Source organism: Lactuca saligna, chromosome 4 (genome assembly GCF_052625555.1).
Source record: "Lactuca saligna cultivar CGN05327 chromosome 4, ASM5262555v1, whole genome shotgun sequence".
Classification (NCBI taxonomy): domain Eukaryota; kingdom Viridiplantae; phylum Streptophyta; class Magnoliopsida; order Asterales; family Asteraceae; genus Lactuca; species Lactuca saligna.
The window spans coordinates 85,213,877-85,285,965 of NC_136420.1; the positions used below are offsets into that span (position 1 = coordinate 85,213,877).

The 72,089-nt window shown below is 31.1% G+C and overlaps 1 protein-coding gene, 3 long non-coding RNA genes and 2 pseudogenes across 37 annotated transcripts; 3 read left to right on the forward strand and 3 right to left on the reverse strand.

Moving 5' to 3' along the window:
- Positions 1-2,689: 2,689 nt before the first annotated feature.
- LOC145039843 (3-ketoacyl-CoA thiolase 2, peroxisomal-like) lies at positions 2,690-7,328 on the forward strand (annotated as a pseudogene).
- Positions 7,329-8,695: 1,367 nt separating this feature from the next.
- Positions 8,696-9,491, forward strand: LOC145038651 (uncharacterized). The gene is made up of 2 exons (XR_013679479.1): positions 8,696-9,069; positions 9,194-9,491. It is a non-coding gene; the product is annotated as an uncharacterized LOC145038651 (long non-coding RNA).
- Positions 9,492-14,879: 5,388 nt separating this feature from the next.
- On the forward strand, positions 14,880-32,855 carry LOC145042281 (uncharacterized). 28 transcript variants are annotated; one of them, XR_013680616.1, is made up of 27 exons: positions 14,880-15,009; positions 15,941-16,288; positions 16,803-16,854; positions 16,945-17,018; positions 17,078-17,179; positions 17,537-17,612; positions 17,691-17,791; positions 17,882-17,959; positions 18,032-18,134; positions 19,488-19,583; positions 20,401-20,486; positions 20,566-22,350; positions 22,507-22,825; positions 23,501-23,558; positions 24,353-24,416; positions 24,518-24,579; positions 25,087-25,152; positions 26,087-26,164; positions 26,254-26,357; positions 26,712-26,949; positions 27,517-27,545; positions 27,649-27,739; positions 27,821-27,878; positions 28,830-29,904; positions 29,981-32,072; positions 32,172-32,363; positions 32,584-32,855. It is a non-coding gene; the product is annotated as an uncharacterized LOC145042281 (long non-coding RNA). The 28 variants fall into 28 exon arrangements; XR_013680619.1 differs by having other exon boundaries at positions 20,566-20,611; positions 21,768-22,350; positions 28,830-32,072; XR_013680618.1 differs by having other exon boundaries at positions 16,768-16,854; positions 28,830-32,072.
- Positions 32,856-35,734: 2,879 nt separating this feature from the next.
- On the reverse strand, positions 35,735-38,954 carry LOC145039844 (CLP protease regulatory subunit CLPX2, mitochondrial-like; annotated as a pseudogene). The gene is made up of 9 exons (XR_013679837.1): positions 38,939-38,954; positions 38,411-38,897; positions 38,234-38,317; positions 38,088-38,134; positions 37,947-38,000; positions 37,724-37,780; positions 36,147-37,634; positions 35,976-36,064; positions 35,735-35,903 (listed from the first exon to the last, which is right to left on the reverse strand). The product of XR_013679837.1 is annotated as a CLP protease regulatory subunit CLPX2, mitochondrial-like (transcript).
- On the reverse strand, positions 38,510-45,313 carry LOC145042283 (uncharacterized). 3 transcript variants are annotated; one of them, XR_013680642.1, is made up of 15 exons: positions 45,182-45,313; positions 44,996-45,063; positions 44,241-44,314; positions 44,083-44,164; positions 43,731-43,918; positions 43,308-43,360; positions 43,159-43,233; positions 43,036-43,077; positions 42,092-42,164; positions 41,906-41,981; positions 41,780-41,812; positions 41,035-41,088; positions 40,726-40,817; positions 38,903-39,068; positions 38,510-38,632 (listed from the first exon to the last, which is right to left on the reverse strand). XR_013680642.1 is itself a non-coding variant. In XM_078990686.1 (14 exons), exons 9-14 carry the CDS (start codon positions 42,161-42,163, stop codon positions 39,036-39,038), a joined length of 360 nt encoding a protein of 119 aa, XP_078846812.1. In that variant the 5' UTR covers position 42,164; positions 43,036-43,077; positions 43,159-43,233; positions 43,308-43,360; positions 43,731-43,918; positions 44,083-44,164; positions 44,241-44,314; positions 44,996-45,063; positions 45,182-45,313; the 3' UTR covers positions 38,897-39,035. The 3 variants fall into 3 exon arrangements, 2 of the variants coding, with proteins under 2 accessions (XP_078846812.1, XP_078846813.1); XM_078990686.1 differs by lacking the exon at positions 38,510-38,632 and having other exon boundaries at positions 38,897-39,068; XM_078990687.1 differs by lacking the exons at positions 38,510-38,632; positions 43,036-43,077; positions 43,159-43,233 and having other exon boundaries at positions 38,897-39,068.
- Positions 45,314-45,971: 658 nt separating this feature from the next.
- Positions 45,972-49,206, reverse strand: LOC145038652 (uncharacterized). 4 transcript variants are annotated; one of them, XR_013679483.1, is made up of 8 exons: positions 49,024-49,206; positions 48,158-48,229; positions 48,027-48,088; positions 47,664-47,849; positions 47,187-47,237; positions 46,856-46,941; positions 46,702-46,772; positions 45,972-46,534 (listed from the first exon to the last, which is right to left on the reverse strand). It is a non-coding gene; the product is annotated as an uncharacterized LOC145038652 (long non-coding RNA). The 4 variants fall into 4 exon arrangements; XR_013679481.1 differs by lacking the exons at positions 46,702-46,772; positions 46,856-46,941 and having other exon boundaries at positions 45,972-46,249; positions 46,338-46,534; XR_013679482.1 differs by lacking the exons at positions 46,702-46,772; positions 46,856-46,941 and having other exon boundaries at positions 46,355-46,367; positions 46,450-46,534.
- Positions 49,207-72,089: the final 22,883 nt, after the last annotated feature.

Genomic DNA, 72,089 nt, shown 5'->3' on the forward strand with positions numbered 1-72,089 from the left:
TGGTCGCCATCTATACTCTAGTAGATAACTACATCGCCACATTGCCGGTTAAGGTTATGGTATCTCCTTTCATCCTACATCATTTATTTACCTAATTATCATCACTTTTCTATCATTACATATCTCCCATCATTTTATTTGTAGATATAAAATAAATATACTGTTTAAATCTTTTAAAACATGTATAAAATCGTTCATCCATCATAGACAACAAGTATTCAAATAATATGCACACATAGCACATAATTTATATAATATACTTCATATCTATGTGTAAGATGAAAGTAACCATGCACTCACTTGAAAATGTGGTGATTCCGAACTCAGACAGCACTTCGCTTCTTAAAAATAATTTCCTTCGACGAAACCTAGTATTATTACCACTAGAGTTTAGTATATTATTCGTCGAGACTAATTAATAGTCTAGCTATTATTACTATTATATAAGCGTTAAACAATACTTATATAGCTCATAATAATAATCCAATTACTTATTATAAGTTCCTAATAATGTTACTATAATTAAATAAAAGCTATATTAAAAATCGCATAGGCGTAGCTCACATACAACGGGTTTTATAGAAAATCGGGCTTTTCTGGGAGCAGTATTCCGGAGTCGAAAATCTCTTCTTCTCGGAGCCTTTGAGCACTCTGGGGCTTCCACCTCGTGTTAGGGAGGTTCCCTAGGCTTTTCGGGGGGTTTCGGGGCTAGAGAGAGGAGAGGTTCTAGAGAGAGAGAGAGAGAGAGAGTAAAGAGAAGAAAGAATGGGAAAGGTGTGAAGAAAATGAGAGTGGGAGAGGTTCTACTTATAGGCTGAAATATGGCTGAACTTGGTGCCACATGTCACCATCTGGTGGTAAGACTTGGGGAGAAAGAAATGGCCAAGATTGTGCCACGTCACCCATTTTTGCACAACACACTTCCGACTTCTAAAATCCGTAATTTTCACATACAAGCTCCGTTTTTTACGTTCTTTATATCCATTCATAGGTAAAATTAAGATCTACAACTTTCATTTTGACTTCGTCGGCTAATTCTTGACTGATATTAAATTCAACAGTACGAGAAGATTAGACTGTTAAATGACCGCGAAAAATTCGTAACTCCTTCATACAAACTCCGTTTTCATCTGTCTTTTTACCCTTGAGTTCCTATTAAGGAGATATTCAACTCTCATTTAGGTCACATAATCCAAAAACCGCTCGAACTAAAATTCGAGTTTCCGGTCGTGCACTGCTAAGCCAAATCTTAGAAAAATCATAACTTCCTCATACGAAGTCATATTTGAGCATTCTTTTTATGGACACTCTCAGGTTTACATATTCTATGACTTTCATTTAGATCACTAAGGCTAAAAGTCTCTCTATCATAAATTCACTATTTACGTCTCCCCGGTGCCGTGCCGGTTCCGTCGCGAAACTTCGACGAGTCATAACTTCTTCGTTATAACTCGGATTTCGGCGGTCTTTATATGTACAGAACCCTTGAGATATATTCTACAACTTGGTTAATATTATTTATTCTAAATAATATTTTGTCTAAAAGTCGTTTTGGATCCCTATTATATCAAAATTGACTAGCCCGGATCTATGGGCGTTACAATACACGACAAACTCAAAACTGGAAACTGATTTTGAGCCATTGTTATATACCGAATTTGAATCTGGTCTGGAGTCATGTTTGTAGAAGGTACACCTTCAATTGTGAATTTGTCACCGTGTTTTGCATTGAAATATGGTTACAAGAATCAATTCTCTTGAGTTTCAGTTAAGTGTAGACAAACAATAGCAGATTCATCTGTCGTGGAGACTGCAGATTAAATTAAATTAAATGGATTTTCTTTAAATTAGAGATTTGGGTCTCTGAATGACACATCGATTTCTTTAAGTCATCAATTTCTTTATATGTTTGGAAAATGAGGTTTTTTTTGTATTTTTTATGCTTATACTACTACATATTACATCCAACATACAGTCTAATAATGGTTTGGCAGTTTGACCCAATCAGTTCTTCCTTGAAGGTTTGCGTGCATATCCATACACTTTCTTTTTTGTTTGGACTTTGGACTATGATTTTTGTTACTTTACTTCTTAATTTACCGAAATGGAAAATGAAAACCAAGTTGTATTTTTTTAATCCTTTGTAGCTTACAAAGTCAAAAGGGGATATTATTCAATCGCTACTGCAGATATCAGAAAGCTTACAACTTTTTACAGTACATGTTATAGTCTCTACTACAAACATATTACATTTGTAAAGTGTTCATATATTTCTTTTTTATATATATTTATGTTATTTAATTTTGAGCAGATTTAGAAACCTCATTTTCAGGCTGTGTTAATTGACTTCTTTTTTTGTTGGAGTGAAAGGATGGGTTAGTTGCAGGTAAGGCTAGCCCGCTATTTCAATCTTTTATTATTTCCTTGAATTTTATAATATTAAGTTAAACTAACCTTTCTTGGTAATTACATTTAACTTCATATTTTTATGTTTCTACTGGAGATGAAAAGGGTGTTATCATAAACTTCGTATTTTGCTTTGAAGGTTAGCTCTATTTCTACAACCATTTTTTAAACTATCTATTTGTTTTTTATACCCTTTAATGGCAATACTAATAGTTATAGATATTGGAGTTGGGGTCTTTCAGTCGTTTTAAATGACAAATGGACTGACTATCATGCTGAACAGATGGATGCAATTCAAAAACATATAAATGCCTTGAGGTAACTATCTTTTGCTTCATTTAATATACATTTAAAATGTTATCTGATTAATTATTAATTATTTCCATTTTGTAGTGATGGTGAAACATTTATCTCAATTGATGATTTACACATAAACCTTTGGAACTTTGAAATCAACGGTCAGAGTTTTAATATTGTTGGCATGAAGCCTGCAAACATGGACGACTTAACGGGTAATAGTATTTTTATTTATTTTTCTGATTTTTTTTACTGACTTTTCTTTCTTACTAATTACTCCATATGAAACTATAGGAATCAATAACCTAAGTTGAGCCTGAAACAACAAACTGTGAGGCGAAGAAAAAATTAGTGAAAAGTTAGCAAACCTCAAACGATGTGATTGTCGATCAAGCACATCATACATACTTTTAAAGCTATCATTTTCTTTTCTTAAATCTCATTCATTTGAAACCCTTTTTTTATTCTTCCTCAAACCACATTCATTTGAAACCCCCTTTTTTAATTAATGCAATTCAAAAGTTTTCTTAATTATGATTTAACACTCAAAAGTTTTATAAGTTATATTATGTTTAATTAGCATTTAGTGAAAAGTTTACTATAAAAAAGGACAATATTTTGGGAAGACATGCATACAAATCATATACAAATTTCAAAATAAAAACAAACTTAAAGGTTTTGTGTTGGGTTGGGTCTTATGACTACTTTTTGAGATATGCTATTATACTAGAGATTTTAATTTGTAAGTTTGTTATACTAATTCGTTTTTATATTTTCTTTGTTTTTGGATTATTGTAATACAGTCGTTGTATATTGTGGTTTAATCGTTAATATATTGATCATATGTTATATAGGGTGATGTCGAAAATATTTAATTAAATATTTTAAATATGTTTTTTTTTTGTAATTGTATCGTTTCAAAAAGATAATTAATTAAAACCCATACATATGTTATACTTTCCATCTCTCTCTCTCTCTCTCTCTCTATATATATATATATATATATATATATATATATATATATATATATATATATATATATATATATATATATATATATATAGCGGTTAAAACACTTCAACCAAAATTCATTTAAAATCTAATATTTCAAATGGTTTTTAATAATGATTGTAAAAATTTCAACATGTGTTACATAATTTATTGATTAATAAAAATAATAATGTTTTGAAACTCCTAACTCTTAAACTTATATTATTTAATTTGTTAGTTAACTAAAATATTTTTCCTACATAAATATAACATTTTTATATTTGGTTACTCATATTTGTTTATGTAATTAGAAAATAAGGTGTACATAGAATGACTACTTCAATTTCACATAGGAATCGATACCACTAGAGTGGTATGTTGTCTTTAACCGGTGGTAGGAGATCCACATACCCTTTTTAATTATTTATATTAATGTTTGGTAATATCTATTTTATATTTCTATTAACCTTAATTTTTTAGGTACAAATTCAGGAAGAGGATTCTCGGCGCACCAACATAAAGTCAAATGTACACCTTGCAAATTATGTAATTAAAAATTAAATATCATATTTACTAATCGATTTATTTTAAAACTCTTGATGACATTTATGTATAATGATATATATATTGTATGACTTCATTCTTAATTTCAATGTTTAATATTTGAAAGTTCATATATGAAACCTTGGATGTTTTGGTATAATATAAATAGTGTAATACAAAGTTTATTAGTTCAATATTGTTTATTAATAGCTCATTCAAAACAACTTATTTCTTATTTTATCCAAAAAATATTATCGAACATAAGAAAAGTAGATTATATTAATGTTATAAAAAAATTTAAAATATATATTGGATATTATAAAATTAAAAGTAAAGTTTATAAGGTATGAACTATATTAGATAGTATCAAAATATAAGTTGATGAATTTTTATGTTATTTGATAATTCGGTTAATGTCCAAAACATGACTAAAAACGTAAATTTCAACATATTTCTATTTTTTCCCACAATTATTTTAACCACTTAGATGCATTCTTGCGCAACGTGCGAGGTTACGCCTAGTATAACATAACTGTTAACTTGATATAAAAAATTCCATTCCATTCCTATTAAAAAAATCTACTCTTTTTCATTCCATCCAACCAAACAGGTGAAACCCTATGGAATCAGTTGTGAGTACTTTCAAGATGCACCTTTCTGTAATTTCTTTTTTCTTTTTGCTTATTTTTAACATTTATGCAGTGGCGACCGATCTCCCCTTTGCGAATCAAATAGTGGTAGGGTCAAAGATACTTATCCTGATAATATACTTGCCCCAGTTTTGAAGGTAAATCGTTTCAACTTGTCTTTTATTGTTCATTTGAAAAATCTTGTACAACTTTTACATTGTTTTGTTGTAATTTCTCAGGCTTTGATAGAAAAAACAAATATTAATCCAGCTCAGGTTGGAGACATTGTTGTTGGATCAGTGTTGGCGCCAAGCTCCGAAAGAGCAACTGAATGCAGGATGGTTTCTTTTTATGTCGGCTTTCCTGGCGTGGGAAGAATCTGTTAACCCAAAAGTATAACATTTTTACCCTCTTTGTTAATAATAATAATGATAAAAAAAAGTTTCCATTTTGGACTGTTTTGAACATCTCTTGTGCTTTATTGGCATAAGATGAAAACCATGGCACAAGGCCAAGATTGTCCTCTTCCAATGGGAATCACATCAGAAAATGTCGCCCAACGCTTCAAAGTAAGAAGACAAGAACAAGATCAGGCTGCAGTGAGTTAAATTAATTTATTATGTTTTTTTCTGTTTAATAAAGTTTTATTTTAATTTATTTATTTATTTGATAATGAATAGGTCGAGTCACGATCTCTGTTGATGATTGGATGCGCCCAGGGGTAAGTTTAGCAGATCTTGCAAAATTGAAACCTGTTTTTAAGAAAGATGGGTCTACCACTGCTGAAACTTTCAACCAAGTTAGTGATGGTGCTCGAGTTGTTCTGTTAATCAAGAGAAACGTTGTTGTGCAAAAGGGATTGCCAATCCTTGGTGTATTTAGGTATGTGGGACCTGTTTGTTACAAAACAAAATAGGTTGTACTGTGATTGGCAATCTCTTGCCGTATTGTTAACGAAGAGAAGCCTTGTTGTCCAAAAAAAAAGTTAAACATTGAACTAAAGTTAAGTAATAAATAGAAGTAATTTATTACTTGAGCCAGTTAATATCAATTGAAAATCTTAGACTCTTAGGTATATAAAAACTCACCATTTATGTAAAGATTAATTTAAGCTCGGTCCATTTTCCTTTATCATCAATTCAGAATCATCCTTGAGCCACTTCACTCGCTCTGGCAATTATAGGTACAATCAAAGATGTTGGTCTACAATTGGAAGACTTTTTCATCTTTTTTTCATTAAAAGCTGTGAGTGGAGAAATAATTGCTATATATGTATTTTGCTTATTCTGGTAAAGCCATTTGCTTCACAATATTTATATTGCCAAAAGAAGCTTAAAGTTGACCAACAAAAGATCAATGTGAATGGAGGCGTTATGGTCATTGGACATCCTTTGAGTGCAATAGGTAACCACAACAAATACACTTACTCTTTATGTCATTGAAGTAATTATAATCCCAAAAAAAGAGTTAATGGTGTGTGATGAGATGCAAATAATTACTATTGTAGGAGCATGATGTGTTGCGACTCTGTTGCATGAAATGAAGAAGCGTGTAACTTTGCAGGGAACTCCAAAAATAGAGCCTAATACTGATCTGCAACATGTCGTTGAGGTTATCATTTTTTCATTCATGTTAGAAGAACTTTTTTCTTTATTTATGATCTAATGGTGTTTTCAAATGCTTTTGTTTTTTGAAGATTAAAACTCTTTTATTAAAAATCTTAAATTTGTTTAACTTAATAATGAGAAAGTACTATAGAGTAGTAAAATAAACCGTTATAGTTCAAAGGGTATAAGCAGCCATTGTTGCTGCTATGTGGATGTATTTTTTCGTTCTTTTTTAAAAAAAATTATATATATTCCTATTATTATGTATTCTACTTTTTTTAATTAATATGAATCCTTGTAACGAGATGCAACTATTTACATACAAGGCTGGTTTACAGTTTGTCTTCATGATGTTTTGGTTACCGCACTGAATGTGTTTACCTGCCCCAAGTCGGCTGTAATTACCACCCCTTAATCATTCCATTATGTCCCTTCAGCTCAATTATTTTTATCCTCTAAATTTACCATATATATACATGTTACAAAATAAAATATCCATTAAAACACTAATATTCCTTCATACTACATACCGAAAACCAAAGAGCTAAAACCCTGGTCGTAACCGAAATGGTCCCTTGATTATAGGTTATATTGCATTTTGAGTAGAAGATGTCCCCTTTTAGAAAGACAAGGGCTGAAACTTTCTTTCAGCTTAATTCCAAAAAATGGCCACTTCACTATTAAAGATGTCACCTTTTAGAAAGACAATGTGAAGAAAAACACATATACATATTTTCTTTCAGCTTAATTCTTTGACTAGATTTTTTTTTTTTTTTTGCAACTTGCAGATATTATGATACACCACAATATTGTAGCAACATTCACTTCAAATGAGAATAATATTGCTTCTACTTGATACATTTAGTTTGTCTTTGTTTAGTTTTTTTTTTTTTTTTTTTTAACTTTTCTTATTATATTAGTTGAAAAACAAAAAAAATATATTATGATCAGAATAAAGCAAAGTGCAAGATTTGTTTTTTGTTTTCTTGTTTTCTTGTTTTTTTTTTGTTTTTTTTTTTTGTTTTTTTTTGTTAAAGCAAACATATATTTTGTAGATAGACTTTCACTTGCTATAATTGAATAAAATTTCCAAAGTACAATGATGCAATAGGAAGTAATGGAAGCATGTTGTTATTTATTGTATTAACACATTTTTTTTCCCACTTGTAGGTTGAAGGTTTTTTTTGGATCAATGTAAACATCCAGGAAGAACATTTAATGGTATGGTCCGTTTAAAGTATGTTGTTCTTTTGATCTAAGAAAATGTTCTCCTTTTGAACATATTGTACTTTAACAATTCAACAACATACTTTACAGAGGAATACCGTACAATTGGAGCCATACTACAACAGATTTAACTATTATGTATTTGTAAATGAGCGAATTATAGACAATAGCAACATACTTTACTGGTCGTAACTGAACCCCGCGGAGCGGGGTTTCCCAACTAGTTATTTTTAAAGGAACTACCTAATAAGTTTTTTAAGAAAGGAATATCATTTTTTTAAGGAAGTTAATGAACCCATATTTTTTATACTTAATAACCATTTAGAAGAAACCGAATGTTTAAATATAGCACAATCCATCTAAAATAATTAAAAAAAAAAAAGAATTAGAAACATCATTCAATGACTCTCGTTCCATGCGGCTTCAAGCCTTAAATCGTTGAGCCTGCCAACTTCCATTCGACAATCAATGTCTGACCAGGCCATTGCTCAGTCGCCCTTTGTTGTTGTTCATCCCCTCCATCGACCATAATCAATCCACAACTTTAAAATCTTAGATTTCTTGTATACGTAAAAAAAATGAGTGATTAATTTTTAAGTGATAGTTTACTATTGTATATTGAAAAAATGTTTTAAAAAATATCAATAACGACAAAATTTTAAATATGTTTCAAGATATAAGACCTCATATGGTTCATTTGTAAGAACTTTATTAGAACTATTGAAGTAATGTTTAAATATTTTAAGACGTACAATCTGATCCGATTTCGACCCGACCCCCCGCCACCACCACCACAATAACTTTTTACTTTTTAATATTTTTTTCAACTCATTTACATTAAGAACCATGTAGTTTTTTGTTCTAAATTCGCCACTGACCATCTATAGACAAACATTGTCAAAAAGACAAGAATTGGTCAATTGTGTCGACAACATGGACCATTTATGTAATTTTGTTTTCTTATAATATAATATGGTATATGATTTGTGGGAAGAACAGAGTGTGACCGTGTAACACATTTTGATGGGGGCCACTAAATATATAAATACAAAATGCAATTGACAGAAAGGAAATTGGTTGCCGCATAAGATGTGTTGAATAACAGAGCAGCCTTCCTCTCTTCCATATATAACGCATTCATACTTACCACATCTCTCTCCACCGTTTATTCTTTCTTTTTCTCTCTAAAAAAAAAATTCACTAAGAACCACTCTGATCAGCAGATCCACGGAGATCATATTCTGACATTTTGTCTCAGTTGCATAAACATCAGCATGAAGAAATCAGGATTCTTTGCAGCTTCCATGGCTGCCGCTTCTGCTACTACCGCCATATCTGGCTCCAGTTCCAAAAATCAAACTTCTCACGAGGTAAGTAAATCCAAAATTCGTCATATCATCGAATAAATCTCACGTTTCTGTTATTTAGCTCGTTAGTACTTCGATTTGCGAAGTGGATGATTGATAGAAGTTTCTGTTTTCTATTCATGTTCAGGATCATCAAGGATCGAGCAAACACAGTGAAGATTCTTCCGAGAAATCGAATTGTTGCGTGGAGAAATTCGCTCCGAGGTTTGATGGATTGAGGTTTATCGAAACTCTGGTAACTGCTCACCGATAATAAACGTATGAGATCTTCCATTTTTTTTTTTTTTTCATGTTCTTGCGTGATTTAAACGCTGTGAAGCTTATCGCCATGAGGCCCAAGGCTATTTTGGTATTATTATTATTGTATTATTAACATAACAGATTAATTAAAAGTTAAATATCAATTTATTATTATGGTTCATAAATTCTGATGTAGAATGTGCATCTGCAATTTCTTGTGGCTTTCGTTGTTAATTTCATTAAAGTAATCTGTTCACATGTCTACGTCTAGTTTTAGAAAATAGAAATCGTCTAACACAACACAACCAATAATTATGCCAGCAAAGCACGCAAACTGTTCAATTTTTGTTGTACCTCACAAACTTACAGTTGTACTTTCGATAAGTCACGGGCGAGTTTTGCGTGATTATTGAGATACACTTTTTTTTTTGGTTATTTCAAAAGACATTGGATGAAAATCAAACGCTTGTCTAATCAATAATCAATTAATCAGCAATTCATATTTTTGAAAAAATTGTGGTCTATCTTCTTTAATATTTTTTGAAAAAATGCAAAAATATTATATATATTTCTCAATATACCCACAATTTTGCATTATTTACTGCCAAATGTGACTATTCAATAATGTGTTTTATAAAATCATAAATAAATATAACATTTTAAAATATAAATTATTGTGTACGAAAAAACTATTATATACCAATTTTATTTTTTTAAATAACTATAAACAATATTACACTGAATTGTGTATGAAAAAAAAAACTATTGTATACCAATTAATGCTTCACGGCCTAGGCTTATTTGACATTGCTTCATTTTATATAGTATTTTGAGGTAAACATTGAGTAAAGAACTCAGCCTATTAATTTTTAAATTAAAAAACGGGATAATGACTTAAAAATGTAATATGTATTTTTTGATTTTTATAAATTTGGTCACTGAGTTTTTTTCGTCTACATTTACCCCTTTAATTTGTTAAACTGTACACATTCAGTAGTAATGACCGGTAACTCCAGGTTAGTCGGTAAAAATGACTTAATAGAGTAATATATTTTTCACTTTGCACACATTTAATCATTAATATTTTTATATACATTTAGTCATTAATATTTTTTTGGTTGCAGAATAAGTAATTTTTGGTTTTGTACTTATTCAATACTTATGAACGATTTCTTTTGGTTTTTCTCATTACATCTTACACGGAACAATCATTAATAAGGTGTTTGAGCTTTTAATGCTTATGTCCATCGCGATATCGAGTACATGGTTGCTTAGATCATGTGTTCTGAATGTCATAACTTCTTCATACTATCTCAGATTTTAACGATCTTTATATTCCTACGTTTGTATTTTAGTTTAGTACAATTTTTGTTTATATTACTCTAGTTAAAAAGTAATATATTTTTACTCACGATCTTTATATCCATACGTTTTTATGAATGCCTATATGGATGTTTTTTTTAATATAATCGTAAGTAAGAATATATTACATTTTAACGATAATAATATTATTTTATTAATCATAAAATAATAATAATAAAATAAAGTATGACTTAATTAAAAAATGAAAAAATTATTTCATTAAATATTGCATAAACAAAAATGAACTATAGTGTAATTTTCCGTAAAAATAAATTATGTTTAAGATATAAGATCTAACTAAATTGATATATTATATTTATTTGTGAATGGTTTATTTAACTGCATAACTTATAGCAAATTTTATTAATGAAAGAAATATTATTTTCTTATTTTACTAGGTTTAAACCCATAGATATTACGGTGATAAAAAAAACTATTCATAGTTATAAATCGTTAGGTTACATTGTTGTTCAAAATTATTTGGTTACCAATAAAACACAATAGTTTGTGTTTGATATGCATAAGTTTGATTAGAAACTAACTTTCTTTATGAATTTAAGAGTATATTTCGGAAAGAGTTTTAATGCTTATGTCCATCGCGATATCGAGATTTTAACGATCTTTATATTCCTACGTTTGTATTTTAGTTTAGTACAATTTTTGTTTATATTACTCTAGTTAAAAAGTAATATATTTTTACTCACGATCTTTATATCCATACGTTTTTATGAATGCTTATATGGATGTTTTTTTTAATATAATCGTAAGTAAGAATATATTACATTTTAACGATAATAATATTATTTTATTAATCATAAAATAATAATAATAAAATAAAGTATGACTTAATTAAAAAATGAAAAAATTATTTCATTAAATATTGCATAAACAAAAATGAACTATAGTGTAATTTTCCGTAAAAATAAATTATGTTTAAGATATAAGATCTAACTAAATTGGTATATTATATTTATTTGTGAATGGTTTATTTAATTGCATAACTTATAGCAAATTTTATTAATGAAAGAAATATTATTTTCTTATTTTACTAGGTTTAAACCCATAGATATTACGGTGATAAAAAAAACTATTCATAGTTATAAATCGTTAGGTTACATTGTTGTTCAAAATTATTTGGTTACCAATAAAACACAATAGTTTGTGTTTGATATGCATAAGTTTGATTAGAAACTAACTTTCTTTATGAATTTAAGAGTATATTTCGGAAAGAGTTTTAAGTGATTTTAAAAACTTTTATCTTTTTAGGAAAAAATTGATTTTTTTTATTTTTTATTTTTTATAGATACAATTCTAAACACTTAAAAACTATAACTTTATGCTTTTAATCACCAGCTAAAGGTTAAATTTGTCAAACAATAAATAAATAATTATATATATATATATATATATATATATATATATATATATATATATGAAAAAAATGAATATATCCTTAGGGGTATATAAGCTTAGGTACTCAAACTCACTATATTACATTGTTTTTTTTTTTATCATATATATATGCATTGTAATTGTCTAGTCTTCTTCTAATTTAGCTTCTAACATTATTTAATTCCAAAAAATTTATAAATTTTATATTTATATTCCTCTTATATAATTTTCATTCTTAACTATAATATATATAGCCTAGCAGGTGTTCGGCATAAAGATGTGATGTGAGAGGAAGATAATAATAAAATTTCAAAAATTTTGAAAGTAAATCAAGTTAAGAGTTGAAGTTTAAGAATATTATAATGAATATATATAAAATAAAACGACATAGTATGATGAATTCTATGCACCATATGAGAATATTACTTGATTTACAAGTTCTGCCGGCAGTAAGTTTATTTCTTAAAGATGCTTTTTGGTTCAATAATATATTTTATATACTTTAATATGTTTTGTATATGTTTAAGCATGATCAATATATTCTTCGAATATTCGTTTGAATATAAGCTACATAAAATTCATCCTTAATTATAAATCTAATTATTTATTGCCTTCAAGTTATAACCTAATGTTTAGCCTAGTTGGTAAAGCTTAGAACTTTATTTCATGATATTTTAGGTTTGAATTTTATTGTTGATATTAATTATAAGTAGGACATATTCAGAGGTGGAAAATCAAAGTTTGTTCGATCAATGATTTGCATACATAGATTGATCGATAAAAATTAATAGGTTAGATATCATGATAATAAAATGTATAGTAAATCAGAATATATTAAAATATCAATATACTAGTTTTAGTTTTAGTTATAAAGCAAAATTTTATCTTATTAAAAATATATAAGTGTTTATTGCACAATAAATCGATTCAAGTATGCTTTGTTTTTTTAACCATAATATATGTATATTTCTATTCGCCGTTTCCAAAAACATAATAATAAATAATAAATTTTATTCTATTTTCGAAAAAAACGTGTGTAATGCAATGTACGTGGGAGTCTATATAACACTCATTTCTGCTTTTACGGTCAATTTTTTCTTTAATAATCCGCTGGCGACTTTGTTTTTTATTTATTGCGTATTTTCCACGAGGAGGAGGAGCTAATATTCATTCAATTATAAGGGACGGGGGCCTACACATTACGCACTCTTCCACCATCACCGTATATATCTTTATATCTTTATCTTTTTAGATATAACAAAAAATAATTATTATTTCAGGATGCAAAACATTACAAAATAATAATAATAATAATAATAATAATAATAATAATAATAATAATAATAATAACACTAAAATACAATAGATAAAGTGTAATATGAGATGGCATCAAATATATGGAAACATGCTCGTAACATGAACTATTATGGTGATATGAAGTTTGGACTAAAGAACCTGAAAGCGAGTGATAGACACCCTTGGTCATAATGCTAGTAACTTGCTCGTTAGTAGAAAATAGAAATATAACGACGGAAAAGGCAAAATTATGTATTCAATATGTTGGGGTCATCTTTTAACTTTTAAATATGGGATTTTTTAATATATGTTAAGTGTATATAAAAAGTATTAATTATGAGAAGTATTACTATAATTAAATGTGATAAACATTAATTATAAATAATATTTTTTATAAATAATATATTTTACATTTAATTATGGTAATATTATACATATTTAATTTTTATCATATTTAATTATGATAATATTTGTTATAATTAATACTTCAATTAATGTTTCTTATATCTACCCTTAAGATACATATTACAAAATCCCTTTAAATATTCTCTAATATCATTGAAAGGTTAGAAAAAATAGCCTTTATCGTTATTTATTATTATTATTATTATTATTATTATTATTTATATATATATATATATATATATATATATATATATATATATATATATATATATATATATATATGGCTAGGTTATTTTGTTTCTTACATTTATTGTGTGCTACAATGTATCAATAGAAATTTAGTAAATTAAATAATTATTTAATTAAATAAATGTATATATTAAATTATTTCCATAATTATATGTATATTAAATGATATCCATAATTATAATTTTTTTTTATGGAAACTAATTAAATATGTTATTAATGTCATCAATAACATTATTTCAGAATGAATTCACATCTATGTTTTTATATATGAGTTCATATTTGTTTCAGGGTTCACTCACTTGAAATACAATAAAGTTTCATGGAATATAAAGAACGAGAGTGTATTATACTAAAATACACTCTCATTCTGCTGAAATACACTCATTCTTCTAGATATGAATTTATTCTGAAAGAATATTATTGTTGACATTAATAACGAATTTAATTCGTTTCCATAAAAATGAGTTATAAGTATGGATAACATTTAATATACATATAATTAATACTAAATTACTATTAGTGCATTCTAGCACACAATAAATGTGAAAAACATTTGAACCTACATCTCTTTCTCTCTCTCTCTCTCTCTCTCTCTCTCTCTCTTTATTTTTTACATATTTTAAAAAAATTAATAGACCGCACATATTTGTATCTTCTCGGATGATCCCTACTATTTATTTTTTAATTAATTTATTTTTTTAACTCGGATGGTCCCTACTGTTTAATTTTGTTACGAGCTTGGTCTATGTCTTACCTAAAAAGACTATTGTATCTTATTTATTTTGTTTTACTGTCTTATGATTTGAAACTTGTTTATATTTGTTATTCTTGTATTACAACCTTTTCTTGATTTTGGAATGGAAGAAGGAATGAAGGTTGGTTTGGTTCACGAAAGAGAAGCATTTCACATTGACTTTAGAACTGTATATGGAGTAGTATTTATTATCTTGGGTTTTTTGGCACTGCTGTCTACACACCATAAGGATATCATGTAAACAGGTAAATATTTTTTTACTTATCTCCATTTTTATTTCATATTATCATTAGGATTAGTATTTATTAGAGGATTGGGGCTAAATAGTGTCTGTTTTATTTGACATGTACTTAGTTGCATTAATTATTCACGTTTAGTGTAAATTAGTTACCATTATGTCATGTTTTTTTTTTCTATAAAACTGTGAAATAAAGCTCACTTAAAAAAATAGTTAAGTGAATGAAATATATACTCGGGTGATATTCATTTTAACATCATCTGGAAAGGATCCAAGTATAACCTCTCATAGATTTGCATCTGATCAGATCATGTTTAAAGGCCAACATATATTTTCCTTTTTGAAAATTAGAGAAGCTGGGGTCTATGTATGAACTATGAAGCTTCATTGATTTAAATTTAGTCATGTGATGTTTCTCTGTTCATTTTTAGAATCCCACATCTTGTATCTTTAGTTTCTACGTTTTAGGGCTCATCAAGAAGAGAAGATGCACAAATATTTTACCACAACCTCAAGAATAATGTGACAATTCATCCAGCTCAATATGCTATCAGTTGGCGTCTGAAGTTAACTTTATGAAAATGACCATTTTGTCTCTGTTGTTGTTGCCTTCGTCTCTTTCATTTCCATTTTCAAGGAGCATAACTAAACCCTAAATCTTTAAAAATGGAATCTTTTTGAATGTAACATTGTGTTTATATTCATACATTTTTTAAATAAATTAATATAAACAAAATTTTCATCTAACAGTTTATAAATGACGCACTGAACATTTAATTCGGTTACGATACTAAATGCTGGTACTAATTTGAAAGCATTGATGGGATCTTCTGATATTATTTGTTAAAAACTAACATAAAGTTTAATACTAATATTTTATAAAAAAGCACAGGTATAAAATTTAATAAAAGTATAAATAACAAGTTTTAATATTCAAGGGACCATTTATGTCAATTGTTTGGAATACGAATGGAAGTTGGGGGGAACCAACCAGCATTTTACAAAACTCACGATCCGGAGACGTGTAAATGGTTTTAATCTTGGAAAGGTTTTATAAAAGACCGTTGGACTTGGGAAGCCAAAAGGTTTGGGTCGGTGTATTGGCGCATAAAATATACTCTTCCTTCTTCACTTCACTCATCCCGCTCCGCTCTCCAAACACCGTCGGAGACGACTCGTCGCAACCTCTGTAACTCAGCTCACTGGAGACACAAGCACCCCCACCCGTCGTAGAACACTCACAACTCATAAGTCACAACCATGTCAGTATTCCTAAGAAGTCATCTGTAAGTTTTCATTCTTATCATTTTTCTCTTTTCTTTTTTATTTTAGTTCTCTAGGGTTTTCTTTATTTCAGATGTTGTAATCTCCTGTAGTTGCGTTTTGTTTTTCAATAAACTCTGGCTTTCTAATTGCACAAGTTGTATTGCAACTTAAAAACATAAGGAAACTACATAGTTTTGTTCATCGTCTCGTTAGGGTTTTCTCCTCTATCTTTATATTGTTTTTTTCTCTGTAAAATCTGATTTAGCGTGTCTGGTACGCTTGTTTCAGAATTTGTTCTTATGAATAACCAATTTTATCATATCAGATCAGATCACGAATGTTTTTCTCAAATCTCTTTTTGTGAATAACAAATTATGGCTAACAACAACATTGTCATCACCGGTTGTTATTAGGGTCACATAATCTGCCACGTTTATCAACACATTGAATCCCCAATGTTAATTACTTAATATTAATATACATGCAAAATGTCTAATAGGGTGATAATGAAAAGCCTTTGCATATTACTTATAGGATTCAAATTGCAAATGTTGTATGCATCAGATGTTGACAACCAAATGTTGAGGTATAAATTTATTTGTTTACTTGTTCACAACATTCATCACATGTTACAATGCTTTTTTTAATGAGGATTCACTGGTTATTGTCGATGCAGGAAACAATGAGGATTCAGACTTGTTGTTAGAGCCATCCATCACCTATACATAGAAGTAGAAACTATACACATTTGTAAGTTTTTACACACAATTTTAAGAGTTTAGATTTTACCATTTTAAAGTTATTTTTAGTTACTTTCCCCTGCAGCTTCTCAACCGGATTTTGTACCAACATGATTCCAGTTTTTCATTAAAGAATTTGTATGCAATGTATCCTTTGATCATCTATTACATGTAAGTTTTTAAATTGCATTGTTGCCCATTTAAATTACATGGATTTAATTATAATAGCAATTCTATTGATTTAAAAAAAAGTCACTAAAGGGTGTTTTCGTCATTTAACATAATTTTCACTTCAATTCTCATGATAGATTTACAAACCAAACACAAAACAAAACATGAATGGAATTGAAATCCTTTCCATTTCTTTTCAACCATACATACGACAGATTCCAATTCCTTTGATAAATTTCATTCATTTCAAAAATATTTTGAGAACCACAAATTCCCTTCCATTACTCCGAGATTAATTGCTATCCTTAATTCCAATTCCTTTTACAAATTCCATTCATTCCTCTGCAACAAGAAAAGGTTCCAGAAACCAAATACAAAACTTGTGGTTTAGAAAAGGAAAAGAAGATACCCCCAAGAATCAAAGTGTTAAGATGTATGTTTTTACCCTTAACACTATAAAACACTTGATGTTTTCAATGTTCTTATTTAGTTTTTCTTTTAATGTTTAAAGGTACACATTTAGGTCCATTGAATCTCAAATACCTTGCTTTATCAAATTACTGCCTTCAATCCACTGATTACAAGTTGACAAAGCATGGAAATGATATACAGGTAGCTATAACTATGAGTCTATGACCCTGTTTGTGTATTTCCAAAAATACCCTTCTGTTCCTGAAACTTGTGCTTATTTATTATCCTCAGGAAATGATGTGCTTATTTTCTTAGAAAGATGCAAAATATTGCATGGAAAATGCCTTCAGCACTTATTTAGTACGCCTGGTAGTTCTTTACAGTTTATATTTATTATTTAATCAAAATTTTTATTTATCTAAAAAGCGTACTTTCAATTAGCAAATTGAGACATCAGGGAAGGGAAATTCCACATGTTGTGGTCTTTGGTGGGTTGAAATGTTAAAAACAAGTGGTGAATATAAAGAGGGGGCTGGTGTTTAAGGTAATAATCAATTCTCTTTTGTGAATAAAAATATAAATATGTTAATTTTCTGAAAAACTTCAATTTTTTTTTGGAACCTCTTCGTTCAGCTGTGATGCTTGAACAAGCATCTTATTGCTGTTACCTTAGAATTTACATCATAATTTTGTGTACTAATATGATAAGCCTCAAGAACTTCTAGCTTACAGCAGGAGGGGTAGAAAGGTCAATAAGTAATAAAGCAGCATGGGAGTGTGGTGAAGTGTATGTTTTGTTGTACTGCTGTAATCGTGGGGAATTCTGCCACCTGGGTTGTGGTCCCAGTGGTCCCTTAGGAGTGTATTTAAGCTTGTTTGCAGTGTAGGACTGTTTATCGAGAATTTGTTATTGTTCTTATGACCCTTAGAGAGACTCTCACCTCTATAATTGTGAGAGAACTATCATCAATCATATGAATTCTTGAGTTTATGTGCCTTTGTGAGTTATTCTTATTTATAGCTTATCATAATACTTTATTCACTGAAATTGTATATATTTGGAAAAAAAACACATCACTAATTTGCTTCCACAATAGGTATGCATCTGAAACCTTGCTTCCGAGATTACAAGTAGATGGAGTTATTATTGGAGGAGAGTATATTGAGTAGTTTATTATTTTTTTAAGGCAGAGTGGGTACAAAACACGTTTGATTGAAACCGGTGGAGTTTTCATTTTCCATCTTAGAAATTTGGAAAACTAAAATTTTTTATTTTCTTAGAAAACTTTGGATGAACCAAATGCGTTTTTAAAATTTATGTTTTTTTTTTGGAAAAATATTTTCCACAACCAAACACACCCTTAGGGTGTTTCACTGTTTGGGTTTTATTGAATATCATGAATCCTTTGATTGCATCAAGTTCCTGATTACATATGGCCATCTGGTAAAACCTAACTGCATATCCAAAATAATATTTGTTATACTTTCCTTGATAATTATCTTTCTGTTACAAAAATTCTCTTACTAATAATATATTATTTTATCCCTTCTAATAGTAGCAGTTGACAAATTAGTCGCTTATGATGCTTTAATGCTTTTGTGCTTCACTTATTAGAGGGTATTGATTGTTTAATTGAAACCCTAAACGAATGAAAAATCTATCTGCATGTGGGATCATAACATAGTCAACCCCAACAACAAGGCTGTTGTTGCCTTAAGTTAATCCAATTCTTTAAACCTGATTGATTGCTTAGATGCCAACTACTTTGACTTTATAATTAATGTAGATTTTTTTTACTGTCTTATCATTTGAAACTTGTTTATATTTTCCGTTCTTGTATTACAACCTTTTCTTGATTTTGGAATGGAAGTAGCAATGAAGGTTGGTTTGTTTCAGGAAAGAGAAGCATTTCACATTGACTTTAGAAGTGTAGTATTATCTTGGGTTTTTTGGCACTTTTGTCTACACACCATAAGGATATCTTGTAAACAGGTCTTTTTTTTACTTATCTCCATTTTTAATTCATATTATCATTAGGATTAGTATTTATTAGAGGATTGGGGCTAAATAGTGTCTGTTTTATTTTACATGTACTTAGTTGCATTAATTATTCACATTTAGTGTAAATTAGTTACCATTATGTCATGTTTTTTTTTTTCTATAAAACTGTGAAATAAAGCTCACTTAGAAAAAATAGTTAAGTGAATGAAATATATATTCAGGTGATATTCATGCTAACACCATCTTGAAGGGATCCAAGTATAACCACTCATAGCTTTGCATCTGATCAGATCATGTTTAAAGGCCAACATATATTTTTCCTTTTTGACAATTAGAGAAGCTGGGGTCTTTGTATGAACTATGAAGCTTCATTGATTTAAATTTAGTCATAGCAATGTATTTATAGTTTTTCATCCAAAAACAACAATCTTTAACTTGAAGAAATGCTAACAGGTTATTTTTGATTTTTTATGGTGGACAAGGGTATTTCATGAACATTTTCGAATTGGCACAGTGAGATTACATAGCCTCTGATGAATTTGAGAAAACACATATGCCAAGTGCAATTTAGTTGGTCAACGTTAAGTAGTTTATTATTTTTTAAGTCGGATTGCGTACAAAACAATTACTTAATAATGTATCTACATTTTTTTAAAGATACAAATGGATGACTTATGCCAAGGCATGTATGTCACTTGTATACTAATTTCTCCTTGCATGTTGGTTTTGTACCTTTCCAAACAAAATTAAGTTCATGACAAAACAAATATTTCCTTTTGGATTACTTACTATATTTTCATTCGTGTAGGTCAACAACTTGAAGTTGTTGGATGACATGGCAGAACTGATTTCAACCTACTGAGTTACGCAATTATATAACAGAGCATATGATGGGTGGGGTATAAATGAGATATTTTATGTATTTTTCAATCATTGATACTCAGTTACGTGTGTGTGTGGTTGGTTATTGCAGTGTTATGAATGCAGTGAAGAGGCAAAAAACATTATTTAAATTAAAGGTAACATTTTTCAAAACCTTCTTCAGCACAAGAGAGGGAAGGCGCCTTTTAGATTTTGTTCCATACTTCAAAAGATATAAGTAATAACTTACTTTCATTTATTTGAGTTTTATGCATCCTACATAGTTCATCTCTTTCTATCAACTTTTTTTTACCAAGACATTGTACTTTAAAAGTTCAAAAAATTTACTAAATTATATAGCATCCTACTTTTACTATTTTCTTATTAGGACATTATACTTTTTATAGATGTTTATAGCATTGTACTTTCATCTTTTTCTTATTAGGGTATCCTGCTTTAAAAATTGAATCCAATTTTAACATTTTCTTATTGTGACATTTTACTTTGAATAACCTACCCTTTTATAGCATCGTACTTCCATTTTTTTTCTTTTTCTTATTAGGACATTTTATCTCAAAAAATTTACTTGTGTGAATGAGAAGGAGGGATGTCCTCATGGGTCATGTAGGCCCCCTAGCCCTACTTGTGGTTGGTTTTCATTATAGCATCGAACTTCCATTTCTTTCTGTTATTACATCATTGTATTTTCAACCTTTTCTTTTTCTTATAAGGGCATTACATTATGAAAACTCTATTCTATGCAGTTATAGCGTTGTACTTGTAATCTTTCTTGTTAGGATATCATAGTTTTAAAAATATATCCAATCATAGCAATGAAAATTTCTTGGTATCTTGATAACATTCCTAAATTAATGTACATTATTGTTTTTACATGTTTTTTTTTATCAACTATAGATTTCATATTCATATATACACTCTTAATGTAAACCCTCTGGCCTCTACATTTCATTACCATAGTCACATATTTTTTTGTTGTGGTAGTTAGTGGTAGAACAAGGGTACAAAATTATCTTTCAGGCAAGAATGCATCTTCTATGCTATGCTGTAGTACATGAAAGTACATTTTTTGCGTTTAAGATGTATATATAGCACACATGTTTCAGAAGTAAAGCTTGTGAATGTCCTTGAGATGAGCTATACATCCGATGATCCAATGATCAACATTCACCATCCCCTCATGCCACGAGGGTGTGTGTTCCAAGGCGGCTGCTACAAAGATGAAGTGCAAATATTTGTATGATGATGATATGATACTTACTCTCTTCTCTTCTGCTTTTGGTATGCATTGTTTAGGTCCAATCCAAAAGGGAGTCTTTTTGCAGTTTTGGTCCTTATTTCATGATTTCTCAACCGCTTTTGGTACCCGGGTCATCACCTAGATGTTAAATTTATGAAAATGACGATTTTGTCCCTGTCATCTTCGTCTCTTTCTATTCCATTTTCAAGGTGCATAATGAAATTTCAACAAAATTTCTCTCTTTCCTTAAAAACTATTGTCATATATGTTGAAGGAGCATAACTGAACACTAAATCCTTAAATATAAAATCTTTTTGAAAATATGGTTAGAAAGTGTTGTCATATATGTTGAAAGAGCATAACTAAACCCTAAATCTTTAAAAAATAGTTTTTTTTTTTTGAAAATATGGTACTCATTTCATTGTTTGATAATAATGTGTTTGGTCTCTTGTTCTCAACCTTAGCAGCCCATATGTTAAATTTATTATAAAGACCATTTTGCCAATGTCTTCATCTCTTCCATTTCCGTGTTTAAGGAGCATAACTATGTCCTAATAATCCCAGAAAAGATTCTCCAAAAAAGAATATTTTTTGAAATTTTGGTACTCATTTCATGGGTCGTCAACTTTAGCAACACAGGTATTAAATATTTCAACATGAATCATTTTTCCTTTGTGTTCTTCATCTATCTCATTTCCATAATTAACACCCCCAAAAAAATCATCTCTTTCCATAAAAAAAAAAGTTGCATCTGATATCTGATATGCTTAAAAATTATTCTTGTTTTTGTTTCAGATCCTCAGAAGGAGACACGAATGCATTTCATGTGAACAACTTTCAAGATCCTCTTCAAAGAACTTTGTCTTCATTGGAGCTTCCAACAAACATCTCTCTCTTTCAAATGGAACACCTTCATCTTCATTCAGAGGCTCTCCCTTTGATAACAATCAGAAGATACTTGATACAGTTACTACTCCAGAAGACAATCATTCGGGCAGCAGGCAGAGGCCTTGTAGATGGTCAAAGTCAAAGTCAAGGAGGAGAAATTATTGGGCTTCCAAAGACCACCAAATAGTTCCCAAAGAGTCCCTGAGTACCCTCTGACCCTCTTGAGGTAATTTATATCAGAAAATAAATTAACAAAAACTACTTTTTTACCAAAAATAATTAGGCTTTGTCTCGTATAATTGTCATGAAAAAGTTACTATTTTTCATCTTTTTTTGGCAACTTGCTAAATTATGAAAGCCACAGCAGCATCCATTTGGGGTTGAAGAGGTAACACACATTTGTTTTTATTTTTTTTTATTTTTTTACACGGTAAATATCAAGAAATAGCAACATACTTCATTCTTTTTACCAATGTACACAATATATACTTTATATTTTACTTATGGTAGTTATGTGTAACCCATAATAACAACATACTTGCATCGTACTTACAAAATTCCTTTCTTGTTTCTCTTTCATTGATTTGGATATTACTAACAAAATAACTCGGGTCAAAATCTTGGATAAGTCATTTGGTTTGAATGTGTTAGGCTTTTTAACATATCCTAGTTTGTTGGTTTCTTTATGAGGAGGTTATATCATGTATTGACTATCTATTAACTTTTTTTTTAAATCTTCTTGTAATATTGGTTGATTAGCAACAACACTGTCATCACGGGTTATTATTAGGGTCATATAATCTGCCACATTTTATTTTATATTAATTTGTGAAGATTGTAAAAGCTTCCATACCTCTCTTAATTTATGTATTTCAATTACTAATTTGTGGTTATTTCACAGCAGTCAAGAGCAACTAGAAATCTGGAGAAAAAGCTAAATGACTATATACGATGCCAAAGTAAATAACTAAACCGTATTTTGCTGATTATTAATATATGACATGCCACATAATTTTTTATATTTTGGCAATTTTCGTCCCTTATTAGCCACTTTTTAAAATTTGCACCTGCTGATCTATAACCCTTCTCACATAATCCTTTTTGGAGAAAATAAATATTCTCCTACCTTTTTTTCCTACATATCTTCCTACCCATATGAAATGACAATATTTTGATAAAATTAATTATATTTTTGAGCACTTGTCATTATTTCAAATGGGTAGGAAGATAATTGTCTTTTTATGCTGCCATCTATCACAATTCACAGTAAAAAAAAAGTCCCAAAATTATTTTTTTATTCCTATTTTGGTTGTGTATTTCGATTTTGATTGCTCTTTGTATAAATTGGAACAGACGACTTCTAAAAGACCAATACATCAATTGTAGTCTTTCCTTGTGATTCCTTTTTATTATTTAGTTTTGATGCCCTTTGCCTATTTCCATTTGGTTTTCTGATTACTTATCCCTCCCTACCAGGGGAATCTTTAATCGAATGGACTTTTACATTCTTTCATTCGTCATATCCACTCAAAGTTTTCAAGAATTTGGTGAAGCAGCTAAGAGTTTTACACTCAAAATTTTTACCACCTTTTATACAATTTTGAATATCGATTAAACTTTTTAGATGTGATTGTAGACATGGAGGTCTTTGCTGCATTCCAATGAGTCGGAAAGCTTTGACACGACAAGTCACAGCCACTTCATCAGTAAAATACTATTTTTAATGCATTTTATTGGATATCTTTTTCTACAGTTTATATGACTTTCAACCATGAGTCCAAGTTTGTGCAATTTATGGGAATAATTATCAGTTGCATGTATCTCTTCTCCCTTTACCTGTGTTATATTCTCATCTACTTAGAAAAGGATTATTAATAAATACCCTTGTATGTTGATCTTTTTTTTTTAATGATTACAGAATGTCCATTCACCAGCTCGGCCTCATATGATGTTTTGGATTCACAGGCGTATTAGCTCAAGGTAAGCATAGACAAATAAAGCAGACCATGTGGTTTCTGACTGCAAAAATTTGGGTTTTTGAATCAATAGCTCCATTTTTTAAACAGTTATGAACTTCTTCGTATAATAAATCAAATATAAACTGAGTTTATGCCATTCCCAAATTCTAAATATGTTATGATGCTTGGTTAGGTTACATTGATATGAAAATCGTATTTTAGTCTTTGCTTCTGACTCCTTTTTATTATTTGATTTTTATGCCCTTTGCCAATTTCCATTTGGTTTTGTGATTACTTAGCCCAATTTGATATGAGAATCCTATTTTAGTCTTTGCTTCCAATTTGTCATCTATAGCATGTCCTAACAATTTCCTTTGTTATGATTCCTTATCCCATCTAAACCTGATTGCATTTCAGTAATATTGTTTTTCAAGAAAATAACCTATGGTGTTTTACAATAATTTTTTCGTTTTTCATGTTTTTTTTTACCCTTTTTGCTTAAATTATTCACCTTCTTCAATCTTTATAGTGTTTAACAGTAACGCTGGGAGCATATGGGAAGCAAAATGGAGTTGGTTTTTCTGCAATCAAAAAGGTTTTTATATTCGACTCCAAACAATGATTGTAAAATCTTAATAATTTTGTTCGTGTATGTTACTTCATAATTTTCCTAATTCATAAAAACCACATTTACCCACAAGTCAATACATGTTCTTTTTTGCTTGCCAAATTTCTCTTTCAAAACTAACCTATTCAGACATTCTACTTTGGTTATCTAAACTTGTTTGATTTAGGCTACAAATCATACCATTGTAGTTCATTTTTTTACAACTATTTTTCTTATTAAGTTATTGTACTTTCAACTGTTTTTTCTATTAAGACATTACACATTTAACTATTTTCATTCTAAGACATTGCATTTTAAAAAACCAACCTAGTAAGACTTGTATTTTTCAAATCTAAACTTGTTTGTACTGTTAACATTTATAGTATTTTATATTCAAAATTTTAAACATGTACAGTTAACTTTTTTTCTTATTAAGACAATGCACTTTGAAAACATTCCACCTTTCAACTTTTTTCTTAGCAAGAATTTACACTTTGAAACTCTAACATACTTGGACATTATACTTTGAAAATTGAAACAGTTATAACATAATACTTAATAATACCAACCTGTTAAAATATTTTCTCATATGTTTGATTTTGGTCCGTACTTGTAAAATTGTACTTTCAATTTTCTTTTCTGTTATTTTTTTTTTTTTTCATATTAAGTCAACGTACTTGGAAAATCTAAGCATTTATAGCATTATTATTTCAATTGTGGCATTATAGTCTCAATATAAAGACATTGCATTTTAAAAGTTTAACTTTGCTTTATCAAATTATTGCCTTCAATCCATTGATTACAAGCAGACAAAGCATGGAAACAATATACAGTTGTAGCTATGATGAGTCTACGACCATGTTTGTGTATTTCCAGAAATACCCCTCTGTTTCTAAAACTTTTGGTTATTTATAATCTTTAGGAAAGGATGTGCTTATTCTCTTAAAAAGATTCTGAATATTGCATGGGAAATGCTATCAGCACTTATTTAGTATGCCTGGTAATTATTTACATTTTATATATGTTATTTAGTCAAGTTTTTTTATTTATCTGAAAAGTTTACTTTCTTTTGGCAATTTGAAACATCAGGGAACGGAAATGCCACATGGTGTGGTATTTGGTGGGTTAAAGTGTTAGAAACAATTGGTCAATATAAAGAGGGTGCTGGTGTTTACTTTTGTATCTCATACGAGGTAATATAATCAATTCTATTTTGTGAATAAAAATATAAATTTGGCATGTCAAATCTAGGATTCAATGCGAGTATGTAGTCTGCTTTCTAAAAACTCTGGATGAAATTAGTTTAATAGGAGAAGATTTTCAAATAAGACATGAGTACTTGATACATATGTTTCACACATGGGGTTAATTTTGGGGATTATGTTTTCAAGGATACTCAGGAAGTTTATAATTTTAAACCAATGGTACAAATTAAAAACTTTTTGGACTTCATTACACTTTTTTCTAACGGACCAAATTTGCAGTTTAGTACTCATTTTACAAAACTCACGATCCAGAGACGTGTAAATGGTTTTAATCTTGGAAAGGTTTTATAAAAGATCGTTGAAATTGGGAAGCCAAAAGGTTTGGGTCGGTGTATTGGCGCATAAAATATACTCTTCCTTCTTCACTTCACTCATCCCGCTCCGCTCTCCAAACACCGTCGGAGACGACTCGTCGCAACCTCTGTAACTCAGCTCACTGGAGACACAAGCACCCCCACCCGTCGTAGGACACTCACAACTCATAAGTCACAACCATGTCAGTATTCCTAAGAAGTCATCTGTAAGTTTTCGTTCTCATCATTTTTCTCTTTTCCCTTTTATTTTAGTTCTCTAGGGTTTTCTTTATTTCAGATGTTGTAATCTCCTGTAGTTGCGTTTTGTTTTTCAATAAACTCTGGCTTTCTAATTGCACAAGTTGTATTGCAACTTAAAAACATAAGGAAACTACATAGTTTTGTTCATCGTCTCGTTAGGGTTTTCTCCTCTATCTTTATATTGTTTTTTTCTCTGTAAAATCTGATTTAGCGTGTCTGGTACGTTTGTTTCAGAATGTGTTTTTATGAATAACTAATCTTATCACATCAGATCACGAATGTCTTATTCATCTCTTTTTGTGAATACCCAATTCTGGCTAACAACAACATTGTCGTCACGAGTTATTTATTATAAGGGTCACATAATCTGCCACATTTATCAACACATAGATTGATTCCTCATGTTACATAATTTTCTGAAGATTAAGAAACCAAACTGTACTTTGTTAATTACTTAATATTAATATTAATATACATGCAAAATGTCTAATAGGGTAATAATGAATTTGTATGCAATGTATCATCCTTTGCAGACCATGAAGCCTTTGATCATCTATTACATGTAAGTTTTTAAAGTGCATTGTTGCTCATTCTCCCATTTAAATTACATGGCTTTAATTACAATGAATGTGCACAGACCATTTGGTTGTTTTTTTTTTCAAAAGAAACAGATCCTATCAACAAGTTTGTGGATCTTTTTAACATGAATCAGTTACCCCTGCTTCTGATCATGATCCAAATCCATGGGAATTGAATGTTAGTGCATTTCATGTGATACAATTTGTTTCCATCTTTTTCATAAAGTGAAACTTGAATGACATGGATTTTTTTTGACAGATGTCTAATGCTTCTTCTGGTTAGCATCTTGGCTTTTTGCTCAGCAAAGTGGATGTGGGTGAGATTCTTTCTGAAAAAAAAAAGCAATTTTATTTAAGGCTGTATAATAGAGTAACTATCCGTAAATATAAACTTTTTAACTTTTCTCATTCAGCATGTTGGTTTTCTTTCCTACCTTTTCTATTGTTCATGGGTTCCATAGAAATTTGAAGGAATTGGAATGGAAGATTCCTTAAGTTACACGTTTGGTTGACAAAATGGATGAAGTTGGATTCCATTAAACTCCCCCAAAATTTGTATTCAATGGATTTATCATTCCTAGGGAAGAATTGGAATTCCTTTGTTTATTTCTTCATTAAAATATGACAAAATTTGTCCTTACACCCCAAATATTGTTTTTCGAATCTTGCACCTGCTTCTTTATTCTCACCTATAATTTATCTTAATATACAACTCTATTAATCTATATATTTATAATCGATTGTTATATTATTAATTAGTTATTTGTCTTCCTTTTTAATGGCATATTACTTTTTCTTTTAATGTTTATGAAATTAGAGTATGTGGTGTTTGATGTTTATATAACTAGTGTTTACTGGCTGTCTTATGAGTAAAATCTTTTCCAGTAAATATCTATCATTTTATAAAAAAAAAAAGTCACTAAAGGGTGTTATGGTCATTTAACATAATTTTCACTTCAATTCTTTTGAAAAATTTGCAAACGAATTTTTTTGCAGGAACCTCTTCGTTCAGCTGTGATGCTTGAACAAGCATCTTATTGATGTTACCTTTTAGCCAAACCAATTATATTAAGAGAATATAGATTTCATCTCATGATGTATACAACAAATGGGATCAGGCATTACAATTTTTGTTAATATTTTAATAGATAATTTTCTTTAATATTTATTCATAAGAGCAATGTATTTGTAGCTTTTCATCCGAAAACAACAATCTTTAACTTGAAGAAACACTAATAGTTTTTTTTCTCTTATTATTATCTTTTTAGTGGACAACAAAGGTATTTCAACTTTCAAGTGAACACATCATATGGCAAGTGCAATTGTGTATGCTCATGTTATATGTATGTGTGGGAGAATATGGATTTCATCTCATGTTATATGTATTTAACAAAATAAAAGACAACTTACTTTTTTGTTAATGGTTTCCTTCCCTTATCTCCTGATGTCATGGATTTTCTTAAAGTGTAAGTAATTTTTAGGGCTAAAACTCAATATATAACAACTTGCTTTCATTCATTTGTGTTTTATTTCAGCATTCTAGTTTCCTTTCTTTCTATTACTATATTCTAGTTTCAACTTATTCATATTAAGACAAAGATGAAGTGCAAATATATTTGTATGATGATGATATATTCCTTACTCTCTTCTGCTTTGGGCATGCATTTGAGACACACATTGCAATTTTATATCCCACCCAAAAAGGTGGAAGGTGGGATAGGGAGGGATCCGTCTGAACAAACGACGAAAATGACCTTCACATATCCTCATCATGTAAAAGTTTCTCGTCTGAATTTTGAGTTGGTTTACTTATGATTATTAACATTTATAAGATTTTGGCAGGAGAAAGAAAGAAATTGCACTTTCATTGATTTTCATTTTACAAGCAAAATAACTCTGGTCAAAATCTTGGATTCATATACATGCAAAATGCCTAATATGGTAATAATAATTGTCTCATAAGTTTGTATGTTCTAGTTGAATGTAATTTTGATGCTAAGCTATAAAACCTTTTATTAAAACATTATACTTTCATAATCTAACCTATGAAAAACTAAAAATGTTTGGTTTTGGATACCAATTATAGCATTATAACTTTAAAGTTTTTATTATTAGCTTGCTTTATCAAATTACCACCTTCTATCTATCCACTGATTACATGCTGATAAAGCATGGAAGCGATATGCAGGTAGCTATGAGTCTATGACCCATGTTTGTGTATTTCCAGAAGTACCCCTCCCCTTATTTCCTAAAACTTGTGATTATTTATTTATTACTTCAAGAAATGGTGTGGTCTTTGGTAGATTGAAACATTAAGAACAGGTGGTTGATAGATATAAAGAGGTAATAATCAATTCTCTTTTGTGAATAAAAATATTATATACGGGAATTATGTAAAAAAAACTTCCTTTTTTTGCAGGATCCTCTTCATTCGGCTATGATGCTTGAACAAGCATTTTATTATTGTTACTTTTTAGCCAAACCAATTACATTAAGTATGGATTTCATTTTTAAAATCAAACATATTAAGACATTGTTTTAATTTCTTTTTTCTAGTAAGACAAGGTAATTCTAATTTTTTTTTTTTTTGAAAATCTAACTACTTATAATATTATACTTTCAAAATCCAACCTATTAAGAAGTTGTATATTTCTCCTGTTAATCTGGAGGCTAAACTTGATTAGCATTTTACCTTCACTTTTTTTCTATGAAGATTGTACTTTCAGTTTTAACATTTCGAAATCCAACATATTAACACACACTTAACACAATGTATCTTTTATTTTTCTTTCTATTATGACTTTTTATTTTGAATGTTAACCTTTTAATGATATTATACTTCTAAAATCTAAATTTGTTTTGCCCTGTTTCAAAGGTTTATTTTAGATTCTTGCACATGTTTTGTAAATTTTTGGTTTTGATTTTTTGTCATGTTGAAAATATTTTGGTTTTGATTTTTTTTAATGATATTATACATACATGTTCATATCAGTTTATCTTTCTAATGTTGTGATTTGTTAATTGTGCTGACACCTGAGATTGAGATTCTTCATTTGTCAAACCATATTAAGGAGAAGCTTAAACAAGTTGGTTGATCAAATGGTAATGTCTTTTGGTAGCAATATTTAACAATTTTAAACAGTCCAAAATGCAACTTTATAATACTAACTAGACACTGGTACAATCCTTTTGCCATAAAATATTACATATATTAAAATGGAACAAAATCCATTTTATTCCAATGGAAAGAAAATAAGAATTCTATCATTTTGTTTATTTGTTATTAACATCTATGAGGTTTTCATGTTTTGCATTTGTGTATTCTACAAGACAAAATATATTTATGATTTTTTAAATTGTGATCTACTAATTTCAGGTCTAGCATTCCCTACTCTTTACATCTATACTGGAGTCTGAGTTTCTTTCTGTGTTGTTATTTTCAAGTTGGTGGTTTAGGTCCAAAAGGGAATTTTTTTTTTTGCACTTTTGGTCCTTAGTTCATAGTTTTTCAACCGCTTTTATGAAAATGACCATTTTGTCCCTATCTTTTTCATTTCCATTTTCAAGGAGCATGATGAAATAAATTTCAACAAAATTTCTCTCTATTCCTTAGAAACCTATATGTTGAAGCTAAATCTTTAAAAGTAGAATCTTTTTGAAAATATGGTGTTCTTCATCTCATCCCATTTCCATGTTCAAGGAGCATAAGTTACCCCCAACAAAATTTATCACTGTTCTTAAAATTTATCTATCAGTGTCATACATTTAAGGAGCATAATAATCTCTGAAAAGATTCTCTAAAAAAAGAATATTTTTCGAAATTTTGGTACTCATTTCATGGAACGTTTTCAGCTCTAACAACACATATATTAAATATTTCAACATGAACCATTTTGCCCTTGTCTTGTTCACATCTTTCCTTAAAAATTATTGTTGTTTTAATTTGTTGAAGACACAAATGTATTTCCTGTGAATAACTTTGAAGATCCTTTTCAAAAGAAGTTTGTCTACATTGGAGCTTCCAAGATCCCTCTCTTGCAAATGGAACACCTTCATCTTCATTCAGAGGATACTTGATACAGTTACTACTTCATAAGATAAATCATTTGGGCAGCGGGCAGCAAAAAAACTCACGACCCTGCCCGGGATCAAGTTTTAGAAAAAATCTTTCGGTCTGGTCTGCCCGGGAAACAACCTCCCAAAACTCTTCTGTGACCAATCTTGCCTTGTAGATGGTCAAAGTCAAAGTCAAGGTCAAAATGAAATGCCCGCCCCCATAGTGCATTAATTCAAATCAGAAAATAAGTTAAGAAAGCTACTTTTAGGCTTTGTCTCATATGATTTTTCATCTATTTTTGGCAACTTGCTAAATTATCACTAGTAGCCACAACAGCATCCTTTTGGATATGTAATCCCACCGACTCCATCGCCATTCCCTATAGATCTACTGCTTCATACAACTTCTTTTTCTTGTATATGTTCCACCTTACAGTCGATTTTGCTCTCCATAGGTGAGTATTTTACCGGCGATTTCGGTAGTCTTCCTCGGTTATTTCTCTATCTTTTGACCAAGAAATCAAGTTTAGCTGATTTTTCCCAATTTCTTTTAGGATTGCTTCAATCGATTTAGAAGAGGTCACAACAGGTGGAGATCAAATACGGTCTAAACCTAAATCGGGAAAGATGGCGGCGCTTGACAGTTTTTGAGGTTGTATTCGGGTTTCAATGCGACCGAGGTTTTCACTTTCTGGCCAACACGCCTCAATGGCTCCGGCGACGACAGCACACAGTTTCTCCATCAGGTAAATTTTAATTTTTGCTAGATTCTCTTCCAAACATCTTCTTCTTTGTGATTTTAATTCCTCAATTTGATCGTTTTATCCTTCTGATTTACTCTTTCTTTGATTTTGATTTCTTGTTTCTTCTATTATTACTATTGGATATTTTTAAGGATTCATTTTGGTCGAAGTTTCGTATTTTGTTAATAATCAAATTAGTATCAGTCGATATCTTTATGTGCAGGTTCCTAATCATCAATTTATGAAATTGAAGAAGGCAACTAGGTTAGAAGATTATCTACTGCGAAACTATGTCTCCAAATTAGAGATTGGAGTCACTGATGAAGACAACTATTACCAATTTGTTTTTATATATTTTAATCAACTTGACAATTAATTTGGGTATCATGAACTATTTTCAGTTGGTAAGTGAAGCACATATTTCATTATGTTTTAGGGTAAATGTAACTGTAGCCTAACAAAGTTTTAGTTTAAAAGGTCCCTCATCTTTTTTTTTTTGCTTTCTAAGGGCATCAACTTGTATTTTACCGGCCAATTTGGGTAAACAACCCATTATAACCGGTTAGATCTGCCAAATAGGTTAGAAAATGATGACATGTAGCCTCGTCAGCAATACTTGGAGCCTAGTAGACTTCTGCCTCGTCACCAACTTTGGGGATTAATATAAGCACTCCTTGCCCGATTGAGCTCCTCACAACCACCCCTCAATTGTTGTTCAATTTCCGATGAACCTTCCGTCCCTTCCTATGTTGCAGTCGATCGGACCAGAAGAAGAAGGAATTCACCAGAGCAGCCCTGGAGTGCCGGCGCCCCTCCTCATGACCTCCCAGCCATCGCCGAAGATTGACGCCCTCCCTTTCTCGCCATCACCAGCCAACGTCAGAGTTCCCTAGTGATTTCGACTGTACATTCGTTACCTAATCGTTGAAGATGGAAACGAACTGCAATCGCCTACTACTTCCGTCTTCCTTCCTCGACCGGTGCTCGCTGATCAGCCACAAACAATCACCCTATCGTTTCCTGTTTCCGTCCGCATCAATTTCCCTTCCCGATCTAATTAAGACGAAGGCCCCCCATTTTGTATATATTAGTGATCTAATGAAGACGATTATTCAATCTGATACTTAATCAAATTGGTGGTGAACAAAGGAAAATGAGGGTGTTGATTGGTTTATCGGTAACAATTATTCAATTGAGACACGCACACACATACACACACACACCGTCGTCGATCAAATTTGATGTTCATGATTAGGTTACTCTGTCAACAACAAAGAAGATGAAGAACAGAGTGAAGAATGTTGATTGAAATCGGAAGAGACACCGCTGCTATCTTTTTGTAATTTAAACCTCCGATTTGTTGTGATGTAATTCATACAAAATGAGAAGCAGATGGAGTCTTCGTCGATTTCATGGCCACCGCTATTGAATTTAGGGTTATTTTGTAAGTCATGTACCGTGTCAATTGAGGGAAGACTTTACCTGCTGACTAGGAAAGGGTTCACTGGATGACCCCTTCATTTTTTTCAAAAGAACCTTTTAAATCTTAAAAACATGAATTCGTACCTTTAGAAAGCAAAAAAATAAGATGGGGGACCTTTTAAACCAAAACACGTAAGTTTGTTGGGTTACAGTGACATTTATCCTAATTTTTAAAACTTGGAGAGAATCAATTTGTTTGTACCATTGTTGATGTCTCTTACATTCTTTTGTGCATCTTAAACTCTGTATTTTCATTTTCAGTAGAATTAGGTTATTAATCATATAATCAAATTTGGATATAAGGTAGTGAATTTAATATTCATTACAAATTATTATTTCAGTTAGTGTGGATTCTCCTTCCTTATATGATCACTGAGGGTGCGTGCGGTTGACAAGAAAAGAATGAAATTCCAAAGAAAAAGGATTCCAATTCTATCGAATTCATGCGTTTGGGGTTAGGGATGTCAACGGGGCAAACGGGACGGGGAGTGCATCCTCTGCCCCCGCCCCCAAAATGTTCAGCCTTCCTACCCCTGCCCCTGCCCCCGACCCTGAATCCCCTTTATTACCCCCACCCTCGCCCCCGTTCCCTCGCCCCCGATAGATTTTGGGTTGCCTTTTTTTTGCTAAAAGAAGTTGTTATTTAGGCTAAAAGAATCTATTTTTTAAGTAACAAATAATTATTTATAACAATTTTATATGATAAAAATAAAAAGGTTATGATGTCTTAAAAACATTATACTAACAACTTAAAAACATATTTTTGATGAGTTTTGAAAGCTCGAAATCATGCTATTGTTTATTAACAGGGTTCCCATGGGGGTTTGGGATGGGATTGCCTACCCCCGCCCCGGCCCCCGAAATTAAAACGGGGTTAACCTAGCCCCCGCCCCGTCCCCACCCCGATATTTTTTAAATTTTTTTCCCAAACGGGACGGGACCTTTTGACATCCCTATTTGGGGTTGGACTTAAAAGGGGGAAAAGGAATCCTAAATGAAATAAACTTTCCACCATATGGAGGAAAGTGAATTCTTTCTAAAGTTGGATGGAAAACATTCATTCTCATCACCGCCATTACCACCGTCGCCGCCACCACCCACCACCACTCTTGTCGCCACTATCACTACTACCGTTGCTACCACCACCCACCACTACCACTACCATCACCCACCAATGTTGCCACCACTATCAACGCCACCACAATCAATGTTACCACCACCACCACCCACCATTGTCGCCTCCACCACCCTCACCACCAGTGAAATTTTATTGTTTTTATAATTTATATAACGTATCTTTACATATAAGTTAGAAATTAATATGTAAGCAGAAATTATATAAATTTTAATAAGTTCAATTTTCAAAGTATAATTAATATTAGATTGGGATATAAACTAAAAGTAACTTCTTAATAGGTTAGATTTGTGAAAGTACAAAGTTTTAATACATAAAAAAAAAAAAAAGTGTAAAGCGATACTTTCATTGTGTTTATGGTTAGAAGGTATATAGATATAACTGAAGAATATTACTAGAGCTACATAGATTTTAGAAGTTTTAAGTTTAATGCCATATTTGGTTAGATTTATGAAATTACAAAGTTCTATTGCGAAAATTGGTTGGATTTTCAAAATACGATGTATTAAAAGGAGAAAATATGACAATACAGTGACTTAAATATGTTACATTTTCAAAGGACAAGGTCTTCTTAAGAAAAAACACGTGAAAGTAAAATGTTGGATTTCAAAAATATAATACTATAAAGTATAATGTTATAGATGGTTAGATCATCAACATACAATAACTTAAAAACTTGAACTATAAGATCTATATTTGATAACCTAAATCAGACAAGTTTAGATATCCAAAGTATATATCATGTGTGGGCGTTGGCGTTGATTCAATTTTTTTTGTTCTTTCTTCGATAAATAATTAAGTAACTGAAATACATAAATAAATTATTGTCCGGAAATAATTATATAAGATTGCAGTGTCGAAACTTAAAAACACTCACTCGCATTGCATTTTTCTTCTTGCTGCAAGACATCCCACCAACCTCGTATCTATAACAAAAAAAAAGTTAAAAATCATTTCTTATATATAATTGTATTTGATGATAAGAAAATCAAGATCACCGTGTCATTATCGTGAGTTCCAGTATATACAACTTGATTTTGCTCATGATTGTGAGACAGATGAGGGTTTGCTGAATCACTTCCGAAACCTATTTGTAAAAAAAATATATTAATGAATATTTTATAAATATAAATTACGGAAATAAGTGAATAAGTAAAAAAATTTAGTACCAAACTGAAGAACCATCCCTAGTGCACAAATGGATTTTCTGAGCTGGACTACATCCTCTGTTATAACAATTGTCATTCCCAAAAATATTTAACTTTAAAAATGTGACTTTTCTTATAAGTTTTTTTTAAGCGTAAATGATTCAAAGAAATAAACATAAACTACTTCCGCTGACATCAAGTCTTAGGATCCGCTTATCTCAGTTGAATTCACCCCATATCAATTGAGCCGTCAACATAACATATCTCCAGTCTTGTAAATCACCACATACACCTAAAAGTCAAAATAATAATAATAATAAATTAATAAGCGCAACTAATTTCAATAATCGAGACCCACCTAATTACTTAACTTTTATAACACCACGTCCTTCATTTTTTAGGCTTTTACTTTGGAATCTTTTATTAAAAAAAAATCAAATAGAAGGTAGCATCTAAATCTTGTCACACATAATGACAAAACTAAGCCACATTAGCTATCAGGAATGATATGCTTACCCAAAAGAAGGCAAAATATAAGCAGTAGTTGCCTCACACATGAGTAGAGTATAAGCAAATTGGAAGAGTTGAAACAGGACATGATAATGATGAAAGTCCATGCAAAAAATGCATCATTATCTGAGAACTTTTGATCTTAAAAACAATGAAAAGAAAAGATGAAACTTCTAGGGCAGATTAGTAATCAGGTTTATGTTGGATTAAATGCAAGAAATAACAATATGCTTTTTACTTGAAGCATATTACTTCAATGTCGGGCACTTTCTCTTCTGGTCCAGGGGCAACCCAACTTGAAAATGAACTGTCAAATCTCATTGAATCCGTCACTTAATATTTGTAACACATATAAAAAATAAATACTGCCCCATGTTGGAAGTAAAACTCTTCCATTTAAAATTTTCATTAATAATCCAAATTCAAAATAATTAAAATAAAGGAGTTGGGTTTAATTTGCTTACACGAAAACAGGTGAATACGAGATTGGATCTTGTTGATGTTGTCATCTGCCAAAGATGTTTACTTGAAAGCATTTTAACAGTAAAAAAAATTGAATTTTAAATCAATGAAAGGCAATAAACATCCAATGGAAAATCAGTAAGAATTTCATATAACTCAACTGTTTAACATTTCTCCATGTAAAGACTCGTGTCTCCTCCGGTATCTCTAAGACATTTCAAATTTCTTATAATTAATAAGAAATACAACAAACCTTAAATTCTTATTGATGAGAGTTTTTTTTTACATCAAAATCCCCATCAAACAATCAAAAATATTAGATAAGGAAAATGGTGAAATTATAAGGGACAAAAAATGCTTTATAAAACGAAACTTAGTAATTATTGTGACTAACAGATCTTTAATTGGCACCTATGTTCCTGATTAGTCCATGCAAGCTTTCATGCACAATCTTCCCTATCTGAATCTCTCAGAAATGGTTTTCTCCAGATCAACAAAGGCCCCACCACATATAAAAAGGATATCTTTAGTATCCTCCTGCAGATATTCCAATCAACATGAATTACTAATCAGTATTTTAAAGAAAAGGGTAAATTAGACATTAGCCATAAAGGCAAATAAAAGACCTGAATGTCATCACCCTGAGGTTGCTTTCCAGCTCGACTATCAGGAACATTAACAATCTGAAAAATAAAAATCAAATTTTATAAACTTTACAACTTTAAATAATAAACAATCAAGAATGTACATATGCCACTATTTAAACTTTCAGCCTGCATACATATTTATAACTTTTAATTGCTATATATATATATATTCCATAAATGCAAAGAACACAAGACCTTTTTAGTTATGTATGTACACAATTCCTCGTTGAGCTGCTTCCACATTGAAGTCAGCAGCCTGAATCCAGTCAACCAATATGCACCAAATGATCAACAGGTATATGCATAAAGTCAATGTTGACCAAAACTTATATTTATAACTTACCACAAGAAGCTTATACAATATTGATTCCACATCTTCTCCAACATAACCTACCTACAGAAGAGGGTAATGAAATATCAAGAAACTGATGTATACATACATACATACATGAATTTTGTATCTGATGTAAGGTACAACTTATATCAAACCTGCCTGTGTCAAAGTAGTAGCATCAGCAATAACAAAAGTAACATTCACTACTCGAGCTAAGGTCTTTGCAAGTAATGTCTTCCCTGCCCTTTCAGTCGAATTCATGATATAACAATCAAAACAAAAGAATTTTGAATACGATAAACAAAAAAGAGAATCAAGAAATAAGTGAAAACCTGAGCCAGTTGGACCCATTAACAGAACATTACTCTTATCTAACTCAACATGATCCACATCTTGGTTTTCAGTTTCTTGATTTGTATGCATAGAGGCATGATCCACATCATTAGCAGCATTAGCATTAGCAATAGTTCCCGCATCTCCCTCCTTCCAATATTTCAATAAAGCTCCCTTGAAGAAGCATGTCTATCTTAAACGGCCGAAAATAATAAGCAGTTCTGCAGTTACAACACATGTTAAGGGCATGGTAGATGCCAGTATCGGAAGTGATCGATAGAGGGCGGTTTGAAAAAAGTAGGGTCACGAGTTGGGAACATCTAGGGCAGTTAACTTGGGCTTTAATATGATCATAATTGTCGGAACTTCCTTCCCATTTATGGCGATTTTGTTGAAACCCTAAAAGTCGAAACTTGAAATAGTTTGATTGATGCAGTTGTGGTGGTGATAGGTTGAGGATGATGAAAAAGAAATTGCTCTGATATGCTTACTAAGAATCTTGGATTTCCACCTCAACAGCAAGAAACAATACCCCAGCTTCATCAAGAATGAGACGATACTGATTTAGGATTTTGTGTATCTTTTTCTTTTCAAGCTCTCGCCAAGCCTTAACTACATGTTCTTTTAGTTTGCTGCTGCCATAGAACTTGTCATCCACTGTGAACATATAACGGAAATATACGTATTGAACATTAGAAACAATCCGAATTGTGAAAACATAGCCTAATTCGCAAACTTCAAATTAAAAATAACCGACAAATTCATATCGCAGCAGCAACAGCTGTACAAGAAGTGATTTGACAATTAAAGGAGCAGGCTGACAAAGACGAACAAAGGAACACCAGAAATTTCAAAATCGGAACTCATAACAGTCATTTTCAATGAGACGAGGCTCAGAAAAAGGGAATGAAAGACGGACGGTATGGCTGCAAACACCGGTTGCATATTCCAATCAGATATGCCTTCCGAGTTGCCTCGCCAAAACACGACCTTCAAGTTCACCCATCGTTGCCGGTGCAAATTGTTTTCACAAACAAATTTCATCATCTTTGTAAAGAACAATCAAAATCGGAACCCATGAAAGCAATTATCTACCGTTGGTCTAAGCGTAGGTGAAGCAGCAAAGCCAAGAAGAAAGGAGAGTAGGGTAGGCGGTGGAGAAGATAAACCTGACCCAATTTTGAAGGCGGTGTGAATAAAAAAAATATAACCTTTTAAAACAAATCCCTCTGTGGCCAAAGTAGGAAAGGAAAGAAAAAATGTGGCGGAAATGAGAAACGCGAAACTTTCCTGTTCACCATGTTTTTAACGATTAATAGTATATATAATTAATGACATAAATGGTAATAATTCAATGTATAAAAATAAATAAAATCTAAATAGGAAACAATTTTAATATGAAAAATATCTTAATAGGTTAGATGGTGAGACTATACAATGTAACTGAAGGTATAATACTATAGCTGATCATATTTTCAAAATACAATGATGTAATATGAAAAAAAAACTAAAAGTATGATGTTAAATATACAACCATAGTTGAACTAATTTAGACTTTGAAAGTAGAATGTACTTGAAACTACAATCTCTTATGATGTTACATTTTGAAAATATAATGTTACAATTTAGAGTATAATGCTACAATTCGTTAGATTTTGAATGTATAACGTCTTAATAAGAGAAGAAACTAGTACAATGTCCTAATAATAAGAAAATTGAAGTTATAATGCTCTAAATGCAAATAAAAACATACTTAGTTTTTCAATGTTATAAGTGCAGATTAAATGTTATAACCAATTTGATATTCAAGCTACAACGTCTTTATCAAAAAAGTTAATTGAAGGTCTTATTAGCAAAAAATTATGGGATATGGTATAATTAGTAAACAAAATCAAACAAGTTTGCTATATCTTAATCGAAAAAATAATATAATGTTTTAATAGGTTAGATTTTGAAAGTATAATGTTAAACTTGTTGGATTTTTAAACTAATCTATTTTAGGTAATTAAAATAACAATATCTAAGGAAAAAATAATGGAAAGTATTATGCTACAATGTCTTAAATAAAAGTTTTCATGTGCTCTTTATCAAGAAAAAAAAGTAGAACTTTTTAATAGGTTAAATCTTGAAAATGTAATGCTATAGGTTAAAATTTTCATGTGTTCTTTATCAGGGAAATAAAAATGTAGAATTTCTTAGCAGGTTAAATCTTGAAAAAGTAACGCTATAAGTAAAGCTATAATGGTAAAATAAAAGTAGATTATTTTAATAGGAAGAAACCATTGAAAGTTTAATGAGATAGTTGATTTCTTACCTTGGCAATGGAATTGGACAATGGAAAGTCGTTTAGCTTCTTTTTTTTTCTTCCAGATTTGTAGGTGCTCTCAACTACTCCAATTAGTTGTTCTGTCAAAAAAGGATTTGTAAGATTATGATAATAAAAAAAAGGGTAGGAATACATAAATGTGGTTGTTTATATGTTGTTGTTAGCCAATATTACATTACAATAATATTAAAACGAGTAAACAAGCATGGTAAACCTAGATTCCACCTTGCTAAATTTATAATCTTTAATATTATCATAACATAATTTGTCCTAAACAAATATAATTGAAGAAAATACCAAGTTTTAAAATCCAGCCAAAATACTCTTCATCCTGATCAGATGATGTCTCTCCTAAAAATAAAATACATTAATAAGAAAATACAGAGGAAAGTATAATAATGCTAAAACTAGTTAGATTTTTACAATATAATGTCTTAAATAGGGAAAAGATTAAAAGTAAAATGTCTGAATGTGAAAAAGATATAGATATAAGAGATTAGATTTTCAAAGGGTCATAAAAGTACAATGCTTTGAAGCATATAACAAATACATATATATTGTAAACATGCATCATTCTTCAGCTAGTAGGATTTAATGAGTATTAAATAATATATACCTTTACCTAAACGGTAATAAAAAAATCACAACATCATCATCATATTATAAAATTACGGTTAGAAAGTCTTACAACGATCAATAAGAAGGACTGTTAGATAAAATTGTTTCAGACGCTAGCCTGACTCTTCACAAACCTGACATTAATAAATATGTATTTCTGTAGTTATAACAATTGTAATAATATATACATTAGAAAATAAATTATGTTGCATGTAAGCTAACATCTAGAAGCCCGGTGGATATAATAATAAGAAGTACACCACCACACCATTTTAGTTGATGAAGGTAATCAAGATAAAAGGATATATGTATGGTCAAGTGTATGAAATATCAATGCGCTTTCATTAATTTGAAGTCTAATGTCCTAAAAGAAAAATGGAAGTACAATGAGATTTTTTGCAATATAATGACCTAAGTAGCATACCTTTAACAACAGCTCCCCATCCAGAAGCAGAACCTAGAAATGGAAAACTTCGGTTATATAAACATTTGAGTTCTATCAAAACAATTTATATAAATAATCGTTGATCATTTTTGTCACACAAACCACCTGATAAGAACAAGAACAACTGGAGTGCAACAGTAGAAATGTGAAGTGGAACTCTACATTCACGAGCCACAATACCCTGAAAAAAGTGTGGTAAATAAATAATGATTAATTATACAGAAGGTATAATTAATCATAAGGTCAATTTTTTGAGTAAAAAAAAGAACCATAGATGGATATTAGTCATACCAGATCCTTCACGAAGATATCAAGTGCAGATAAGGGTGTATAATCATTGTGAGGACCTCGATTCTCAAACATCCTGCAATAATGGAAACAAAATTTTCACAAACTCTACACATAAAATGGAAACTTAATCCCATTATGTTTATTAGTTAACATTTTAATAAAGAAGACATAACAAGATGTTCCTTCACTATTTATTTTTTATGACATTAAACAAGATTTTTGTATCTAAATCTAATCGAGCTCCAAAGGCCATTGCTTCAGCTGCTGATGCTATATGAACTCCAGCTAGCAGTCAGTTGATTTAACATCTTTACAGAAAAATAAAGTTAATAAAATTAAAGACAATTTGATGTAGGGGAAGTGAAAATTCATGCAAGAAATAAAAAAGGAAAATAAGTTATTTTGATTAGTCATAATAGTTGTAATAAGACTGATATATGATGTCATCAAGACAATGTATTTACAATTCAGTGTTTGGAAACAAAGACAGATGTCAATGGTACATGGGCTTGTTCTCGATTTGTCGTGTGTGCAAAAGACATGAATGCCCTTCTAGAAAATAGCCCTAGAAAGTGAGATGCATTCAGTAAAAAGACTAACTTACACACCGTAAATGTGCATTCAGAAGCCCTTATGACACCACCAGATACAATAAATCATAATGTATACAAAAAAGGGTTAACAAATCTACCAGTTAAAGCAATGCCGTATGAATACAAAAAAAATAGTGCTATGATTAGGTAGTTTTTTCAAAGTATAATCAAGAAATAAAACTACATTACTTCTTCTTTCATTCTAACGGTTTAAGAACAAGAGCTTATGCAACATCAAAGGTATTACAGGAATAGATTATATTATTTGCTGCAGAATGATACCCACCCTTGATTAGTAGTAAAAAGATAACCACACACCATATTTAGAAAAAAAAAATTAAAAAAACATACTCTGTAGGCGAAGCTGAAGCCAACTAACAAAAGCAGGAGAAACTGTGGATGAAGTACACATAAAGGAGAAGTAATGTCAGTTTAGCTCACAAAATTGTAGGCTATAATTAGATATACGTATACCTGAAACAGCCCCATCAACACCATATAGAACACTTTCAGCTTGAACTTCATTTGTCACCATGACAATAAGAACCTCTACATAATTATTTAAAGCCCATGGAGTTTTTGTAATTTAAAATCCACCACTGAATGTGAATCTCTTATGTTACCTTTTGATACTTGTGCAGGAGAGCTTCCAATCAGGCCACCAGCCTTTTCAAACCTGTAGATAAAGTTGACTTATACACCTATTATCCAGACAAAGCATAACAGTAACGGAATCTTGAGCTTTGTACATGTTGTATTATTTATTATTTTTATCCATAATAGCAACATACTTTCATTTTGCTACCATTAAGGGTACTCTATTCGTTTCATGGGTAAGGAATTGTAACTATGTTGCTATTATGGGTTATGGGTTACTATTATCAGTAATAAAAGTGCAAGTGCATCTCTTTTATGGATTTATCGATAATAATAAAGTATATTTTCTATTTTGGTAAAGAGAAAAAAAGTATGTTGCTAATTACTGCAAATTGCCCTTCATCTAAATACATAAAAGAAAAAGTGAAAGGAAGGAAAAGAAGTGTTACATCATATCCTTGGACACAGAAATTCGATTTCACAATATGAGTTGGCCATGCCAAATCCCATATAGCTCCAAGACCAATAAAACCAATTTTATTTGGTGTTTGTGATTTCTTTGCCAATTAATTAATTGTTCAGGATTATAAGTTTCTGCAGCATCCTTAATTTGAACTCCAACTACTCTTTCCCAATCCTGCAGAGAAACAATTTCAGACATGAATGAACATGGTTGATAGCAGATAGATGATAGTCTAATAATCTGTAACCTTTAAACTATCAAGACCATTTAATGCATCTGCATCAGTGATTATTCATTTGATTTTAGTATTCATATAATGTCTTTGATGTAGAGCATACCTGCTAGGAATTGTTGATGTAGAGCAATAGCCAGAAGTGGAAGAGGAAATATAAGGGACTTGGCTGTGTCTAAAATAGTCCCCTGTAGTACACAAAATTTAATTGGGAAAAAGTCCTTCTATGTAATCTAGAAACATTAATGAATTCGGGTAAGTTACCAAATCTTCAACTCAGGTGTTAAGGAAATCATCCTTGATTTTGTAATAGATAGGGGATGTAATTCTCGAAAATCCTGCCATATTAGAAAGGAAGAAAGTTATCTAATGTATAATAATATAAGATCAAAGTTTTATATAACATTTGGAGTTCTTCTTTAACATCAGCTATGAAACTACTTAAAAATAAAAATGAGTTCAGATGATAATAGTTACTGAATCTACCATGAGTTTCCTGCAGCATTTGATATAATAACACCTAATTTTCCTTGTGCCACCTAACTCATTTTTGGTCTCTATTCCAAATAAAATGACTATTTTTTTTTGCAAAATGACTACTTTTGGTCCCTGAGTAAAGCTAAACTTTGCAATTTTGGTCCCAAAACTAACTATTGTCATTTTTCTTGGGACAAGGACCAAAAACGTTACAAAGACCTCAATTCAATTTAGAACATAGCTTTGTGGCCCTCTGTAACAATGCACTCAGAAATGGAAAAAGAAAGTTGCAAAAAGCCCTAAAAAGAAAGAAAATTGGCCCTCTGTAACAATGTACTCACTCAGTGTGGGGAACTGATAATGGAATAGAGATAACTTCATTGAAGTGGCATATTCTTTAACAAGATTTATCAACAACAATCTAATACATCTAACTACTTTTAATATTTTCTAAGCCCTGACTTCCACCTTACTAAATTTATAGTCTTAATGTTATCATTCATATAAGAAGGTGGCCTAAACAAATTGAATTGAAGAAATACCAAGTTTTCAAATCCGGCCAAATCCTAGAACCATGTATCCACCACAAGACAAGATGAACTTGTTTTACCTATCAAAAAGAAATTGAAATGTTTTTACGATCAACATAGATTGATTTCATTATCTTTGTTTGTTATGATTCCAACAATTAATTATTAATTAAACAAGGAATGAGTGACAAAACTCACATGATGAGATGAGATCATAACAATTAAATGAAGCATGGTTACTGGAGTTGGGATTTTCCTTTTTCATTTTCTAATGTCACCAAGGGCTCCCTTTCTTTCACCAAAATCTAACACAAACATAAAATAAAATGAAGACTCAACAAAATCATAATTTTTTTGTCTAAACATGTTTCATAACTAACCCCCAGTATTTGCAGATTCTAAACATGTTTCAGTCACTAAAATCATAATTTTTTTGTCTGATAAAAACTCTAAATTTGAAATGATTCAAGATTTTTTTAAACCATAATTAGAAGAGCAGAATCACCTAAAGTGGCAGATCACAATCAAAACGAAAAAAATAGAGTGGTGAGATGAATTATTTTGATCACAAATGACCATATTTCAAACTGATTCAGGACAAGTTTCATGAATAAAAAAAAATCAAAATCAAACCTCTGTTATAAGTTGTAATGCATCTTTTGAATGAATTTAGTTTTTAAAAAAAAAACCCTCCAACAAAAAGATAAAGATGAAGAGGGTGCTTCATTATTAATTAGAAAGGAAAATGAAGTAGTGTAGAAGCAGGCTTTTAATTATAATATTTCTTTGGCATCACCTGTCCCCAATCATGTCTTTCCCATATCAAAACTCTAAAACAAAATGGAAGAATACTTATTAAATGTTAGTCAGTAAAGTTGCATCCCAATTTAACTTTTTAAGCAAAATCAAACAAGTTTAATATTTTAAAAGTAAAATGTTTGGATGATGATGATAACTGAAAAAGGTGGAAATACATGAATGTGGCATATTAATCATATAAGCCTATTAACAGCAAGAATTACCTTCATACCACCCAAGGGAGACACAACATGATAAATCTTGAAAATCTTATATGAATTTGGTCATTGTAGAAGTAAATTCAGCTCTGAGAGCAATATTATGAGAAAATACCTCCAAGATGAAGATGCTGAAGACTTGAAATGCTAATATAATAATAAAAAGGTGTGAAATCCATTTTGATTTTGAAGAACCGATTCATCTAAGTACAAATTAACCCTCTACTCCACAAGATGAAACATCTTCTACCTATCAAAATCATTTCAAATACATATTATCTTTGTTATGAATCCAAGAATTAATTAAAACAATGAAACTGCAAGATGAATATTATAACCCTTTCTTTCCTGTATTGTCTCTTTCTTTGCTGGAGAAAAAGCGTAACCATAATTATATGTTTTTAATCCCATACAAATTATAAAAACCCATCAACTTTTATTTTATTTTACCTAACTTTTTGGTACTCATCACCTGATGTTTCAAGATTCATGTTTACACCACTGGGTTGTTAGGAGCAGAGATTTTGCTTCCAACCTTTTAACAAAAAAAAAGAAAAAGATTCAAGATCTTCAAATAAAAATACTGAAACTTGGAAACAAAAAGGGACATCAACTTTATTTATGCATTCATCTTGTGTCACTGGTGCAAAATCATTAACTTGAATGAAATTTAAAGTATTTAAGTTAAAATAAATGGCTAACCTTTTCCCTTTTAAACCAACAACAACTTTAAGCATTCCAATTGAATAAAAAAAAAGGTACCACTCCTCAACCTGGATATAAAACAATTTAAGGCCATAATACTTGAGACATTAATTATATTAATTCTAATTTTATTGGTATAAAGCATGCTTACAGGAGTTGGGACTTTCCTTTTTCATTTTCTAATGTCACCTCCCTGTTCCTTCTTTCACCAAAATCTAACACAAACATAAAATGTATCTACAAAAAAACGCCCAACAAAAATGCAGTTTCTTTGTTAAGTTGTAATGCACCTTTTGAATGAATTTAGTTAAACCCTCCAACAAAAAGATAAAGATGAAGAGGGTGGTTCTAATTAAGGATGTAATTCAGAATTAACATCTTATGTAATCAACTAATTTCATTCCCATTTCTATTTCTATTTCATGTGTTGAGAGAGAGAGAGAGAGAGAGAGAGAGAGAGAGAGAGAGAGAGAGAGAATTACCTTCATACAACCCAAGCCATGGCAGAATCAATCAATTGATCATTAATTGTCCTGAAAATTAAAATCAAAATATTAATAAATAGTACAATGCTTGTACATTTATAAATAAATAAATAATTATAATTGTTAACAACCTAGATAACCATAGATTCTGCCTGTCCTCTTTCAAAACTTCACCCATAATTAGACACTCTATCTACATCCAGAAGAAGATTTAATAATGATGATTAGAAAATTTAACTTAATGCAAGATTCCAATCACTAAAGATATTTTTAGATATCTGCAAGCTTTTCCATAACCTCTATTATCATATGCTAATCTCACTCCATTTCAAAGTACAAATCATTAAAAATAAAAATTTAAGATCAAGCAAAAGTAATTGTACACTTTTCCTTTGGCTGTTCATTTGATATATGAATCATATAAGAAACACATATATACTGTAATTAGTAGGAATATTAAATAATATAACTTACCTAAATTATAAGATTCCTCTCAGTACCCCTGTACAAACATCCTTCCATTGGAGTGGCAATGAAATGACATGTATGCCCCTAATCATCTGACATTTCAAGATTCATGTTCACACCATTGGGTTGTTAGGAGTCTCACTACTCCAACTGGACCTCATGCACGGATTTACTACTTGTAATGATTCCAACCTGTTAACAAAAAAATATTCAACATCTTCAAAATATATATATATATATATATATATATATATATATATATATATAAATTAACAATCAAAATATATTTAGTCAACTCTTACTAGGATTTAAAACACAATAGAAACAAATGTCAACCCACTTGACTAGTTTTTTTCAGTCAACTCTTACCAGGAACAAAAAAATATGCAGGCTCTCTCACCACAGCATATCACCCTTCAAAATATACCTATCTATTATTTGAGGCATTAAATAAATAATCTGATATTATATTAAATGCTAATTTTATATAAATGCCTTACCTCAGTTGGGACTTTTTCCAATGTCACTAAGGACTCCCCTGTTCTTTCTTTCTCCTTTCTGGTTTACATATGCTACAGAAGAATCAGACTCAGTCAAGATGTATTGAAAAATCACTGAAGTCTAACACAACCATAAAATGGAGACTAAAAAATTTAAAATCTAAACCAATGTGTGACTATTCAAAAACCTGTATTTGCAGATTTTAAACAAGTATTTTCAGTTAGTAGGGCAAACTCTCTAGAATCACAATCAAAAAAACAAAATAGAGAAGTGAGATCAATTATTTTGATGAGTTACATAACCCACAAATGACCATACTTCAAACAGATTGAGGAGGAGAAGTTTCATGAAAAAAAAATCGTATCTCATATAGTTATTAAAATAATCAAACCTCTATTTGGCTTCTTGTTGTTCTTGATTATCCTGTCAGATAGCCAGAAAACAGGATGTGTTGCATGATTATATAACATGAATAAGTAGCCAAGGTTCATACGCTAGAATCAATCTTCTTTTCCACACATTAACTTTAATTGTATATAAGAAAAATCACGTCTCGATAACAGAAAAACCCTAGATTAGAGAATAAAAAACTATAAGAATAAAAAGATGAAGAAAAAAACCCAACGAGAAAATGCAGTTTCTTTTTTCAGTTGTAATGGGTCTGGTGCATCTGACAAAATCAGAGTTTACAAAAAAAAAATGTCAACGAAAAGATGAAGAGGAATGCGGGGTAATACTAGAAACCACAACGAGAATAAAATAAAACAACAATTAACCTTTGATTCATTCTTAATCACGCAGCAATTTTAACTTTACAAGAAAATTACAATATCTGAATCACCAAAAAACCGTAGAGAAAACTTACATCGATCTTGATAACTTCTTGGACTAACAGGCGAATGCGAGTCTACTGCGAAGGTTGGGGTGTTTTGGTCTCGTGCAGTAGAATTACATAGATCGTCATCGGTAACTGAAGAACGCAACCCTTTTGATTTCCATCTCCGGCGAAGGATGGCGGAGCTACTGCAATCGCTATGTGTCTGTGGGGTGTTTTGGGGGTCTGTTGGAAGCGGGACACCTGAAGAAGAACGTATAAATAGCGGGAATAACCCTTTCAACTTCTAACGGTTAAATATCATAAAAGCCTTTCCAAAATTAAGATCAAGATTTTGCCTATAAAGAAAGAAACGTATTAAATCTTAAAACATGTTTAATTCTTGAGAATAACTTAATTGAATTAAAATGTTTTTTTATAAATGGTTTTTGTCATTGTAATTTTCACATTTGGCATATGATTATGATCCCACTTTTTTTTTTAACCATTATTTTACATTAAAATACTAACTGTAGAATGTAATTATTATCACCTGATTGACTGTTATTAGTTGCTTACTATTATATTTAAACAAATAATAATTGATTGAAATATGTCAACGTGGAGTAAATTAAAAAAAAAATAAAACATTTATTGTATTTGTCACTTATAATTTAAAATAAAACCAACATAAAAAACAATATAATTTGGTCAATATTCGTTTTAACCATCATATTTTTAACTACAAAAATCACTAATATTTTCAAAAAAATTATATCAAACTTGTTGCTTCCTATTTTGCATGTTCTACTAGTCTAAAAAAAACATTCTAATTAAAAAAAAAAAAAGAAAAAAAAAAAAAAGAAAACAATTGTGGCTATTATTGTTTATTTCCTTTTGTTATTTTAAATTTTTTTTTTTATCAAAATTTATAATTTTTTATTCTTCATCAAAGACATCCATATCGATATTTGAATCAAATATTGGAAATTCTTTGTAACAAAAAATTGTACGAAAAATTATTCTACTTGTGAATTTGACTTGAGAAGTATAGCTTTAAGAGTTTTCTAGGTTACATAAAACATATTTGCACATAGGGATGGCAAAAAACCCCACACCCAATGGGAAACCCGAAACCCGCACCCGTTTTGACTGGGGAGATTCCAAGTTGACCGGCGATGGGGAATCCCCGAATAAAAAAAGTGGGGATGGGGATGGGGATACCCTTAATCCCCGACCCTGGACCCGTCTCCGACATATATTAATATATAAAAATAATACAAAACATATATTTTCAGAACAATTTATAATATATAAAATTTGATCTAAGTAACCTAACTCATTAGTGATTACTTGGTTGAAATTATACTTTTACTTTTTCTTTTATCTAATTTAAACTCGTGTATATATATTTTTTTTCTCTTTTGTTGATCTATTTTACCTAAAATATCAATCTGCTAATTTTTTTGCTACTTGATTTTTCATGTATGTATTTAAATTTGGTAGAAAATTTATTTATATTTTTTATGCAATTTATGAGTACTTATATATTTTATAAAATCTTTAAACTTATGCTGGTAAAATTAAAATTTAGAGTTTTTTCTTATGTAAAAGTTTGCATATTATAAGATAAATAGAAATCCATGTTTCCCCATTAAGGATCCCTGGTCCCCATTGAGGGTGGGGATGGGGGTTTATTTATATTCCCCGATGGGGATGGGGATTGGAATGAGGATTCGGGGATGAGGATGGGGATCGAGGTCCCCTTTGTTCCCCGCCCTCGTTGCCATCCCTATTTGCACAACGGAATTTCACATAAACATTTTATGATATTTTCTCATTATAGCAACATAGTATGAAAAACTAATTTAATCGAGGTATAATCGAAAATACGATATTAGAATACATACCTTTAAGTATATTAAAATATACTAACTATTGAGTTTTTCAAATGCTCCATGGAAAGCTAACATCCAATAATGTGAATGCCTTTAATGTTTCACACCCAAAACCGTAGAACACTAGAACACACAATGCAAAGAATGACTTGGAGAGAGGTGAAAATTGGCCACCTTAGGGTTTCTAAAGCTTAGGGTTGATTTTCCTTAGACTAGAGGTGTTTATATAATTGAGTGGACTGTTAGGGTTTCTGGAGGAAACCTTAATATATTGCTTAGGCACCAAGCAACCCATGGACTTCCACAATAGAAGCCTTGGACGGATTCTATAGGGTCTCCTATAGATTTCGTCCGATCCTCCCGTAGGAGTCCATCAACCCAACTTTGCAACTATCAATGATTTGCAAAACAGTCCCTTCATTATTAATCAGTTCCTTTTAATCCCAAAATTAATATCATATTAATTTTTATTAATTACTGATTAATAATATGATTTTCAAATAGTATATTAATCTTGTAATATATCAATAAAATCATTCTGAGTACCAATTTATTCTTCATACAATAAATCATACTCTCTCTCCGCTTATCATCCTATCAAGTTGCATGAGTGACGGCAACCCAAAAGGAGCATGCTCATAATCAAATCAAGTACATACCAGATATAGTTATGGGCTTAGACACCTAATCCAACACATGCAAGAGTTAAGACCATTTTCATGGAAGTAGGATACCATTTTTGGAGTTTGGGCTTGTTTGGGACATGCAAAGTCACCAAGTCAGTGACTTTATGGATTCAGACGTTAAGAGGAACTCAGATCTATGATTTGGACCATTAGGTAGAAGCATTAAGTGCTTAATAGAATAAAAGGCTTAACAGGGGAGATGTTGGGCGTACAAGCTGGTACGCGTAGCGTACAGCTGAGTACGCCCCACGTACTCAGTCAGATTGGGTTTTGCGTTATTGGGCCTTGGCTTCGGCCATTCATGGGTCTTGGTTGCTTTGGGCCTTAATGGGCCCACTAAGGGCCATGTGAAAGGATTGAGCCCAATTGGAAATTGGGCCAAGTGTTGGGACTTATAAGAGCGTTTATCTTTTGGGCGAAGGATTTAGTAGAGGTCATTTTGGACAAGAATATGTGAGGGGTAAAATGGTCTTTTACCCCAGTGAGGAGTTATGGTTAAGTTATGAGAATCCCAAACTTATTTAGTTTATATGATAACTAGTAGCTCGGGGAGTCGAAGGATCAGCAATTCGGGATTTGCCAACTAGCAGCCAGAGGATTATTTGCGGGACTTCAATAGTGCAAGGTAAGTCTCCTCACTGTTTGTATGGGTCTACGGCCACAATGCGACCCATTTAGTTTATGCATGGTAGGAAGACCCGGGGGTTAGCCCTTGGCACTATGTATGAAAGACCAGGAGGCGGTTCCTAGCACACTGTATGTTCTTATGTATGATAGGAAGATTTGGGGGTTAGCCCTAGGCATTATGTATGAAAGACCAGGAGGTGGCTCATGGCCCACTGTATGCTCATTAGCTAAGTAGAGTAGTATGTATGCTACTTGTCTTTGTGATACTTGCATGGAAGACCAGGAGGTAACTCTTGGTACTTATCTATAAGACCCAGGGGTGGCCCCCGACTTGGCAAGAAAAACCACGTGGCGGCCCATGGCATAATGGCAAGACTATGTGCAACACATAGCAACTTATTTGATATATGATTGGTATGTATGGCTCACAGTTATGTATGACTCAGTTGATATGTATGGTATGTTGTATCTAGGGAACTCACTAAGTTTCGTGCTTACGGTTTACATTTTTGGTTTCAGGTGCTCACAATTTCAAATAAAGGAGCTTGGGACGATCACAACGCATTCACCCATGTTATTCCGCCATATGTGATCTTTGGGATTAGACTCTGATATTTGTTTAATTAAAATGTTTTCAATGTTTGAAACAAGGTTATTTAAGTGTTTTGATCAAACCGTTTTATAAATTATTAAATCAAAAATGAAATTTTTGGTCTTGGATTTTAGGATGTTACAGAAACGTTGTCTGAATTACCAATCATCACTTTAACAAGTGAGTGTATAGTTACTTTCATCTTACACATAAACATGAAGTTTTTAATATAAATTACATGCTATATGTGCATATTATATGTGTTCATGATATCTATGATGGATGAACAATTTATACATGTTTTACTTGATTTAAACTGTATATGTATTTTGTACCTATAAATATGTTGGGTAAAGATGTGTAGATGAAAGGTGAAATATATGTTGAAAGATGAAACAAATGATGAGAGACCTCGCCTTTAAAGTTGATAAAGTCATCTAGCGGAGTATAGATGACGACCACAGACTATTCTAGACAGTCAAGTGGAATGATGACAGGCTAGCAACCCGTAGGTGTTTTTGAACTATGTGTTCACCATGTGTACTCCATCCCCTCATGGTTGCCCTTACTGACATATATTGTTGAGGTATCCCCTAAGCAATATTGTTTATCCCGATTACAATCCTTACGATATGTCCCTTAAATTAGTTGCTTTAGGAATAGGGAAGTGAGGATAACTGAAACGAGTAATCAGGTTGAATGATTTGATAAAAATAAAGAATTTAATTATTGTGGGTTGAAAGTCCTATGTGCTTATCAGACTCCCAAGCTTGACCCACTCAGTTTCTTGTCTTGTATTACAGGTAGTGGCAAAAGAACACATATTTGATGATCAGATGAGAGATCTATGGATTATAGGTCATCAGAATAATAGATGTTTGTAAGACATGTACTATTTCTATTTATGCTTATGCACTGTCTTGACAATGACATCCCAACGTTTTTAATATAATGAAAATACATTTCTTCGGAAAGGGTTTGATAATATCCTTATCATATTTTTGGGAACAAACCCCACAATATTTTTCTTGAAAAGGATACTCTGATTTTAAATAAAGCATAAACAAATCGGTGTTTTCTGGTCGTGAAATTAGGGATGTCACATTTTCCAATGAACATTCTCATTGTAAATAACACGGTCAGTAGATATCACCTCATCCTCTTGTAATGATCATATGGCTCTTCACGAGACGGACTGGGGGGGGGGGGTAACTTGCTCTTCTGGACACAACTTACTCAGAAAGTCATCATCTTTTGTTTTGTTCATAGGAATGCTCTCATCAGGTTCAATGTCCACTTCCATGTGAATGTTATCATCTTGATCATCTTACAAATCCTCCCTTACACCTTCGATATCATCCATACCACCATGTAAATCATGCATGCCAATTCCATTATCCATATCCATACGAATTTGCGCTTCTTCATGTACTTCATTTTCACTAGACAATTCGTCTAAGGAACTACAAACTTCTGCTAGCTCTATTCAAGAATCCATTGATGTACATTAACACCAAGATTGTCACGAGGGACCATTTAAACCACTATATGTAAGTTTGTAAGGTTATAGTGACAATAACCCCCCTAACCACCCCCCCCCCCCCCCCCCCAAAAAAAAAAAAAAAGTTATTTTCTTTAAATACACATTACATTATGGTTAGTTTACCTAATTCCCTTAGTTTTTATTATATTTGTAAGCTAAAAAATAATTTATAACCTAGTTTTTTAGAACACTACTCAAACTAGCTTTTCATTGAGCTTATAATTTTTATTAAAATTCTCTCGAATATACCTTTTATCTATAAAATAATAAGTATTAATGATAAATTAGTTAAAAATCAATATTCAATTACATGACCGATCTTGGGGGAGTTTACATGGTGCACTTGAAGGAGGCTTAAAATTTTTAGATTTTTCTATAGAAATGTTTAGAGGGCCTAAGAGATTTAGGTTATGTATAGCTGACTAGCCAATAAAAATAACTGAAATATGTAAAATGTATGTAGAAGATTGAGTTTATATATATATATATATATATATATATATATATATATATATATATATATATATATATATATATAATAAAGGGTATATTTGGAAGAATTTTTAAAAACATAATAAATAGATAAATAATCTCAATAGGCTCGCTAAAACGTTAATCTTAGTAGTTTTTTTATTTTATTTTTTTATTTTTATAAATTAGCTTATAAAATATTTTTTTTGTTGTCAAACATGATAACTTAAAAAGGTTAGAAAAATAAATTCATTTATAAGTTAGTTGTAGCATGTCAAACATAGTCTTGGGATAATAAACCATTCTTACTGTCTAAATATACATGAGAGAAAAAAATTAATGTTAAGTCGATTTGGATCCCACTCCATGATTTGCTCTCGGCTCTCGATGATACACATGCAAAAAAAAAAAAAAAAAAACTAGGATGAAAAGTTGAAAACTAAACGGTCTCATGATTTATGTGATACCAAATTAGCATGTTTATGAAGCAATTAGTAGCTAAACTTCCGAGGACAAGACTTAAACCTTCAGAAATCAGAATTCTAGATTCATTATTTAACCCACACTTCACTCTCTAGTTTTAAATTTCTTATTTTTGGTTACTCAATAGTCATTCAAGTAATTCTTTCTTATTTTCACTAGTGTATTACCACGAGTTTGATTGCTTAAACTATTCATACATATTTTCTTATTCTCTTAATAAAAAACTTATTCATGTAATGTCTTTACCTTAAGAATTTGATTAACGAAATCTAGAATTTGTAATTAATGCGTTAATACTGTTATAGATTTTCTCTAGTTTTTTTCTATTGAACTTTTTATTGTTTCATAATTATATTAAATGTTAATTGGATTTTTGAGTTTGGAAGATGCATATTTTAGATTTTATTTATTTATTTTGGAAATTATAAATTTCAGATTTTTTATATGTTTTTTTCGACATACACACACCCAAATAATCCTACTCGTCTTTCCAACACACATTTGAATTATTGGTTTTATGGCATATATTTACTAAATCACACACGACCTCTAATATATCGTTCGTGCGTATCAACCTAACCTCGCCATAATGGATTTTTAGTTATTGTTACTTTTTCTTTTTAGTACATTAACTAATTTAAGTTGGTTTCATTTTGTATGACTTTGGGCAGTAGTTCATTTTTAACACGTTATCCACTTATCCTAGTTTAGCAATTTTGGTAACATTCACAAGACTGTACTTCTTATGTCATTCAACAAATGTGTTCAACATAACTATACCATTTAGAGAAATAACTATCTTTTGGTTATTATTTTATACAGTAACGTTCCAATACACAATAATTTTTTCAATTTAAAATGAAGAAATTTGATTCAATTCCATTTTTAAAGACCGAGTAAAAATCATTTGTTTCAAAATAACAACCAGAGTATCAATGTAGTAAATAAAACCGCGCAAGTTTCAAAATATATTCAAGGATGTCAGGTAATCACATCGTGTCCTCCATTTTAGCAACCAAAACAAATTGCAATATTTAAACTTAAAACTGTAAGCACAAAACCTAATGAATTCCCAAAATACCACATACCATAATGGGCCTCGCCCAAAAGCATATAAACATGTCTTGTCTAACGGGTCTCACCCAACAAACTTATAAATGTGCCTCGCCCAATAAATAAACGGGCCTCACACAAGATATAATAAGTGGGCCTCGCTCAGCATACATTAACGCAAGAGTAACAAATTATCTAGTGACATCTAGTGTCCTACGTAGTATAGTAAAAATACTCACCTGATCAAAGAGCTGAAATCCACTACGTGGAGTCCAATAAAACAACCACACGAACCACCTAAGCAAATAGAGACTAAACCTTAGTCTATAGCTCAAACATTTAAATTTGACCAAAAGTCATATTAGTTAAGAAGTCAACTTCTAATGGTCAAAAGCCAACGGTAAAAAAATCAACCCTTGGTCAACCAGGTGCACCGCGCCCTCACATGGGCTCCCTGCGCCCTACTACAAGACAAAATAGTCGAGTTTCTAGCACCAAACAGATAGGCATCTAAAACCCCAAAAGCATGTCGCAGTTGGGAAGGACGCACCACGACCATACCTTCTTTACAACTAGAAATGACTTAATCCATTAAGTCTAATTCCCAAACTTCCAGATCTGGTCCTTAACAATGTATTAATGGATAAAGTTTCCAACTTTATCCATTAAGACATTACAAACATGCAAGATTTAAACTTTAATACCCAAAAATGACTTAAAGGATCATAAAACTTACATGACTTAATGGACAAGCACAAGGTGCCAACTTTCCAAGTCCAAAAGGTCAAAAGAGCATTCCTAGGTACTCAAAAGATGTTGCAGTCATCTTAACACCAACATCATAAACAAAATAGACCAAAGAATATATAACCAATAACGAGATCTAGCAAACCAAATAGCATGATATGAACTTTATACTCACAAAAGTCCAAAAATGAAGTAACTTTGTTGGATCTAAGCTTGGAACTTCCTTCTATGCCACAAGGGAAAAATTTTGACCTTCAAGCTTTAACCACAAATTAAAGAAATTAAGCTTACAAAATGATTTCAAGGACCAAACAAAGCAAGAGGAGGCTAGGGTTTCTCAAGGAACGATCTAAGGGTGTTGGAGGCTGAGAATGATCCAACCCTAAGGGTTAATGGCCTTTAAATACCCCTAAAACTCTAATAAAACGATCAGCCCACTAGGTCAGAAGTGTGTTGTGCCTCCTAAAGAGTGTATCACATCCCAACAAGTAATCTCCAGATTTCAATTTTTAGCAAATACGACTTATGACTTCCTGCTTCGCCTCATCCTTCTACCTTCCTTTACATCATAAAACCCCCAATTAAATAATGGAAAAACCATCATTTGAAATACGGTTTTACATATGCACAGTCTCATAGGACATGTAAACTTAACTTATTTAACCTAATGCTAAAGAAACTTGTGTCAAGATACATGTCACGATAAATAAAATACATAATACATAAAGTCTTGTGAGATACATAAGTTTTGACACAACGGTTTCATAAACTTCCCTTTGTAAAATATTGTGCACAATACATTTATTTCAAATCATTTTCATGTATTTATGATGTGCAATGTAATGTATAATTTATGCCCATATTATCGAATATGTCAAGTCCTTTCCAATTGGTAAGACTATATTGATCTATAATGGTCATTAAGAAGTTCATACCCATATTTTAGGAAGTTATAGTTCCTTACTATTTGGACTGGCCGTATCAATCTAAAATGGTACTAGGAAGTTCATACCCACATTACCTAAGGTTGTACCCTTAGGGGCCATTTAACATCATAATTTTGGTAACCCCTTATTAAGATGGGTATCTAGACATACTACCCATGTAATGGAGTCACACCCCAAAACCAAGAACGACGGAAACGTTATGGGGCGGACGACGTCATGTAATGTATCACAACAATTCAAAGTTGTAAACAAGCAACAACATCACCCATTGCATTAATAGTATAATTTTAATTACAAGTGTGTTCTTTCATAGTATAAGACAACATAATGAACAATCAAAATAAAATAGGAGTCTTGATTTCTCCGTCTTCACAAAACCTGATCGTCGTACCTGTCTATTTGTGACCTGAGAATACAAGTATTTTGAAAGCGAGTATCAACAATAAAGCTGGTGAATTCATAAGTATTAATGTGTCTTTGATTTGTAAAACTGGAAAGTAAAGACTTGTAAACATTTGAAGAAAATTTGTATAAGTATGAACTGTTTAAAAGTAGTTGAAAACATTTGAACACCCTAGCAAATCTCTATGATTTCTGTTAGTATAAAGAGTAGTCTTCTACCAAGACTAGACTGTTTTGAAAGTAGTCTTCACCAAGACCCGAATGTTTTGAAAGTACGCATCACTGTAAATGTGATGGTTTTTCCCTGTTTAATTATTATTATAAAACTATAGTTTACCTCATCGATTAAGTAAATGTGTCAGAAAATAAAGATAATAATATAATTATATAAGTATTAGTCTACCTCGTCGTTTAGGTGAATGTATCACAAGGTAAAGGAAATGAGCTAATAACTTAAGTATTATCCTTTGGTACTAAGATATAAACAGCATAGAAATTACCGAATAGTATTAACTATAGTCATCCGAAGATGTACATTTACCTCTATTGCTAACAACTGGGTTTTTGGAATAATTAGTCCCTTAAAGTATACCTATAATGGTATCAACCGTAGACATCCATAGATGTGCATTTACCTCTGTAGCTAACAGAGGTTATAGGAATGGTTAGTCCCGTAAAGTATCCTTTTGTACTAAGATAGACAGATCTAATCTACATGTATAATATGTAATAGTATCTCATCATATAGTATCTAGGTAAAAGTATCCATGTAAGAGGATTCATGTAAGCGTATCTATGTAAACGTATTCATGTAAGCGTATCTATGTAAACGTATTCATGTAAGCGTATCTATGTAAACGTATTCATGTAACATGTAATGTATTGTATAGACTCATGAATGAACCGACTCTTGTGGGATTCCTTGTACTTGGAATGGTAAATAGTATCTCCTAACTACACCTATTATAGTTACAAGTAATGTACGTGTATAACCTGAAGTATGCTTTTGCTACCCAAAGGTACTGAATTGACTAAGGAAAACTTTTATGTCTACATATGTATACATGATATATAACTAATATTTAGATGACATTCGGACGGATAACTGATACCCTATAGCCACATCCCAACGAGGAAAATGAAATAGAGTGAGTTAGCCTTCCTAAGTCCTTTAAACATTACTTATATAACTATACATATATGGACATGCATTTGATAATTTAAAAGCATAAAAGAATTTTTGTAAAACCTTTGAAAAAGATTAATATCTAAGAAAAGATCGACTTGATGTCAGTTTATAAAACGGTTTGAAAGTATTTTGTTTGAATAAACAGTTTAAGTATAAAGAAAACCTTTGTTTGAAATACATTTGTAACAGAGTTTGAAAAGAAATATACAGTGTATAAAGCAGTTTGATAAAGAGTTTTAAACATATAAAAACATTTAAGGAAAACATTTGAAGCAATCTGTTTGGTCAAACAGCTAACGTATAGTAAATCCATTTGCATGTTAGTTATTAATCACATGTGATTGATATAATAAGTAGCATGATTCAACTTGTATTCCCCCCATAAAGAATTTAAAAACATTTAGAAACATTTAAAAGGTTAATTTAAGGGGTATGAACTCACCTGCAATGAGCGGATCGGAAGGAAGTATCAGATAAGTGCTTGGTGTCAAGTGAAGACTTAGACACACACAATGAGCCTAATAACATATGAAGACATATGTATATAAACAATTAGTGATTATAACACTAATTAAATATGTATAAACATCCTAATGTGAGGAAAACACTTTGGTAAAAGTGTTAGGAGACTATCGGGTTGCAACAAAGGAGTGCAAGGCCTCATACGGGAGTTTATGGTCTAATGACCATGTTTGTTGGAGTTTACGGCCCAGGGGAGTTTACTCCTGGCTGTAAACTCTCAATTGGTCACCAAAAGAGGCTTAAAACTCTAAGGGCTTAAGTGGTTAAGTGCTCCAAAGCTTAAACAAGTGTTTGGGTGGGTTTAAGGTCCTAAAGTGACCCTGGTATGTGTTTACGGTCCAGTGACCACTTCCCCATGAGTTTATACTTATATATTTCTAGATTATGAACTTTATGTTACATCAGGATCATATTAGGAACGCAATGATTAGATTGGTTAGAAATAGTGAAAAAATCTGATTGAATCATCTACCTCTTAAATTTATCCAAAGACCTGGAGGGATCGAAGAAAGTTGACATTGCAATGAGTTCGAAAGCATTAATATGCCTAGGTCATTGCTTTGATCTTATTCTGAATCATTAGGTTGAAAAAACCAAAAAACGATCAATGAAAATATGTATTATAAGACAGTTTGTATGTAACAACTATGCAAATCATGAGAAGAAAAAACAAAAACCTTTTCGATCGACCTGGAAGACTCTTCTTCAAACATAGTTTCAGAAAATCTAGTACCATGCACACATGGAACATCCTTAAATATATGAACACTTCATCAATAAAATTTTAGTACTTATGAAAATCCAGAAAGCTAGATTGCCAAAAATTGAAGCAGTCATAGTTGTTTTGTTTTAGAAACGTACATATACAAACTTTCAGAAGCAAAATACGCGAAATCAGATTAGAATCTAAAAATTAAAAGAAAATACCGACTGAAATTATCTTCAAATCGATAGCGTCGTGCAGAAAAGAAACATGGATTCTTCTAAAAATTGTGTTGTTGAGGTGTATATGAAATACACATGGAGTTTTCAAAAGAATATATGTACGTAGTAATCGTTTTCAAATTTGGAGAAGACATGTTGATTTCTTGTGGAATGCATCGAACTGAATAAGTCGGTGCCTAAATAAATTCGGGGCAATTGATATATATGTATCCTAAAAATTTAGGAATTAGATTATTGATTAGAAAACGAAAGTATAAATATAATTTATTTAAATCTAAAAGAAAAATTACATGTGTTTTTAGAAAATAAAAGAAAAAAAAAATAAAAACTATTAGAAAATGCTAAGTGGACAGAAAGTTGCATCTAGCAACTGGTACCCTATGGATTTCATATTGTGTAGTAAAAAAAACTAATTCTTAGCTTATAAACAATGTGATTTAATTAAAAATTAAAGTAAAGAATAAGTTAGCTGAAAAATATAAAATAAATAAAAAACTAAAAAATGATTCACTGTTATATATAATTAAAACTCAACCGGATTATGAACAACAGTAATGTGTTCAAGCGTGCTTGGATCTGGAGCCATTGACTTCTCTCTAAAGTTATGGGATTTTGTTATTGATTTAGAACGAGCATCTGGATGTATTAAAAACAATTAGTTACGCCATGCACATATTAAGTAGAATTGTTTTTTATATGTTCTCATTTGTATTTTTTATTAACCAGTTTTTTAATAGGGTTTAGATGTTGAGTCAAGAACTTTTTGGTTATTTTCCGTAGTTACGCAAAAACTTTTTTTAACTTTCAAAGTTTTATAACTTTGTGTTACATTGGATTGGGCTATATTCTTATCATCTTTTAAAGAATATTTTAATAAGTTCAATTTTCAAAGTATAATTAATATCATATTGGGAAATAAACTGAAAATAGCTTCTTAACAGTTACGATTTTGAAAGTAAATTAGAATTTAATGTCATATTTGGTTAAATTTGTGAAAGTATAAAGTTTTAATACATAAAAAAATCAAGTGTAAAGCTATACTTTCATTGTGTTTATGGTTAGAAGGTATATAGATATAACTGAAGAATATTACTAGTGCTACATAGATTTTAGAAGTTTTAAGTTTAATGCCATATTTGGTTAGATTTGTGAAAGTACAAAGTTCTAATGCGAAAATTGGTTGGATTTTCAAAATACGATGTATTAAAAGGAGAAAATATGAACTTAAATATGTTACATTTTCAAAGGACAAGGTTCTATTAAGAAAAAACACGTGAAAGTAAAATGTTGGATTTCAAAAATATAATGATATAAAGTATAATGTTATAGATGGTTAGATCATCAACATACAATAACTTAAAAACTTGAACTATAAGACTATATTTGATAACCTAAATCAGACAATTTTAGATATCCAAAGTATATAATGTCTTAATATGTTGCTTTTAAAAGTATCATGTTCACATTTAATAGAAACTAGATAGGAATTATGCGCGCCCGTTGGCGCTGATTCAATTTCTTTTTGTTCTTTCTTCGATAAATAATTAAGTAATTGAAATACATAAATAAATTATTGTCTGGAAATAATTTTACAAGATTGCAGTGTCGAAACTTAAGAACACTCACTCGCATTGCATTTTTCTTCTTGCTGCAAGACATCACACCAACCTCGTATCTATAACAAAAAAAAAAGTTAAAAATCATTTCTTATATATAATTGTATTTGATGATAAGAAAATCAAGATCACCGTGTCATTATCGTGAGTTCCAGTATATACAACTTGATTTTGCTCATGATTGTGAGACAAATGAAGGTTAGCTGAGTCACTTCCGAAACCTATTTGTAAAAAAAGTACATTAATGAATATTTTATAAATATAAATTATGGAAATAAGTGAATAAGTAAAAAAATTTAGTACCAAACTAAAGAACCATCCCTGGTGTACAAATGGATTTTCTGAGCTTGTCATTCCCAAAAATATTTAACTTTAAAAATGTGACTTTTCTTATAAGTTTTTTTAAGCGTAAATGATTCAGAGAAAGTAACATAAACTACTTCCGCTGACATCAAGTCTTAGGATCCGTTTATCTCAGTTGAATTCACCCCGTATCAATTGAGCCGTCAACATAACATATCCCCAATCTTGTAAATCACCACATACACCTAAAAGTCGAAAAAAATAATAATAAATTAATAAGCGCAACTAGTTTCAATAATCGAGACCCGCCTAATTACTTAACTTTTATAACACCACATCCTTCATTTTTAAGGCTTTTACTTTGGAATCTTTTATTTGATAAAAAAAAATCAAATAGGAGGTAGCATCTAAATCTTGTCACACAGAATGACGAAACTAAATGATATGCTTACCCAAAAGAAGGCAAAATATAAGCAGTAGTTGCCTCACACATGAGTAGAGTATAAGCAAATTGGAAGAGTCGAAATAGGACATGATAATGATGAAAGTATTTGCCATAGTGGTTGCTTGTTTACAAATGTCCATGCAAAAAATGCATCATTATCTGAGAACTTTTGATCTTAAAAACAATGAAAAGAAAAGATAAAACTTCCAGGGCAGATTAGTAATCAGGTTTATGTTGGATTAAATGCAAGAAATAACAATATGCTTTTTACTTGAAGCATACTACTTCAATGGCGGGCACTTCACTTTCTCTTCTGGTCCAGGGGCAACCCAACTTGAAAATGAACTGTCAAATCCCATTGAGTCCGTCACTTAATATTTGTAACACATATAAAAAATAAATACTGCCCCATGTTGGAAGTAAAACTCTTCCATTTAAAATTTTCATTAATAATCCAAATTCAAAATAATTAAAATAAAGGAGTTGGGTTTAATTTGCTTACACGAAAACATGAGAATATGAGATTGGATCTTGTTGATGTTGTCATCTGCCAAAGATGTTTACTTGAAAGCATTTTAGCAGTAAAAAAATGTTTACTTGAAAGCATTTTAACAGTAAAAAAAATTGAATTTTAAATCAATGAAAGACAATAAACATCCAATGGAAAATCAGTAAGAATTTCATATAACTCAACTGTTTAACATTTCTCCATGTAAAGACTGGTGTCTCCTCCGGTATCTCTAAGACATTTCAAATTTCTTATAATTAATAAGAAATACTACAAACCTTAAATTCTTATTGATGAGAGTTTTTTTTTTTTTTTTTTTTTTTTTTTTTTTTTTTTTTTTTTTTTTTTTTTAGAATTCCCATCAAACAATCAAAAATATTAGATAAGGAAAATGGTGAAATAATAAGGGACAAAAAATGCTTTATAAAACCAAACTTAGTAATTATTGTGACTGATAAGATCTTTAATTGGCACCTACGTTCCTGCAAGACCTGATTAGTCCATGCCAGCTTTCATGCACAATCTTCCCTATCTGAATCTCTCAGAAATGGAGATCAACAAAGGCCCCACCACATATAAAAAGGATATCTTTAGTATCCACCTGAAAATATTCCAATCAACATGAATTACTAATCAGTATTTTAAAGAAAAAGGGTAAATTAGACATTAGCCATTAAGGCAAATAAAAGACCTGAATGCCATCACCCTGAGGCTGCTTTCCAGCTCGATTATCAGGAACATTAACAATCTGAATAATAAAAATCAAATTTTATATACTTTACAACTTTAAATAATAAACAATCAAGAATGTACATATGCCACTATTTAAACTTTCAGCCTGCATACATATTTATAACTTTTTACCGAAAAACATAGACAAAATTGCAAAAATGGTCCCTGTGGTATGCATTTTTTTTTGAGGTTTTAGTCCAAACCATGACTTTTTTGTCTTTCTTGTCATTTTGGACTAGTTTGTATGTGAAAATATCCCTCCGAAAACTGAAATGACTAAATTGCCCTCTTAATATATTTTTTATATTTTTGTCTATTTAATTTAATGTTTTATTGATAATAAAATGGGGCCCACACCATGGTTGTCAAAATCGCGATCCTGATCGTAGGATCGTACGATCCTACGATCCTATGTATGAAAAACGATCCGGATCGTAATAGGATCGTATTTTGGGTAGGATCGCAGGTAGGATCGTAAGATCGTAGGTAGGATCGTAGGATCGAGATCCGATCCGATCCTACCTTCCTTTAATTTTTTTTTCAAATGAATTTTTTTTACAATTTTATGTCTTTTACCCTTTACCAATCTACCATTTATCATTTTTATTGTGACTTATGACTAATATTTTAAAGTTTTTATAACTTTTGAACGAAAAATTAAATGTTTGAAATATTTTTTATGATTAATATTATAAATTAAAAATATATTCTATTTTGTGGGATCTTAGGATCTCGATCCCGATCTTACGATTCCGATTTTGCAAACCCAAAAACGATCCTAGGTAGGATCCCGATCTTGACAACCTTGGCCCACACCCCACTCTCTCTCTCTCTCTCTCTCTCTCTCTTGATTACACACAATCGTTTTTCTTATACTTGAAAATACACAGGTTCTTCAACACATACACATAAAATTTGGAAAATGATTCACATGGGTTCATACTTTAGGGTAGGATCTACTTTTTGTTTTTGGAAATCAATTCACAGGCTTTCACTTTAACACATACTGACACACACACGAACAATCAATAGGGGGTGCATCTTCATCTGATCAGGTGAAGAGGAAACGAATCGGCAGCAACGATGGGATCGAAGTGGCTCATGAAATCGTGAGGGGTGAACGTCCATCTCCGGCAACGATTCGCGAAGGAAAAGAGGCGGAGGAGACATCAATTGTCTGTGGTGGTGAGGGAAGCTGCTCTGTCCCTTGGCTGTTTTTCGAATCCGACAAAAATCACGAACGGAAATGGCAGAAGGAGCGGTGATTCTCAGGTGGTGCTTGGGCTGTTCCGAATGACAAGAAGGGGGAGGAGTCGAGTCCTCGTTATCGGAAACAAATAGGGGGGAGGAGGAAAGGCTGTAATGACAGACGGTTCCAGGGGGCGTCGGAGGTGCTTGCTCGACGAAAGGAAGAGACGGGGTAGAGGTCGCAGTAGGCGTCTCCGACGAGCCCTTCTTGGTTTGTTCTTCGTCTTTGGTAGCTTTCGGAGCGAATGAGATAGTATCTGTGTAGAAGAGGGTGTTGGGGTTATTACTTGACAAGAGAAAGATGTGGAGGAGGGTTGTTGCACTTTTTCGGCAGCCGATTTCCACCTCCGGTGGTGGTTCAACGAGAGAGAGTGATTCTAGAAGGGGCAGAAGGGCAAAAATGGAAAGTGGCTAGAAAGTCAGTTAGAGAGAGAGAGAGTAGAATAAAGAGGGAAGAGTAATTTCATTTTGGGGATGTCGATTAGTATTGTTCAATGTTCTTGGCTTTTAGCATTTAGCTAGTGAGAGAGGGAGATTCCGTGGGATTGTTTGAGGTTCTTGCTTCATTCAATATAGTTTGTAATTCATTTCATTAGATTTAATGATATCATCTTCTTCTTCTCTGATTCTTCCTGTTTCTCTTTAGTTTCATTATCTATTGATTTCTATTTCTCATCATTGGTCCGACCTGCCTTGACCTGTTGGAGTTGAGTAACAATGGTGCAACCAGTGGTGGAAACTAGATCTGTCTCTCAGCGTCTGGATCATCATGATATAAGCAAATAGCAAGGATTCACGAAGACATACAGGAAATCAGGACATCTATGGCCTCAATCAGAACCGCCATGGCCTCAGAACGGGTAGAAGAGGTTGCGTTTCGTGAAGTACTGCTTGATTGGATGAAGCAACAGAATCAAGAGTTTTTCTCAGATATTAGCATTGTTTCCGATCCGACTGGGACATTACCAAAGTCGGTGGTTGATGATGCTTCTAGGGATTCGTCTAGCATAGTTAGCAGTTTCCAGTCTCATACTACTTCACGTGTCGTTCAGGTCGCATCGTTGGGTTTGCCTTCGGTGACATCTCCAATGATTTTGGATGAAATAGATCGTGAAAGCAACGAAATATCACCACCTGATGGAGATGAAGTATTATTGGGGGTTTATGAGTAGAATCGGAATCCAAAACAAACCCTCAGACTCTACCGCCAAACCTAACATCGTGCCTACCATCACCACTGCCACTAACGACCATTGAAGAAGAAAAATATGGAAAGCCAATGGGCTTAATCTCGAATCAAGACGGAATGAAAGAGAAGTTTACAATCCAATCCACCCTCAACCTTAACGAAAAGTATCTAAATACCTGGATTGTAGGAATGGAGCAACCGGGAGATTATGAGAAGTATTTTACGGAGATTAAATTTGGAATTGAAAAAAGGAAGCAGCAAAGCAAGTGATGATTCCAATTAGTAGACCGCCGCCTCCGTCACCATTGCCGCCGCCATCACCACCACCACCACCCCTGCTGCCGAGAATTGACGAAAAGAACGGGGGAACGATGATGGAGTCCAAACGGAACTCTTGGGAGAAAACGACTCTGTTTAACAACCGTTTAGAATGGGGTTATCCAGGTTACCCTTCCAATGGGGGATGTCGATTAGTATTGTTCAATGTTCTTGGCTCTTAGCATTTAACTAGTGAGAGAGGGAGATTCCCTGGGATTGTTTGAGGTTCTGATTCTTCCTGTTTCTCTTTAGTTTCATTATCTATTGATTTCTATTTCTCATCAGAGAGAGAGAGAGAGAGAGAAAGAGAGAGAGGGTCCTCTCTTTATTTATTAATTATCAAAATAGATAAATATATATTAAATTAAAAAACTGAAAGAAAAATCAAAAATAAATACACGAGGGGCATTAAAGTCATTTCAGTTTACCGAGGGACCAAATCCGCAACAAAACTAGCTCAAAAAGACCACTAATCCAAAAAAGTCGGGGTTTGGACTAAAACCCCAAAAAAATACATACCACAGGGACCATTTTTGCAATTTTGTCAAAAACATATATATATATATATATATATATATATATATATATATATATATATATATATATATATATATATATATATATATATATATATATATATATATATATATATATAAAAGACCTTTTTAGTTATCTTATCAACTTCATCTATGTACACAATTCCTTGTTGAGCTGCTTCCACATTGAAGTCATCAGCCTGAATCCAGTCAACCAAAATGCACCAAATGATCAACAGGTATATGCATAAAGTCAATGTTGACCAAAACTTATATTTATAACTTACCACAAGAACCTTATAACATTATTTCTGTTCCCACATTTTCTCCTACAAAAAAAGAAAAAAAAATATCAAAAACTTCACGTCCATAAGCAAAAAAAAGTTATTTAAAACAAGAGGTTGAGGAAGATGTAGTATGTACCACCATGCATGCATCTAACAAACTGGTCAAGTTCTGAGAAGCATAATGTTGTATCAAGCAAGGGCAAAATGGGAAATGGTGGTTTATAATTAAAAAACACAAAATGATGATGATCCGGATCATTACTCGGTTTTGCATTCTCAAGTAATCTCATCAACACTTCCCTATCAAAACATGGAAACGCATTTTCACCAGCTACACATAAACCTTCCTCCCAAGCTGAATTCAATACCTGTAAAAAATCAAAATCAATAAAGATTCTATAACATCATTTTATAAAGATAAAATAAAAAAAGATGCAGACTTTGTTACCATGTAAATACAAGATCTTGGTGTCAAATAGGTGCTTTTAGGATGAACATCTTCTACCTATCATAATGAATTGAAATGAACAAACACTATCTTTGTTAATTATGAATCCAAGAATTAAAACAATGAAAGTGCAAGATGAATATTATTATCCTTCCCCCCTCCCTCTGCTGCAAAATGAGAAGAATATTTAGAAGTTGAATGAAGGACTATTTCCTATCCCTCATTAATCAACAAGAAACGAAAGTTGCTTCCTAAATATCATCACAAAACAACAAAATGGTTCTGCACTTCAAGTTATTATACAGTTTAAGTCTTCAAGTAGTTGTTTTACTAATCACAGTAATTTTTCCTTCTACTTTGACACCTGTTAGTTAGTGTCTCATAAACCTGCTCAAATAAAAGGATATATGTATGGTTAAGTGTAAGAAATAACAATATGGTTTCATTAATTTGAAGTCTAATGTCCTAAAAGAAAAATGGAAGTACAATGAGATATTTAGCTAGATTTTTTGCAATATAATGACCTAAGTAGCTTAATTACCTTAACAGCAGCTGAATCATCTAAGCGTCCCCATCCAGAAGCAGAACATAGAAATGGAAAACTCCGGTTATATAAACATTTGAGTTCTATCAAAACAATTTATATCATTTTTGTCACATAAACTACCTGATAAGAACAAATGGAGTGCAACAGTAGAAATGTGAAGTGGAACTGCACATTCACGAGCCACAATACCCTGAAAAAAGTGTGGTAAATAAATAATGATTAATTATACAAAAGGTATAATTAATCATAAGGTCAATTTTTTGAGTAAAAAAAAGAACCATAGATGGATATTAGTCATACCAGATCCTTCACGAAGATATCAAGTGCAGATAAGGGTGTATAATCTTGTGAGGACCTCGATTCTCAAACATCCTGCAATAATGGAAACAAAACTTTCACAAACTCTACACATAAAATGGAAACTTAATCCCATTATGTTTATTAGTTAACATTTTAATAAAGAAGACATAACAAGATGTTCCTTCGCTATTTATTTTTTATGACATTAAACAAGATTTTTGTATCTAAATCTAATCGAGCTCCAAAGGCCATTGCTTCATCAGCTGCTGATGCTATATGAACTCAAGCTAGCAGTCAGTTGATTCACCATCTTTACACCACTACACAACAGAAAATAAAGTTAATAAAATTAAAGACAGTTTGATGTAGGGGAAGTGAAAATTCATGCAAGAAATAAAAAAGGAAAATAAGTTATTTTGATAGTTGTAATTAGACTGATATATGATGTCATCAAGATATGTAAATTACCTGAAAGAACTGAACCAGCACGCTCAAGAGCTTCTGTGCAATGTATTTACAATTCAGTGTTTGGAAGCAAAGACAGATATCAATGGGACATGGGACTTGTTCTCGATTTGTCGTGTGTGCAAAAGACATGAATGCCCTTCTAGAAAATAGCCCTAGAAAGTTGTCCCATGTAAAAAGATGCAGCTTAAAAGTGAGATGCATTCAGTAAAAAGACTAACTTACACACCGTAAATGTGCCTTCAGAAGCCCTGATGACACCACCAGATACAAAAAATCATAATGTATACAAATGGTTAAACTTCAATGTATAAAAATAAATAAAATCTAAATAGGAAACCATTTTAATATGAAAAATATCTTAATAGGTTAGATGGTGAGACTATACAATGTAACTGAAGGTATAATACTATAGTTGATCATATTTTCAAAATATAATGTTGTAATATGAAAAAAAAAAAAATGAAAGTATGATGTTAAATATATAACCATAGTTGAACTAGTTTAGATTTTGAAAGTAGAATGTACTTGAAACTACAATCTCTTATGATGTTAGATTTTGAAAATATAATGTTACAATTTAGAGTATAATGTTACAATTAGTTAGATTTTGAAAGTATAACGTCTTAATAAGAGAAGAAACTAGTGCAATGTCCTAATAATAAGAAAATTGAAGTTATAATGCTCTAAATGGAAATAAAAACATACTTAGTTTTTCAATGTTATAAGTGAAGATTAAATGTTATAACCAATTTGATATTCAAACTACAATGTCTTTATCAAAAAAGTTAAATTATAGGTCTTATTAGCAAAAAATTATGGGATATGGTATAATTAGTAAACAAAATCAAACAAGTTTGCTATGTCTTAATCAAAAAAATAATAAAAGTATAATGTTTTGATAGGTTAGATTTTGAAAGTATAATGTTAAACTTGTTGGATTTTTAAACTAATCTATTTTAGGTAATTAAAATAACAATATCTAAGGAAAAAATAATGGAAAGTATTATGCTATAATTGGTAATCAGTATCAGACAAGCTTCAAATCCCAAAGTACAATGTCTTAAATTAAAGTTTTCATGTGCTCTTTATCAAGAAAAAAAAAAGTAGAATTTTTAATAGGTTAAATCTTGAAAATGTAATAATATAGGTTATAATTTTCAAATGTGTTATTTATCAGGGAAATAAAAAAGTAGAATTTCTTAGCAGGTTAAATCTTGAAAAAGTAACGCTATAACTAAATCTATAAGGGTAAAATAATAGTAGATTATTTTAATAGGAAGAAACTATTGAAAGTATAATGAGATAGTTGATTTCTTACCTTGGCAATGACATTGGATAATGGAAAGTCATTTAGCTTTTTTTTTCCAGATTTGTAGATGCTCTCAACTGCTCCAATTAGTTGTTCTGTCAAAAAAGGATTTGTAAGATGATGATAATAATAAAAAAGGTGGGAATACATAAATGTGGCTTTTTATATGTTGTTGTTAGACAATATTACATTACAATAATATTAAAATGAGTAAACAAGCATGGTAAATCTAGATTCTACCTTGCTAAATTTATAATCTATAATATTATCATAACATAATTTGTCCTAAACAAATTGAATTGAAGAAAATACCAAGTTTTAAAATCCGGCTAAAATACTTTTCATCCTGATCAGATGATGTCTCTCCTAAAAATAAAATCACATTAAAAAGAAAATAGAGAGGAAAGTATAATAATGCTAAAACTAGTTAGATTTTTAAAATATAATGTCTTCAATAGGAAAAAGATTAAAAGTAAAATATCTAAATGTGAAAAAGTTATAGATATAAGAGATAGATTTTCAAAGGGTCATAAAAGTAGAATGCTTTGAAAAGTAACTTGCCTTCATCGGAAAAAAAAAATACAATGGACAAAACATAACACCTACATATTCAGTGTATTTTTGCGCTGTTTTTTCTAATCATGGCATCGTGGAATAGACAAAATTCAGTGTATTAGCATGAATACAATCCATATTGTCAAATATTATCAACAACCAATAGATAATTTTTTTTCGTGGATTCCACACCTATCATTGAG

Excerpts from the sequence above, each read along its gene's own strand:
- LOC145042283 (XM_078990687.1), bottom strand. The coding sequence starts at position 42,163 with ATGTTTGAGAATCGAGGTCCTCACAATGATTATACACCCTTATCTGCA. Across the intron at positions 41,982-42,091 it reads ATATCTTCGTGAAGGATCTG|GGTATTGTGGCTCGTGAATG; the intron begins GTATGACTAATA and ends CACTTTTTTCAG. Across the intron at positions 40,818-41,034 it reads TGGCTGGATTTTAAAACTTG|AACAACTAATTGGAGTAGTT; the intron begins GTATTTTCTTCA and ends CTTTTTTGACAG.